This window comes from Apium graveolens, chromosome 9 (assembly GCF_009905375.1).
Source record: "Apium graveolens cultivar Ventura chromosome 9, ASM990537v1, whole genome shotgun sequence".
NCBI classification, from domain to species: domain Eukaryota; kingdom Viridiplantae; phylum Streptophyta; class Magnoliopsida; order Apiales; family Apiaceae; genus Apium; species Apium graveolens.
In genome coordinates, this window is record NC_133655.1 from 105,377,177 (window position 1) to 105,449,265 (window position 72,089).

Below are 72,089 nucleotides of genomic sequence, written 5' to 3' on the forward strand. Positions count from 1 at the left end.
TATTTCTTGCATCAATTTCATGTTTTATTGCATCGTTTTTTATTTTTGATTTCTAGGGTTTATGTTTGAATTAGGACTTTTTGATTCTAGGGTTATTTTGATGTTTTGATGATTGATAAAGCTTTGTTGGATGATTTACAATCGATTTATGGTATTTAATTGAACAAACGATGCCTGGATAGTGATTCACGATTTCCAGGATTTATGTCAGATTTTCAAAACACAACTCGATGATTTCTGTGAATATTTGGTTCTTGTAATGTTAGGGCTTTGATTGTATATGTTCTTAGCTTCAATTTGCACTATAGAACGTTGAGTTTGGTTTACAGAATCAAAAGATGATATTTTGGCTGGAGTTCATGTCGATTTTGACCGGAGATTGTGATTCTGAGATGTTTTTGGTATGTTTTGGCCGTGGTTAGATTGTTGTTTTGATTTGCAATGAAAAGCACTCAAAAACAGCACCAAACGGTGTTGATTTGACGCTGATCGAAGTTGGTCGAACTCCGGGAACTCACCGGATTCAGGGAAAAATCCGGTGATGTTCTTGGCAACCCGGAATCCAACCCGGTTAACCCGTTTTCAGATACCGGGTTTGATCTGATTTTGTCAGGAATTGGGTTCTGACATGTGTTTCTGTAATTTTGATTTTGATTTTATTTTTATTAATTTTAAAAATTAATTTTATTTATTTTGTAAATTAATTAATTAATTATCTAATTAATTGATTTATATTATAAATAATTCTGAATTATTTTCTAAAAAACAGATTGAATTATTTTCTTAATTATTTATTATTTAATTATTATTTATTAATTATTTAAAAGTGATTAATTTTTTTGATAATTAATCAAATAATTTTTAATAAATCATAATAAATTCATTTAAATTCCAAAAATTATAGAAAAATTATTTTTAATTCTGATTGTTTTTAAATAATAATTTAAAAATTATTTTTTAGTTTTTAAAATTAGTAATACTTACTTTTAATGATTAATAAATGGAATTATCAGTATTTAATTGATAATAATTCAACCGTTAGTCCGATTTGCGTGAAATGAAAGTCTGTTGACTCAGAAAAATGAATTCTTTTCATTAAAAATAATATCAAAGCTTAATTTCTTCTAGAAATTTGTTGATTTTGTTATCTGTTTGATTATCAGTCGAGATACGTGCCGAGACGAGTCCGAAAAATTCCGGAAAAATGGGAAACGAGTCAGATAACGATCAGTTGAGCGATCCGCGAGTCGATTTTGGTTCTAAAAATTATTTTAACCATAAAAATGATTATGTGCTTATGTGCTAATGTGTATTACGTGGTTAATTGAGTCTTAATTGCTAGTAAGTAATATATGAGTCAGTCATAAGCGCATGGGTAGATGTTAGGAATGGTTTGAAGTCGATTCAAGATGCAAATGAAGTACGACGTGACTTAACCAGTCTGTTTTGCCAACAGAAGCTAAGCCAGCCAGGCAAGTTGAGTCGATAATAGTCCAAGGTGATAGACATAAGTGATTCAATTGCAGTGAGTCGTGGAGAAGGCAAGTTTTTCCCCTATTCTACTTTCAGAATAGTGATATTGATCCCAATGCTTATCACATTTGCATTCTTTTGATTATTGTTCTTAATCACTAATACACACTTGCTATTCCTTTGTTCATATTTCATTTCGATTCTTGATTTCTCCATTTCTTTGGATACTTGGTTCATATTCCCTTGATGATACATTGAGATTGATATATTCTGGTGATTAGAATATGTCAAAGCATACCAATTATTCTGGTTGCTAAGTGATGGACTGGATAATGATATTTTGGGATTGAGTGTGTCTTAATCCCGAGGACCGGGATGACTGGTGCCTCGACGTGGGCCGTAGTGCCTGGGTACCCGACTGGATCAATATATTGAGATATGGATCTGCATTATATTCTGACTGATCAGTAGAATATAGATGCGAACTTGTGTCCAGTTTAGTTCATTTGTACTCGCCAGTAATGGCCTTCTTTCTATTCTCGTGAGGTTATATCTTTGCAGATATACCTGGGATGACGGATTCATTTAAAATACTTTAACACTGTTTATATTTTGTGGACTTGTTGAGCAATTTTTGGCTCACCCCTTTTGTTATTATTCACCTTATTGTTTTCAGTTAAGAAGGAATATGAAACCCATCAGGACTCGAGTGGTAAAGAAGCGGGTCAAGCCTCGGGATCCTCTTATACCCAAGGTGTTGATCCCAATCCAGGAAGAAAGTTTTGAGTTGCCCGAGCATGTGGAGTGTTGATAAATAGTGTGTGTGTTTGAATAAAAGTTAAATTTAGTTTAAAATGAATTAGACAATGGTTTGTAATAAAGAGAGTTGTGAGATTTTGATTGTTGGTTTTTAATAAAAGTAATTAGTGGTTCTTGTTTTCATACTTCAACAATTCTCAATCTCAAAACTTAACCCGCTAGTATAACTTCGAAAAGAAGTATACTAGGCCAAACTATACAATAACATAATTATAATATAATATAAAATAAACAACTTTACACAATAAAACTTACACTAGTCTGCAAACCCTGGACCAACCACCTTCCAAAAGCTTCCTCTTTGCTTCCTCGAATTACGCAGCTAACTAGCGCAAGCTAATCCTCACTGGAGGGTAAATTTGAAAACAGGCAAGTATGAGTGAAAGAAATGCTCAGCAAGATCATTATGACATATATAGGGTCTTTTGATATAAAATCGACATCTGCATTAGAGCAGAACATTTAAAACCATAATTGCTGAATCATAAAATTTTAGTTGAGGAACCCCAGAATTGATTCCTTAATTGTATTCAAAACCATTTTGATATTTTTGAGCGAAATGCTTCAGCAAGACTTTGAATCTTTACGGGAATAAAACTCGTAAAACAGTATTTACGGAAATATCTTAAACAACAATAACATGAAATAATGATTATGGATTGAATAATAAACTTTATTCAAAACTCAACTCTTGATATTAATATTCATTTTGATGTCATATCAAATTAGATATCAATACGAACTTTGATTCTCACAACCTACCCGCGCTAAAATATGGAAGTCAACATCAATCATCTGCATTAATACCACATTTGATATTTAACAACAATTTAAATATCAACATCAATCAGCAACCGGATCAAAACTGTATTCCACCTTTATTCAAAACCAAAATAGTTGATAAAACATTCCTTATAAGATTATCAAAAATAATATAATAATTTAGATTGGAATCCTCGAACGACGGTATGTTGCCGCCGGTGATCAGCCGCAGAGCAACACCGGTGTGCCGAAGCATATCCAACTAAACAAATGGGGCACCCAAGGAACATATCGGCCTAATAGTATTATATCAGAAACAGGGGAAAGGGTTTGAAGTTGGGGATCTGAAAATCAAAACCGGGTTATTTAAATTAGGAAACGGGTCGACGAGTTGGGTTCCCGGGTTGCCAAGGACACGAAGAACTCGCCGGACCAAACGCAGAATCCGGCGGTCTTCGTCGGTTCCGGCGAACCACGGCGAAAATTCCGGCAAGCCCAAACAACAACAAATCCTCTTCGTTTCACTCGGTTTTCAGTGCAAAAAATCCTAAATCGACTTTTTACTACGAATCAAACAATAACAATATCAAACGACAAATGATTCATCGATTCCGACGAATTTAACACCAAAACTGGCAACTATGATCGGAAAATTTCAATTCAGGCGACTGTCAACCAATTTAACAATCCATACATGAAAACGAAGCTCAGAGTGTATATAATCCATTCCTATCACCAACTCTAACAAAAACAATATGTATGAATCAATAAATCGAAACGAAAACGTGAAAAACCAAGAACTTAGGCATAACAACCAGATAACAGATTAATACAAATTTATTCTCATATCGATTGTAAACATCAATTTAAAGCTAATCATAACATCATAATCGATCAAAACAACCCAGAAATCAAGAATAAAAAATCGGGTCTAAATTGAAAAAAACGAAATTTTCACAATAATCAACCTTACGCAATGATGTTGATATCAAACGAAAGAGCTCATTGAGGGCTTCAATTCGGTATAAAGAACATCAAAAATGGTTTAGTAAATATCTAAAAATCATGAATCAAAGATTGATGAATGGATTTCACCCCCAAAATGGTGTTCTTGAATTTCTGAAAATAAAATGAAAATAAAAATAAAATAAAATGATATAATCTGCTATTTATATTTGCAGAAAATAGTATCCCAAAAATCAATTTAGGGTATTTTTATTCCCATAATTAAAATAATTAAGCCACAAAATAATAATTACGGGGAATAATTTTAAAAACAGTAAAATATAAATTCGTCTCAAAATTTCCCAAAATTTACGAATACTTCAAAAATGCAGAAATACTGGGTAATTGAAGTACAAATAATTTTATAAAAATAAAGACATGAATTTTGTGGGCTTTGACGTCTGGTGGGGTCCCGGTCCGTTGATTTTTGAAAAATCGTAACGATTCCTAAATTAACAGAAAAACCCGAAAACACATAAAATGCATTCAAACGCACATAAATCAAGATAAAACGAGTACCTCGATAAAGACACTAATAAACACGTAACGAATATCCTATTAGATCAAATCGGATCCGAAAATAGATTATTTAGCTGCTAAGTAACTATAAAACGATACAATTATAATACCAGATATGAATAATTATCAAAATCGGGCTTCTTATAAAACACTTTATACGAAAAATAATGTAAAAATATCCCGCCTCTCAATAATACGGGTTTTGTTGATCTATTAAAACGTTTATCGTATCGAAAATTGTACGTCGGGGCTCGTACGGGTCAAACCGTAGTCCGAATCGAAATTGTTAATACACGAAAAATGTCGGGAATTACCAGATTAGGTTAGGAAGGAGTTTTCGGAAGAGTTTCGGGTTATAAAAACACAAAAATAGCTGAAGTTGGACGACTTCCGGCTTTATAAAATAATTTTTTAATTATTCAGAAAATAATTAATATATACCTAAATTATTATAAAATTATATAACAATCCAAAAATTACCAGGAAAATATCACAATTATCTATATTTTATTCTGGACATATAATAATTAAAATACTCAAAGAATATCATATATAAACATCCAAACATCAATTCCAATTATCATATAATTCACTAAAATTCACCTAAAATCACATAAATAATTCCAAATAATTATAATTATAATATTTGAAAATATGAAATATTACAATCTACCCCCTAATAAGGATTCCGTCCTCGGAATCAGCAGAAGAGATCACTAAGGGTTTTCTAACCAACTTCCCAATCTTGCTTACGCAACTTTTCTCAGAATTTCCAATAACACTGCAATTTCTTATACCACACAGTTACCATGAGAGCTTCACTCTGCAACATTGTTCCATCCACATCCTTTGACCAATTTCTCAATAGAATCACTTTTACTGATTGCGAGAAAGAAGAATAGAGAAAAAGTTAGAGAAAACAGAAAAAAGAAAGAGAGAAACAAACAGAGAGAGAAATAAAGAAACAGATCGACTTCAGTATATGCCACTAATATTATAACCACATCGCAGTCCACTGTTGCTCTTGGTAAATCCATCACATAACTCTGCTTTGACTTGACCAGGATAACTCAGCTTAACTTGATTGGCATACCTTCGAATATTTGGAATGATATAATCATGGAATTTCAGATAGAAAAGAATTTGATAATTTGATACAATAACGGCACCAAAATCTGAATTTGAGAAAAAGTATTGTTGAAATAAAAGAATACCTGAGAGATCAATATGATCAAACGAACTTGGTGTTGCGTGCCCAATTTAAGACACTACTAAAGGTTGTTAACCTTCATGTATTCACAACACACACAAGTGATGGCGTCCCGTCCAACTCCTATCACACAGATAGGTATACCTTGTGTCCCCTATAGTTAGGGTTGTTCATCTCAGTCTGAATAAAAGAGCATTAGAGGAATTCAAACTCAAATGAATAAAACTAAAAAGATTTCAAAGATGATATTTCTGGAGGAAAATGAAATCCCGAAAACAATATTGTGGCATAAAATGATTAAATGAGTGTTAGGGAATATATCATTTAACATATACCTCTTTTGAGAGAGGTCAAAAGAAATTATAAAAAAATAAGGTATTGCCAAGGTCTTAATATTTATCTTCTATTGGAACTCTTCGGTTGACTCGTCATCCGATTGTAGACACTTCTTCACGTTTCAAAGATATCGATAATCTTCATCATCGTCGAATCGTAGTAGCCTCGAAAGATTCCACCATAGAAGTTTGCAGCTTCCCGAAGTCCCATCCAGCTCAGCACAACCATCTCAAACGAATGCGCCTATCTTAAATTACTCGTTGGTACTATATCCAATAGTCCAACAGGAACTCGATATGAGCTCAAACGTCCTCATATAGCTATACACACTCCTATACACTCTCGTTTCTAGTTTACTATAACCTCAGCTCTGATACCAACCTGTAACGCCCCATATCCAGGGTCAGAGGATTTGGTCGTCACTATAAAACCTCAATCCAAATTAACCAGTTTAATCAATAAAGAAATGCCAGCCGAAGATATTTATCATTTATGACCCCAAACTAATCCAAGATCTTTTAAGGTTACAGTTCTAGAAACAAGATATCCAAATTCCATAAATAAAATTTTCACTTTCTTTTAAAACTCTTTGCAATAATTCTCAATCTCAAAACTTAACCCGCTAGTATAACTTCGAAAAGAAGTATACTAGGCCTAACTTTACAATAACATAATTATAATATAATATAATATAAACAACTTTACACAATAAAACTTATACTAGTCCGCAAACCCTAGACCAACCACCTTCCAAAAGATTCCTCTTTGCTTCCTCGAATTACGCAGCGAACTAGTGCAAGTTAATCCTCACTGGAGGTTAAATTTGAAAACAGGCAAGTATGAGCGAAAGAAATGCTCAGCAAGATCATTATGACATATATAGGGTCTTTTGATATAAAACCGACATCTGTATTAGAGCTGAACATTTAAAACCATAATTGCTGAATCATAAAATTTTAGTTGAGGAACCCCAGAATTGATTCCTTAATTATATTCAAAACCATTTTGATATTTTTGAGCGAAATGCTTCAGCAAGACTTTGAATCTTGAAGGGAATAAAACTCGTAAAACAGTATTTACGGAAATATCGTAAACAACAATAACATAAAACAATGATTATGGATTGAATCATAAACTTTATTCAAAACTCAACTCTTGATATTAATATTCATTTTAATATCATATCAAATTAGATATCAATACGAACTTTGATGCTCACAACCTACCCGTGCTAAAATTTGGAAGTCAAGATCAATCATCTGCATTAATACCACATTTGATATTTAACAATAACTTAAATATCAATATCAATCAGCAACCGGATCAAAACTGTATTCCACCTTTATTCAAAACCAAAACAGTTGATAAAACATTCCTTATAAGATTATCAAAAATAATATAATAATTTAGATTGGAATCCTCGAACGACGGTGTGTTGTCGTTGGTGATCAGCCGCGGAGCAACACCGGTATGCCGAAGCATATCCAACTAAACAAATGGGGCACCCAAGGCACATATCGACCTAATGGTATTATATCCTGTATAATACCTAAATCTCCGCTGGACCGCCGGCACAGCCTCTTACGCAACCATCCAATCTTAAAACATTTTGTTGAAAGGAGTCATAATACTCGACATCCTTATAAACTTTTATTCGCCCATTTACTTGCGCAGCAAAACCAAAACAACGTCATCTTTCTCAAAATATAAAACATTTATAATCCGATAGTTGGATAAGTAAAACACTTGACTATTCTAAACATAGAATAACATATAAGTACTTGCATAAACAGAATCATTTATTTCAGCGATATGTAAAACATTTATCTATTCTGAACTGAGAATAGGGAAAATAATATTTGTATAAGAAGATTTAAAATAAATCACTTGAACAATAAGTGATGATAGGGATACTTGCCCTTGAGATTTAATAGTTAGTCACACTCGCAATGACACATCTATTCTGACATTCTGTCTTAAAATATCATCGTCTTTCTTTTCAACACTTCACCGATATGCTGCTCGTGCGATTGTAAGAAGCCAAATATCCAATACCATTCCATTTCATTCTTTATCCAACACCTTTTCCTGATCACTCGAACGATCCGCATCTATAATTAAAAGATACAACTTTAATCGCCTAAATGATAATAACTCGACGAACTGCGCGTCAAAACCCTATCGTCTACCCATACGATAGCCCACACATAAAGAAAACAGTCCAACACAAGACTCTTATGACCCACGTACACACGTAATTCACATAGCACATAAGCATATAACTCACGTATCACATAATTCATATCACATATAACTCGGTTCGACAAAAGGTTTGACTAGGTACGTTTAAAACTAAAATCGGGTCATAATATGATTTTTCGATCAACACTCGACTCAGAATGACTTGTAAAACAAGCGACCATTCGAAATGAAAGAATTTGGGTCTCGAAAGTATTTTTAATGAAAGCGGAATATTTTTCTGAGTCTGCACGCATTCGTTTCGTATTAAACGGACGAATGGTTTATTTTCTATGAATAAAATACGAATAAATCAATTAATAATAATATTAATTGATTTTTAATTACTTAAATATATTTTTAAAAGCTTAAAATAATTTTTAAATCATTATTTAGGAAAAATCAGAATTAAAAATGATTTTTCCATAATTTTTAGAATTAAAATCAAATTAATACAAATTATATAAATAAACTGATTAATTATCAAAATAATTAATCAATTTAAACAAATAATAAATAAAATTTAAATTTTTGAAAAATAATAAAAAGGAAATAAATTTTTGAATTTAAAATAATTAAGTAAATAATTTTTAAGAATTAAAATGATAATTAAATGATTTTTAAAAATTAAAAGAAATGATTTTTAGAAAAATAGAAATTGAATTTTGATTTATTTTAAATAGGGAACTCAGAAACAGGGGAAAGGGTTTAAAGTTGGGGATCTGAAAATCAAAACCGGGTTATTTAAATTAGGAAACGGGTCGACGAGTTGGGTTCCCGGGTTGCCAAGAACACGAAGAACTCGCCGGACCAAACGCAGAATTCGGTGAGCTTCGTCGGTTCTGGCGAACCACGGCGGAAATTCCGGCAAGCCCAAACAGCAACAAATCCTCTTCGTTTCACTCGGTTTTTCAGTGCAACAAATCCTAAATTGACTTTTTACTAGAATCAAACAATAACAATACCAAACGACAAATGATTCATCGATTCCGACGAATTTAACACCAAAATCGGCAACTATGATCGGAAAATTTCAATTCACGCGACTGTCAACCAAATCCAACAATCCATATATGAAAACGAAGCTGAGTGTATATAATCCATTCCTATCACCAACTCTAACAAAAACAATATGTATGAATCAAGAAATCGAAACGAAAAACGTCAAAGACCAAGAACTCGGGCATAACAACCAGATAACAGATTGATACAAATTTATTCTCATATCAATTGTAAACATCAATTTAAAGCTAATCATAACATCATAATCGATCAAAATAACCCAGAAATCAAGAATAAAAAATCGGGTCTAAATTGAAAAAAACGAAATTTTCACAATAATCAACCTTACGCAGTGATGTTGATATCAAACGAAAGAGCTCATTGAGAGCTTCAATTCGGTATAAAGAACATCAAAAAACGGTTTAGTAAATCTCTAGAAATCATGAATCAAAGATTGATGAATGGATTTTACCCCCAAAGTGGTGTTCTTGAATTTCTGAAAATAAAATGAAAATAAAAATAAAATAAAATAAAATAAAATGATATAATCTGCTATTTATATTTACAGAAAATAGTATCCCAAAAATCAATTTAGGGTGTTTTTATTCCCATAATTAAAATAATTAAGCCCCAAAATAATAATTACGGGGAATAATTTTAAAAACAGTAAAATATAAAATTTGTCTCAAAATTTCCCAAAATTTACGAATATTTTAAAAATGCAGAAATACTAGGTATTTGAAGTACGAATAATTTTATAAAAATAAAGATATGAATTTTGTGGGCTTTGACATCCCGGTGGGGTCCCGGTCCGTTGATTTTTGAAAAACCGTAACGATTCCTAAATTAACATAAAAACCCGAAAACACATAAAATGCATTCAAACGCACATAAATCAAGATAAAACGAGTACCTCGATAAAGACACTAATAAACACATAACGAATATCCTATTGGATCAAATCAGATCCGAAAATAGATTACTTAGCCGTTAGGTAACTACAAAACAATACAATTATAATACCAGATATGGATAATTATCAAAACCGGGCTTCTTATAAAACACTTTATACGAAAAATAATGTAAAAATATACCGCCTCTCAATAATACGGGTTTTGTTGATCTATTAAAACATTTATCGTATCGAAAATTGTACGCCGGGGCTCGTACGGGTCAAACCGTAGTCCGCATCGAAAATGTTAAAACACGAAAAATGTCCGGAATTACCATATTAGGTTAGAAAGGAGTTTTCGGAAGAGTTTCGGGTTATAAAAATACAAAAACAGCTGAAGTTGGACGATTCCCGACTTTATAAAATAATTTATAATTATTCAGAAAATAATTAATAAATACCTAAATTATTATAAAATCATATAACAGTCCAAAAATTACCAGGAAAATATCACAATTATCTATATTTTATTCTGGACATATAATAATTAAAGTACTCAAAGAATATCATATATAAACATCCAAACATCAATTCCAATTATCATATAAATCACTAAAATTCAAATAAAATCACATAAATAATTCCAAATAATTATAATAATAATATTTGAAAATATGGAATATTACACGTTAGATTAGATTGATCTAAGACTTATTGGAATTTAACCTGGTCGGGGCAAAGCTCGACTTTGGATAAAAATATAGGGTCCGAACAAGGTCCTAATCCAGACCGGACTGAGCCAAACCGTAATTTTGGTCCCATGCTTTTTCTGTATCTCTAGTTCAGGGTATGGGAAAAATTAAATAAGTTCTATTATATAAAGTTGTTTATATATGTATTGTAGTTTTATTATCGAACATTTTTTTGCCTAGTATACCTCTTATAAAAGTTATACTAGTGGTTTAAGTTATGAGTATGGAAAGTATGGAAAATTAGTTTTTAAGGAAAACAATATTTGGGGAATTCGGAATCTTGTTTTTAGCACCAAAACCTAATTGATCTTGGTATAATTGGGGTCACCGTTATTATATTTTAGTTGTTGGACAATTGTTGGTAACTATTTATTTGTAAACAAGTTGTTTTAATTTGAGATTTCAGCGTAACGAACAAAATCCAAATCCCTCGATCCCAGATTTGGGGGCTTAACAGGTTGATAAATCTTGGATATTTGTATATTAGATAATGACCAATAGAATACTTGTTAGCGATAATAGAATTCTTCCAAATACTAAATTGCGTGGAAGGCCACATATGGAATAAATGATAGAGATATGGATAAATGTCTCTTTCACTCATGGTGTACTAGACAGCTATTATGTGTTTAAGCTACAGTCATAGTGTGCCTACACACTTGCACATATATCTGGAGAAAATCAACATGAAAATGTAGAATTTTTTGCACAATTGACATCTCTATGCTCTTAATAATTGTAAAGTTTTTCCTACATATATTGCAGAGATTTGCACTAAAATTACTTGACATGCCCCTTATCCTCTTCCATTGGAAAAGAATGTTATTAACATGATTGGATATATAGGATGCTCCGTTTTATGCTTATATTAGTACTTTAATAGTTTTAGCATTCAAAAGAATTGAATTGGTTAAGACCTTGTTATGCTCGTGTAAATATAATTGGTTTTAGCAGAATCTTTGTAACGATGGATGTACTATATGATTTTTATCTGTAATTGAACTTGAATGACGTCTTGGTATTGTAGTCAAAATGTGACTTTGAGGTTCTTTTAGGTTAATTGTTACTTATGTACAGATCTATTACTTAATGAGTTTAAGTTTATGAGTAAGCAAATTGTTATATGTTTATTCAGGTGTCTCTGGTTAGCTTCTGTGATAGTTTTTTTAAAGTCTCAATCAACTATGTTTGGTGTTTTTGTTCCTGGGGATTCATTATCCTTACATTTTAGAGATGCATAAAAATCGTAAACTACTATTCACCATTATAAGTTTCTACTATAATATATGATGTTTTCTTTTCTATCCCATGTACTTGTTACAGAAAATATGGTTGTGGGAGTACCCAACCAATGCAAGCGACGGTTCCCGCTATATTTCATATACTTACATGGTCACATATTGCAGGTTTTGGAAAAATTGAGAGGTTGGTGTTAAGAGTAGCAATATAGAGATAACATTAATATTGTAGCAGTCGATAATCCAATCATGGATGCTAAGTATAATAGGCCATAATACAACTAGGCCCAAGAAATACTACAATAGCCCAATGAAAAAAGTCCTCAGGCCCAACTGGGTGTGGTCCTCGGACACATGGCACTCTCACAGGATAGCAACGGTCCCATATCACCCAAAATAGCATGGCTACATCCCAGTCGTCCATGTGTCAAGACCTCAGGCTATCCCAACAACAAGGGGACAACTCGGGTCCCGTTGCCCATTTGGACCATCCAATTATCCACCAACCAAGATTAACCAATGACTAGGATAAAAAGGTACAACCCCCCAAAATCCTAAGTTGGGAGCCTATAAAAGGCCCCAAGAAAAGGGTTTTAGGGGTTACTACTTCTTGAACCTCTACACACATACACACACCACATATATATATTCAAATAGCTTCTGTTTTGTTCTCCTTCTTCTTCACAAAACCCTTTTCTTATCCTCATGTCGGAGGTGCCGCGGCGACGTCACCCCCCTCTGGTTCTATTTTGAAGGAACCCATCCAACAGCTTAACCTCACGCCTCATTTCTGCACAAATGGAGCTCGATCTTGGATAGGAAAGGAAGAAGGTGCCAGAGAAGAAAGGGAGTTATCATTGGCGCTAGAAGGAGAGGCAAACCTCCGATTCAGTGGTGTCATCATTTTCAGCCATATTACTCCGCTCAGGAGGCCAAAACTTTACACCCCACTAAGGTTAAACACTTATACCCTCTCAGATCTACTTTCCTTACCGTCCAAACTTTAAAAGCATCCATAGTATTGTGTTTGTGGTATTTGCTTATTTTTTCTTCAGAATAATGACTACAAGAAATAGAAAAACCTCCGTGTCCGGACCAGTTACGCCAACCATCGTCCCACCCAGGGACGGTGATCTTGAAGAGATAGAAGATGGGCTCCCCATAATGCGCATATTATCTCAGCCATTCCAACCCGGAGACCAAAGGCTTACTATAGAGAATGCGGCTCACAAGTATGGCAAAACCTCTACGAACCCTTGAGGGAACATGAACCCGGAGCAGATTCAAGCAACCATGAGTCTCTGGAAAGAGAAAAACCACCCTGAACCTGAAACCCGCCCAGGAGATCAAGAAGAACACTCTGGAGAAACCCGTGGATCGGTTCTCGATCAAATTTCCAAAAACACAAAGAGACCAACTGACGATGCCCGAGACAGAATTAGAAGGGCGGCACTTCGGGACCGAATTCGGAAAGAAGAAGAGGCTAAGGCCAAGGCAACCATTGAGAAAAGAATTTAGGAAGAATAGGAGAAACTAAAGAAGAAAGCTCACCGAGTTTATGTCTCTTCAGACTCCGAGCCCGAGAAAGAATCAAAGTAAGAGCACTTGGCCCGGGCTCTTCGTGACCTCAAAATGAAAATCGAAGGAGACATGGAAGTTGGTGCAGTAGCCACCCCCTTCACCAGAAAACTGGAATCTACCTCCATAGAATCCGGGATTAAACACTTCAATTTTGACTTCTTTGACGGACTAGCCGACCCCCAAGAACACCTTAATTACTTCGAGCGGATTTCAAATACCTACGACTACAGTGACCTCACAAGCCCCTAGAAGCCGGAAGCACATGGTAAATGTTATACTTGGAGGTACTTCTTCCCCACCCCGTAGCCAAGACATGGACAATGATATCATGATGATTCGACCCTTTGAACACGAGCCAATATACTTCTATTACGCCGACTACTAGGGGCTGGACCCGGGACACAATCAAGCATTAGTAGTGACCCTCGATGTGGCAGACAATGAAGTAAAGAGGATTCTGGTTGACAACGGGTCATCTGCAAAAATAGTTTTTGAGCACACACTCAATAGGATAAAATTGGGACATCTTCAAACAGACCCTTTCCTTGAAGACCGTCTCTATGACTTCGGAAATTCCATGATTCCTATCCGAGGGGTAATTTATCTTTCTGTTACATTTGGAACAGCCCCCAGCAGGTTTCTCACATCATGAAGTTCTATGTCATTTGTGCATCCTCATCTTACAATATGATTTTGGGAAGGCCTACCATTACCAAACTTCGGGCCATACCCTCAACTATTAATTTAAAGCTCAAATTTTCAACCCCGAGCGGGATTGGGGAGCTAAAAGGATACAGATATATGGCAAGCAAGTGCTACGGGCAGGCATTCATGGCAGAAATAGATCCATAGAATAGAAAGAAGGCCATGTCCCAATCCAAGGGGCAAAGTCGAAAAAAGCACCGGGAACACCTCAGCACGAGACCAAGGATGGATGTGAATGTCATCGAAGATTCGGGATACATCGTAACTAACGAGGATGCCCAGATTCAAAAGTTCATGGAAACAAAATAAAAAACCAAGGTTAAACCAGCTGGAAAAACAATGGATATTGAGTTGGATCATGGGAATCCCACCCGAAAGCTGAAAATTGGAAGAGGACTGGAAATAACCTTCAAGAAAGAACTAATTAACCTATTGAAGGAATACGCTGAAGTATTTTCTGAAAGGAATATGTCCTAAGTCCAATCATGTATTAGGATTTAGGAATAACTTTTATGTAATCTGTTTTGATTTCATTGATATTAATAAAGACTTGTTTTGTTTTTATTACGGGCTTTATCTATTTAAGTGTTTAAATAAGATATACCATAGTTTTGAGTAAAGCTTTTTATGGATTATGATGAGATCATAATAGTGAGACCTAAAAAGATGATAACTCTAAACTTAAATAGTTCCTGGTCATAGGATTACTAACTGGTAATTAATAATCTGCAAAGATCGGTACATACTATGTTTGCTTCATTATGAAGGATGTCTGTTCTCATAGACATTTGTGTGGTGACACTATAGCTAGTATGTAGGTGCTTATTATGGAATAAGTTCACTGAACATGACTCGCCCAGCTGAACAACTGATGGAGTTCACTCACGTGTCAGCAGTTGTTCGCTTAGTGATAGTTGTACAAGTATCCTTAGACTTGAGGTCATCATAGTCATCTTGTGTACACTGAACTATGGTTTGGTTTAGTTCTTAGTCTCCAGGGACAATTATTAGGGCTCTTCTGGGTATAGGAATTTGTACACGAAGATAGTGTATGATCAATAAAGGATCTACCCCTTCCAGTGAAGGAAGCGAATGTTCAAGGCTGATCCATTTATGCTAGTTCAGGAATCTCTGGCCAGAGTGAATGAAATTAGAAAGGAGTTTCTAATTTGCATAGAACTACGCATAGTAAATGGTAAGCAAGTGATTGAATTAGATAGGCTTGACACGAGATCCATGCCTTGTATTTAATCGGAACATTGTAGGGTAGAAGGAGTTTATTGTACGGTAAATATTCACTGACAGGTTCTTGGTATTCTAAGCAATGAATTCATATTATCCAGATAGTCGCGATATGTTGAGAAGCATCACTCACGATGTAGAATAAATGTGATTAATTAATTAATCATATTTAATAAATTAGAGAATTTATATAAATAATGATAAAATAGTTATATTATTATTTATTTCTACTACCGGCTTAATATTGAACCTACAGGGTCACACCATAAAAAGAGAATGATTTAATGGTGGAGGAATTAATTAATAATGACTAATAATTATTTATTTATGAAATAAATAATTAATTGGCAAATTTTAATAATTTATTAAATGAGATTTAATTGATTATAAATTAATTAAGAAAAGTTCTTAATATTATTAATTAAAGGATTTAATTTTTGGAAATTAAATCAAGAGAGAGAATTATTTCTAAAGTGTTTAGAAAAAGGATTAATAATTAAAAGGTGTTTTAATTATTAATGAGAATAATAAATGGGATAATAATAATATTATTTATGGGAAAATTTCAGCTGAAAATTTTGCCTATAAATACACTATTATAGACCCTATTTTATTCGAACCCACATCAAACCCGAAAACCCAAAAAGTTTGGAAAACCCAATTCTCTCCACCTCCTTCCTCCTCCTTAACATCGTTTTCTTGGTGTATACCGGTGGAGTGCTTCACACTTGAGGAGCAACTGCTAAGGATCTCTGATCGTTGTCTCCGAATTATTATAAAAGGTTAGATTCGATCCCTCGAATTTTTATTCACGATTTATATGCTTTTATTTGGATTTTGTATGTGTAAAAGTGTTTTTCCATGCCCCCGCTGCGTTAAAAATCCAACAACGGCATCAGAGCATAGGTTGTATGCATATAGATCTGTGGTAAAAATTTCAGAATTTTATGTGCTTGTATGAATTAATTATGATTTTTACAAGTTATATCATGGATTAATTTTGTCTGATGAGAAATTGTTTCTCAGAATAATTTTGAATGTTGATCTGGGTTCTACAAGTGTTGTAGATCGTCTGGGTATTTTTTTCATAATTTTAGGATGTATAGATTTTTTATTAAGAATTTTTGAAGTTCTTACAATTAAATTCGTAATTAAATAATCATATATATATATATAAATTGCATATATGTATTTCTGTGTTGTCTGTTTATGCTGTCTGAGGCACGGAAGCAAAGACAGAAAGAGAGATCTGACAGGACGGCTGCACGCAGTTCGAGACAGAAAAGCAACGGCGGCTGAAAAAAAAATAGGGGTGTAACGCATTCCGGGAATGCGTTACACACCTGTGGCGCATTCACGGAATGCGTTACACCCTTTAATGGCTTAAAAGGGGTGTAACGGATCACCGGAATGCGTTACAGGGCTTGTAACGCATTCCTGTAATGCGTTACAGCCCTCTGTTGATTTTAAAATTGATTTTCTGGGAGTTTCATAACTCCGTTTTAGGCGTGCAATATACCATTGGATTCGTTTTTCCGAGACGGATCTAATGGGGTGATCAATTTTAGTTTATATAAAAGTTTTGAACTGTTTATATTTCCATGAAGTGTTTCAAAGCTGTTTTTGACTGTTTTAGTTGCTTTTAAATGCTTCATGTGATACATAGAGATGTATAATGCTTAGACTTATGTGCTAGATGATGTAACATGCCTACCTTGATGTTTATTCATGTTGATATATGTGATATATGCTTAGTTTATCATGCGATGATAGATTTAGGTGAACTTGAATGAACATAAGGCGTTTGTTAGACAACCTAGTATAGTGAAATTGTTTCATAACCTTAAAAACAATATTATGAATACAATAATGAGATTCTTGTGTTTGTGAAACACATAATTGAATATGAATTTTCGATATGAGAGAAAGGATAATTCTATCAACAACAGATTTCTATCTGTAAGAAAGGGTTATTAAGTGACGCCTCTTGACAATGCTCCACCCGATCTGGGAATCGTCTGATTATTGATTATTGATTTGAAATATTTAATTTAAAAGGAAGAATCTCTTTATAATATGATTATGATTGTAACATAATATAATCCCTCTAAAATTAAATAATATCAAGTAGTAATTGGCCAATGACACAACGGGCTTGTGTCGGTCATAGCCTTCCAACATGATAGAAAGTAGTTCTTATTTTTGAATCATTGTCGTTTCGTGCCACAGCCGAGGGCTTTGATTTTGAAATAAGAAATACTTGTCTATTACATAGAGATGTGTACATTGAATAAGAATCTAAAGGTCATTACGTGCCACAGCCGTGGGCCTTTGGGGACTGATTCATTTGTACGGAATGTTGGGTGTGACTTGACTTAGAATATTGAGTTTGTCGTGCCACAGCCGTGACTCAATTATTCAAGAGGCTAAAGTTTGTTTAGGGAATAACATTAGATGTAATTGACAAGAGTTGTCTGCCTATTGAACATTACATGGCGTTTCGTGCCACAGCCGGGGTTGTGTAATGGAATGTAGGATCCCTATTCCCACTAGCATTATGAATGCTTAATTTTTTCACGTAGGGGGTTTAATAAATTAGATAAACTAGTGGGAGCCACTTATGAATAAAGACCCGATTCATATAGTGTTTTAAAATGAAATCGAATATTTGCTAAGTGTTATTATGTGTTTATCATTTACAGATTTACAATATACATTATGTCTTCTGCACTATCACTCAGGAGCATACTAGATGCTCATAAATTGACTGGTCCTAATTATGCTGACTGGCTTCGAAACTTGAGAATTGTTCTCTGGATTGAGAAGCTGGAATACGTGATTGACTCACCTAAGCCTACTGAACCTGCTAGTGATGCACATAATGATGAACATGTTGTGTATCGTAAGTGGATAGATGATGCAAATGTTGTTCAATGCATCATGCTAGCTTCCATGAACATTGAGCTACAGAAGCAACATGAGCATATGGATGCTCACACTATCCTCATGCATCTACAAGAGTTGTATGATGTGGCGGGGAGGACAGCTCGATATGAGATATCGAAGGAGTTGTTCGGTTGTAGGATGTCTGAGGGATCATCTGTGAATGACCATGTACTTAAGATGATCAATTTGATTGAACGTCTTGGATAACTTGGTTTTTCCATGGATAGGGAGCTGAGCCAAGACTTGGTCTTGCAATCGCTTCCGAGTTCGTTCTCGCAGTTTGTTGTGAACTTTCACATGAATAAGTTGGATGTCAGCCTGCCTGAACTCCACAACATGTTGAAGACTGCGGAATCAAATTTTCCCCTAAGAAGAGTTCTGTTCTTCTAATTGGTGAAGGTTCCAATCCTAAGAAAAGGAAGAGGAATTCTTCCAAGAAGAAGAAAGTAGGTGAGAAAATGCCGGTTCCACCAAAAGCTGAAGACCCCGAGAGCAAAATTGTTTGCTTTCACTGTAACAAGGTGGGACATGGAGAGAGGGCTGCAGATTTGCTAGGAATGGTACACACAGATGTATGTGGACCAATGTCTACGCAAGCCATGGGTGGATTTTCATACTTCATTACTTTCATGGATAATAGATCTAGATTCAAATATGTGTTTGATGAAACACAAGTCTGAGGCCTTTGAAAAGTTCAAAGAATATAAGTATGAAGTGGAGAAACAACCAAACATAGTATTATAACTCTTCGATCAGATCGAGGTGGTGAATACTTTAATGGAGTGTTTCTAGATTATCTCAAAGTAAATGGTATAGTCTCCCAGTGGACGCCTCTAGATTGGTATCTGAAAGGAGAAATCGAACTTTGTTAGACATAGTTCGGTCCATGATGAGCTATGCAAATCTTCCAGTATTCCTATGCGGTTATGCATTGGAAACCTCAGCATATTTACTGAATAAGGTGCCTTCCAAATCTATTCCTCAAACTTCATATGAGATATGGAAAGAAAGGAAACCGAGTCTTAAACACGTTAAGATTTGGGGATGTCCAGCTTATGTCAAGTAAGTTGACCCAGATAAGCTGGAATATCGATCCGTAAAATGTAGTTTTGTGGGATATCCTAAAGAGACTTTAGGGTATTACTTTTACACCGATCATCGGGTGTTTGTCTCCAGACATGCTACCTTCTTGGAAAAGGAGTTTATCCTTGAAGGAAACAGTGGGAGCAAAATTGAACTTGATGAAGTTCAAGAAGCACAAACTACTACGGATCAAGTGGAAATACCTGTTCTGACTGAACAACCTTTTGTGGAAAAGCCCATTCATAGATCAGGGAGAGTGTCTCGCCAACCTGAGAGGTATTATGGCCTTGTCATTGAGAATGACAATGAGTTGTCGATCATTGATGATGACGACCCTGTGACCTATAATGACGCTATGAGTAGTGTTGACTCAGAAAATGGCATAGTGCCATGAAATTCGGAAAGAAATCTATGTATACTGGATACAAAAGAATGATTAGAGCAGATGGCCAGGTGGAGACCTTTAAGGCCAGGCTTGTGGAAAAAGAATTCAAACAAAGGCAATGGATTGACTTTGATGAAACCTTTTACCTGTAGCCCTGTTAAAATCAGTTCGGATTTTGCTTGCGAATGCTGCTTACTACGACTATGAGATCTGGCAATTAGCCAGATGGTTTTCTTTCCAAGAGAAATGAAAACCTAGTATGTAAGCTGCTGCGAACCATATGTGGTTTAAAGCAGGCTTCTCGAAAGATGGAACATTCGTTTTGATGAGACAAACAAAGAGTTTGATTTTATCAAAAACGAAGATGAACCATGCGTCTACAAAAGGGTTAGTGGGAGCGCGGTAACATTTCTTGTATTGTATTGAAATAGAGTTGACACACATAACAACATAGAAGACCCACTCACAAAGCTACTTTATGAAAGTCACTTTGATCGTCATAAAGACAAGATGGGTATTAGATACCAGAGTGATTGGCTTTAGTACAAGTGGGAGATTGAAAGGAATATGTCCTAAGTCCAATCATGTATTAGGACTTAGGAATAACTTTTATGTAATATGTTTTGATTTCATTGATATTAATAAAGACTTGTTTTGTTTTTATTATGGGCTTTATCTATTTAAGTGTTTAAATAAGATATACCATAGTTTTGAGTAAAGCTTTTTATGGATTATTATGAGATCATAATAGTGAGACCTAAAAAGATGATAACTCTAAACTTAAATAGTTCCTGGTCATAGGATTACTAACTGGTAATTAATAATTTGCAAAGATCGGTACATACTATGCTTGCTTCATTATGAAGGATGTCTGTTCTCATAGACATTTGTGTGGTGACACTATAGCTAGTATGTAGGTGCTTATTATGGAATAAGTTCACTGAACATGACTCGCCCAGCTGAACAACTGACGGAGTTCACTCACGTGTCAGCAGTTGTTCGCTTAGTGATAGTTGTACAAGTATCCTTAGACTTGAGGTCATCATAGTCATCTTGTGTACACTGAACTATGCTTTGGTTTAGTTCTTAGTCTCCAGGGACAATTATTAGGGCTCTTCTGGGTATAGGAATTTGTACACGAAGATAGTGTATGATCAATAAAGGATCTACCCCTTCCAGTGAAGGAAGCGAATGTTCAAGGCTGATCCACTTATGCTAGTTCAGGAATCTCTGGCCAGAGTGAATGAAATTAGAAAGGAGTTTCTAATTTGCATAGAACTACGCATAGTAAATGGTAAGCAAGTGATTGAATTAGATAGGCTTGACACGAGATCCATGCCTTGTATTTAATCGGAACATTATAGGGTAGAAGGAGTTTATTGTACGGTAACTATTCACTGACAGGTTCTTGGTATTCTAAGCAATGAATTCATATTATCCGGATAGTCGCGATATGTTGAGAAGCATCACTCACGATGTAGAATAAATGTGATTAATTAATTAATCATATTTAATAAATTAGAGAATTTATATAAATAATGATAAAATAGTTTTATTATTATTTATTTCTACTACCGGCTTAATATTGAACCTACAGGGTCACACCATAAAAAGAGAATGATTTAATGGTGGAGGAATTAATTAATAATGGCTAATAATTATTTATTTATGAAATAAATAATTAATTGGCAAATTTTAATAATTGATTAAATGAGATTTAATTGATTATAAATTAATTAAGAAAAGTTCTTAATATTATTAATTAAAGGATTTAATTTTTGGAAATTAAATCAAGAGAGAGAATTATTTCTAAAGTGTTTAGAAAAAGGATTAATAATTAAAAGGTGTTTTAATTATTAATGAGAATAATAAATGGGATAATAATAATATTATTTATGGGAAAATTTCAGCTGAAAATTTTGCCTATAAATACACTATTATAGACCCTATTTTATTCAAACCCACATCAAACCCGAAAACCCAAAAAGTTTGGAAAACCCAATTCTCTCCACCTCCTTCCTCCTCCTTAACATCGTTTTCTTGGTGGATACCGGTGGAGTGCTTCACACTTGAGGAGCAACTGCTAAGGATCTCTGATCGTTGTCTCCGAATTATTATAAAAGGTTAGATTCGATCCCTCGAATTTTTATTCACGATTTATATGCTTTTATTTGGATTTTGTATGTGTAAAAGTGTTTTTCCATGCCCCCGCTGCGTTAAAAATCCAACATTTGTATAGAGCCCGGAGGACATGCCTGGGATCGATGCATCTGTGGAAATGCAGAGCTTGGATGTGGACCCCAAATAGAAGCCAATCAAACAGAAAAGAAGAAATTTTACCCTGGAGCGTCATCAAGCAATTGACGAGAAAATAGATAAACTTCTAAAAGATGACATCATTTGTGAGATTAAGTATCCAGATTGGCAACCAAATGTGGTATTTTCAAAAAAACCAAATGGCAAATGGAGGATGTGTGTTGATGACACAAGCTTCAACTCTGCATGCCCAAAAGATTCATACCCTCTTCCCAATATTTACCAGCTGATCGATGCGACTTCGGGACATGTAATGCTGAGTTTCATGAATGCTTTTTTTGGATACAATCAGGTCAAGATGGACCCAAAGGACATTGCAAAAAGAGCTTTCATAACTCACCGGGTTGTATATATTTTCCGCATGATGTCATTCGGACTCATCAATACCGGAGCAATTTACCAAAAGGTGATGAACACGATCTCAAAGATCAACTCGGAAAATATGGATTCATATGTTGATGACATGATTTCCAAGTCCAAGACTGTACCGAATCATATAATAGACCTCAAATAATATTTTGACAACTTGAGGAAGTACAACATGAAGCTTAACCCGAAGAAATGCGCATTCGGAGTGCCATCCGGAAAGTTTCTTGGATTCCTAATTAGCAAAAGAGGAATTGAAAAAAGCAAGGAGAAGATTAATGCAATCATAGAGATGAAAGTTCTCTGAACACAAAATGATATACAAAAGCTATTTGGATGCCTCACAACCCTGCGTAGGTTCATCCCAAAGCTCGTAGAAAGATGCTTACCTTTTTTTAGCTACTCAAAGGAGCCCAAAACAAGAAGTTAATAGACTGGACTCCGAAATGTAACACAACATTTAAAGAGGTCAAAAAGCACCTCATAAATCCCCCCATTCTTTCCAAAACAGATCCCGGAGAACCACTCTCGCTCTATATAGCTGCTGGCCCGAAGGCCATCTCTGCTGCACTCATCCGCAAAGAAAAAGGACTCCAAAGTTTGGTGTACTAAGTAAGTCAAGTCCTCAAAGATGTAGAGACTCGATACCCAAACTTGGAGAAGTTTGCTTTAGCCCTTGGTAACACAAGTAGGATGCTTAGGGAATACTTCCAAGGTCGAGAGATCAAGGTGGTCATCGATCAACCTCTCCGAAAAATCATCCACAAACCTAATGCATCCGGGAGACTTGTGAATTGGGTGATTGAGCTGAGTCAATTCAATATCAAGTTGTTCCCTGGAAAGTAATAGAAGCTCAAGCACTGGCATAATTTATTATGGAGTGCACTTTCCCCGAGCCATCTCCCCTCGTAAAAGATTCAGCTACCTCCGAAGATTAACCCCCCATAAAAAATGCATAGAAATGATACGTAGATGGCTCTTCAACAGTGGAGAGATCCGGAGCCGGTCTCATTCTCACCAGTCCCGAGGGGTTCACTGTTCAATAAACAATCACCTTCGCCTTCAAAGCAACCAACAATCAAGGCGAATATGAAGCTCTACTATCCGGACTCTGATTGGAAAAATCCCTTGGAGTAAGGAGTTTAGTCATTCATAGTGACTCACGGGTCATAGTCAAACATACAAGCATAGAGTACATTGATAAAGATAAGAAGCTGGCACTATATCAAACCATGATAAGGAGCATCCTGGAAACCATCCCGTATACCACCATCCTGCAGATCAATAGAAAAGAAATTTCCAAGGCAGATGAGCTCTCCAAGCTAGTATAAAATGATTTAAATTTAAGTATTTCGATTTACTTCGAAGAACTCCAGGCACCGAGCATCGAAAGGGAAGAAATCTTATATATTAGAAGCCCGGACAACTGGATGACTCCTTTCATAGCATATTTGAAGGACAAGACTCTCCCAGAAGACAAGAACAAGGCCAAATACTTGAAGCATAAATCTGCCCATTTTTTCCTTGAAAATGATTAACTATACAGAAGAACTTTTTCAGCAGAACTCTAAAGTATGTTGATCTAGATGAGGCTGACTACCGAGAAGTGCATGAAGGCATTTGTAGAGATTACTTAGCGACAAAGGCCTTAGCATACAAGGTCATCAGACATGGATACTATTGGCTAACAGTCCACACTGATGCAGTTGCATATGTCAAAAAATACAACCAATGTCAAAAGTTCAGCAACGTGCCTAAGCAGAGCCCCAGCCTACTAGCATCAGAGCTCTCTCCAATCCCTCTTACTTTCTGGGGCATAGATATGATGGGCCCTTTTCCCTGAGCGAAAGGATATCTACGCTACGTTTTAGTACCCATTGACTACATGACCAAATGGGCAGAAGTAAAGGGATGCGCACAATCAACCAGCAAGATTACATCAAATTTATCGACTTCATCGTGATGAGGTTTGGGATCCCATTAGTATTGATCTTAAACAATGGTCCCCAGTTAGTTGGCTCGGACTTTCAAGCATATCTTAAAGAGCTCGGGATCAAACACAAGAGGTCATATGTGGCACACCCACAAGGAATTGAACAAGTAGAAGTAACTAGCAGAACCATACTTCGGGCACTCGAGAAAAGACTAGAGGAGTCCAAGAAGACTTGGTTAGATGAGCTCCCAAAGGTATTATAATCATACATAACCACTCTCTGAACAGGTTCCGGGGAAACCCCTTCAAACTCGCCTACGGTTCAGAGGCTAGGCTCCCAGTAGAAACTGGATCCCCTTCTCACAAAGTCATTAATTTTGATGAAGTGTCCAATTTTGAAGGCCTAAAAACAAATCCGGAGCCGTTGGACGAAGTAAGAGACCGTGAAGTACAAAGAATGGAGAAGTACAAAGAAAAAACAAAGCTCTACTTCTAGAAAAAAGGCCAAGATCATACAATATGAAGTGGATGATCTCGTTCTCTGGGACACAACCTCAGATACAACAAACCAAGGAAAGCTGTAGTCTAACTGGGAGGGACCATACAAAGTCAAGGTAGTTTTGCGCTTGGGAACCTACAAACTAAGCTACCTGAATTACACCGAGGTCCCAAACACTTGGCATGAGGCTCTCTAAGAAAATTCCACCAGTAACCGCAAGGTGCGCAAGACTGTACCATTTCTATTGCACAAATAAGAAATCTAAATCTGTATTTATTCTCCTCAGAATGTAATCAACATCGAATAATTGGTTATAATGAAATACAATATTTTGAGCATCCAATAGCTTAGAATAAACTCATTCATGTACTAAATCATACTTACTATCTGCACACCCTAATGCATGTGCACAGTTACACTTATTAGCACAGTCCATGTTTAATTTAAAAAATTTATCAATTTAAAATTTTTAAAGCCTTACCCGGGGTCAATTAAGCATAGTCCATGTGCACTTATAAAATTTTAACCATTTAAAATTTTTTATACCCCTTCCCTGGGTCGACTAAGCACAATCCATGTGCATTTAGAAAATTTTATCAATTTAAAATTATTATACCCCTGCCCGGGGTTGATTTAGCACAGTCCATGTTCACTTACAAAATTTTATCCATTTAAAATTTTTTGTACCCCTCCCCGGGGTTGATTAAGCACAATCTATGTGCACTTACAAAATTTTATCAATTTAAAATTTTTATACCCCTTCCCGGGGTCAATTAAACATAGTCCATGTGCACTTACAAAATTTTATCGATTTAAAATTTTTATACCCCCTTCTCGGGGTCAACTAAACACAGTCCATGTGCACTTATACAATTTTATCCATTTAAAATTTTTTATACGCCTGGACGGGGTCGACTAAGCACAGTCCATGTGTACTTAGAAAATTTCTCAAATCATAAAATCTTAACCCCTCCCCGGGGTAAAATAATAGATATCAATTGCAAAAGCAAAAATAAAAATTACGCGACAAATTATGAAAAAGACAATGTATTAAAGGAAAACCACCGGGGCAAACCAACCCTGGAGTAAGTACTGATCGCAAATACAAAAATTAAATTCACAAATGAAGCCAAAAGACTTATTTCTTAGAAAATAACTTAAAGAAAATTACAAGGCACGTAGGCCGTTTACTGAGCAGTTGGGTTCTCGGGCGGAGGAGGTGGAGTCTTTTCTCCCACATCTTCGAGGGGACGAGGCTGCTGCTCACCCAATCCGGGAGGCGCGGAGGTCCCGACTTCTGCTGCCTTGGCATTTTCAAGGCAGAGTTCCTCAACTAGATAGAGCTCTATGAATCCATCCATATCGCCGCCCGGATTTCCAGCCAAGTAAGAAGATGCGATATCCCAACAGAGGTTCACCTTTTCAAAAAGCACCAAGAGCACCCAGCTCCCGGATGGCATCATCACGGGCTTTCAAAGCTTCAACAACTGCCCTCTTGTGTTCCTCGGACTCCCTTTCCTTGGATTCACTATAAGCCTTAAAATCCTCCCTGACCTTCTTCAACTCCTTCACAGCATCCTTGGCTTTATCACATCTCTCCTTATAGTTGGAAATGATCATGACACAGCCCAAGATGCGAGCATTAGCCTGAAATAAAAGGACAAAGAATAAACACAAGTAATATACAACCAAGAACAAATAAAGGCAAGTGCAAGTTTATATACCTCCGTAACATCCCGAACCAAATTCTCGAGGAAGGTCTCAACATCTTCCCGAGCATACAGCTCAAAATTAGCCGGAGATGCATAATTGTCAAACATCTCTGTTTGACTATGATCAATGGTCATCTTGGCTAGAAGCTCCTTCAAGGCTTCGGTATCCACCAGCCTCCGACTCTCCTCCTCCATAGGATCAACCCTTCGCCTCATCTGCGGTGTCTCGGATCCGCTAGCTCCCTCATCAATACCCTTCCTTTTTCGTGGGTTCAGCTCCCCAACATCCTCTTCACCCCAACCTCCAAACTCCCAGTATCAACAACCACAGGAGGCTCCGTCTGTGGAGCAGCTGAATGCACAACGGCCCCAGAAGAATTAGTGTCTCAGAGGTTGGAACCACTACCACCGTCGGCCTGCTTCCGACCCTTCCCCGAATCAAGCTGATTTGCTCCACTAATTCTCTTGAATCTACCAGCCAAATCCTTTAGTTGCTGAGATATTTCATGATGAAACGGATTCAAAAAAGGAATACGTGCATAAAAAAAAATAAGTCAAAAACTATAGAGATCCCGGGGCACATAAATAAAGATAAAAGGAGAATATGTAAATAGTAAAACTCGCTAAGAGAGTGTTAGGTCACACACACTGTAGAAGGGGGTTGAATATAGTGTTTACTACAATCAAATCGAATATAAGAACTCAAGTAACAGAAAACAGACTTTATTCAACACAATAAACTCTGTTACAATATGGAACTGTCCTCTCTCAGTGATGAACAAATTATCACGAGAGCTGCTAGGGTTATATTGAATAATAACTTCGATTAAGATAACACATATAGTATAGACCCTATGCCTGTATTTATATACTACACAGTTACAAGATAATGTTCTAATTGATATGGAATATAATTCTGCTTCCTAAAATATATCAACTAGTTATCTTTTCTTCCAAGTATTCTATTCTTCATAGAATTCTTTCTTCATGCATATTTCTTCTTGTATTTGTCTTGATCTTCTTTCCTTTCAATCAGCCGCCTGCCTTATCTGAAAGTCTCCTTAAGTCCTGATATTATCTCCTGATAAATATCTTCTGATATCTTAAGTTCTGATAACTTAAGTTTTGATATCTTAAGTCCTGACTTCAGTATAAGTACTGATTTCCAGTTAAGTACTGATTTGTCCTGTTAAGTAAGATCTAAAAACTTAAACACAAATCATATTAGCCATGACATCACAAATATATCTAACAATCTCCCCCAACTTGTAAATTAGCATAATATACAAGTTCAACAGATATTTGATAATGTCAAAAACATTAAGTACAAATGCATAAAAATTTGACTAGATAACTACAACTTACAGTCGTTTCAGCTTTACCATCTTTAACTCCTGATAACAGCTTCAGTCTGTGTACACTTCAGAATTTAAGCAGTTGTAGATCTTTGACTTGGCTTCAATTTCTGATCTTTTTAATGTCAGGAGTTGTTCTGAGATAGTTCTTCCAAAAACATCTCTCAACATATTCAAGTTCATTGACCATCCTCCTTTTAGAATTTATCAATTCAGCTGTATCTTCACCAGTTTGAAAAATAGCTGCTCTGAGATCATTTATCTTAGCTTTTCTTATCTCCTGATCTAGTCTGATCAGATATGCCTTGTCAGACTCTAAATTGAATTTCACAGCCTTATAACCCAGAAAAGTAGTTATGATCTTAGCAGAGTTAGGCTTCATTTCGACAATATCACCTTTGTGATCTCTGTACTTGGGACAGTATGTGCTGTCAGACTTTACAGAATAAAGCTTCTTATGTCTTTGAATTTGTGATTTTAAATAACCTGCAACACTATATGTTAATCTGTCTTTCACTTGAAGTAGGAATAGAACATGTTCCAGTTCCTCAAAATACTTCAGTGGTATAGCATTCTGCCTGATACGGTATACCCTTCCATCTGTCATAAAATATAACAAGATATGTTCTTTCAAAAAGGTATGGTAAACCATTTGTACAGATTCAAGTCGATTCAATCTTTCAGGAGTTGCTCCAACACCTGGTTCAGTTAAGGAAGTTGGATCATTGGTAGTGTTATGAACTCTTCTTTCATCAGAACTACCCAATCCAGATTTATCTCTTGCTTCCTTTCCTGTAACAACTCTTTCTTGAAAACCACTTGTTGCAGTCTTCAAAGATTGAGTCTGTTTAGCTTTGGTGAATCCTGGTAGGAGTATCTTTGAAGGTTTAACATGAGCAATGTCAGAGGTTTCCTTTTCCTTATCTTCTGATATCAAGCCAACTTGAGCTATGTCAGAGGTTGCTTGCTTCACTGTCATATCAGAACTTACTACATCTTGACTCTGAACAACATGATCCATGTCAGAGGTCATTTGAAAAATCTTCTTTGAAATCAGAGTAAGACTAGCATCTTCTTCATCATCAGTTATTTCTTCATCCATGACTGGCATATAAACCTTTACAGGTTCATCAACTTTTTCTTTGCCCTTGGACCTTGGATCAATTTCCACTTGTGATTTGGCTTTGGTTGCCTCAGAATTTGTTCTTGCCTTTATCACAATACCCTTAGGCTTTGGAAATTTCTTTTCAACAACAGAAGTTTTAGATTTTATCTTGAAACCTTCTGCTTTGAGTCTAGCTTCTTCTTCCTTTAGACTCTCAAAGTCCATTCCTGGATTTTCTTTAAGAAATAATTGCTTTGAATTTTCTTCATCAAGTTCCAAATGTTCACCAGAACTTATCCTTTTACCAGTATCAGAACTTATTCTTCTCCCAGTATCAGAACTTGTTCCTTGACTTGTAATTCTAGCTTTACTTGATGAAAATCCTTTGCCTTGACCTTGACCTCTACCCTTATCAGAGTTTCCCTGGTCATCATTTCCATCATCCTTTCCCTTCAGTGTCTGAATAGATTTGCATTTGGACTTAATCACTTTCTTCCCCTTTTTGGCATCAGCAGGTAAAAGAAGAGAGACAAGCAATTCCACCGAGGATTGGATCACATTGAGTTGGTTTTGGTGAGAAGCTTGATTCTTTAAAATTTCATCAATCTGAATTTGTTGCTTCTCCTGAGTTTTCTCAATGTAGGCAATTCTGTCAAAGGCTGGCTTGAAAAATCTGTTCTTTTCAAGTTTCACATTCATATCTTGCTGGATCAAGGTTTCTTGAATTTTATTCACCTTGGCATGAGTTGTTGAGTGTTGACCTTAAAGGTTCCTAGTACTCAATGCAGTAACTCTCAGTTGTGCCTTGAAATCATCATTTAACAACATTTCATCAGCTTTTGCCAGATGCTCAGCAAGAATCTTTTCAGAAGGAACAAAACTAACTGTGTTCCATTCCTTAGTCCACTCCTTTCCTCTAGGAGTTTCACTCCAAGGTACTAGTGCTTCCCCTCTAACAAACTTCTTGATTAGATCAGCTTTATTAACTATTTGTTGAGGTGCATGTGCTGATGGACCAGCTGCATCAGCATCTAGATTAGTAGCAGCTTCACCTGTAGTTTCCTCATTGGCAGCATCAGAACTTGCAGATCCTGCAGTATCAGCATCCTCTGATAAAATAGCAGTATGTGAGGCTATAAAGGCTTCAACATCATCCTCTAAATTATAATCTGCAGCTAGGTTCTGATCAACATCCAAAATTGATGTTGTTGGTGGAGTGAGTTAAATTGGTGGAGCTTCCAAGTACAAAACCTCAGGCACAATCAAGTTATGAATATCAATTTCAGCACTTGTACCTGGTTCTTCAGTATGTACTGGATCAACTATAGGTAACATAGAAGGTGTAGGTACTTTGTCTTGAGCAGTTTCTGGTTGTGCAGAAGGAAGTGATTCAAGAACAACTGGTTCTGTTGGGATTAGAGATTCCTGACCCCCTTCCTTAGCTGCTTCCACATCTTCTGAATCTGACTCAACTATGTCCCTGTGAGCTCTCTGTTTCTTTAATTTCTTCAACGGTGGAGACACTGTAGGAGCTTTATCATCAGAATTTAACTTTCTAAGCCTTTTGAGGGGCCTAGAACTCCCAGTTACAGTATCTTTCTGAGAAGAAACCTTCTCAGCTTCTACAATAACAGGTTCTGATGTTTGAACGTATCCCTCAGTATCTGACTCATCTCTCAGAATCATTCTCCTCCTCTTCTGTTGAGACTGAGGTACATTCTTTGTCCTCTTTGGTCTTGAAGATGAAGGCTTCACTTGATGTGCTAAGCTTGAGGTGGAGAAGTTTGAGATGTTTGTGTAGAGGTGGTAGGTGCTGATGGATGAGGTTCTGATGGTTGGACATCAGGATGTAGTTCAATATATTTAACTGGATCATAGGTTATTAAGGCTTGTTTGACAGATAAAGGAACTAGGAGGGGTCTTAACACGGCCTTCTTATTAGCAGTAGATAATAAGTCATTAAAAGCTCTTTTAGCTAGTCTGAATGATGAAATTAATTCACTAGCTGACTGGGGCTTATCATCACAACAAAAACTATAGATAAACTGACAGAATCTAGCAAAGTAAACAGTATTTCTGTCTTCTGTCATTCTATCCCCAATAAAACCTAAGACAGCACTTGCATAATCAAAATCAGTTTTGTTAATGAGAGCATACCTGATTTGTTGGCTGAATATGGGGATTGCATCGAAATTAGAACATTTGTTTGCAAAAGCCTTGGCTTTGCAGTCAAAGAAGAAACTCCATTCCCTCCTTATGTAAGATCTCTTCAACTGACCCAGCTTTGCCAATGTCCTCTCATACCCCAGACTGGCCATCATGTTTTGAAGAACTGGCTCCTCAATAGTAGAATAAACACAGTTCTCAGGCAGCTGCAGTGCTTGTCGAACCGTGCCCAATGTCACAACATGCTCATCCTCCCCTGATGAAAAAATTATACTTGAAGACCCTTGAGCACCACCATCATCATATACTCCGCTTCTCCAGAACTCCAGCACTTGAGTACCAGAGACTTCATTCGGTTCGGTCAGAGCGTACCCAATATCAGAACTAGCAAGAAAGTCCTGAATGAAGTGAAGTTCTGATGGGGCTTCTGACTTGTTAAGAATAGCGGAGAAGTTATTAGGAAAAAACTTAGCCCCATTGAAAATTATGTCTTTTGGTGCCATCTCTGTAAGAAATTAAGTGAATAAGAGTATGTTTGCAAAGTGTTTGTAAAAAGTCCTGAGAGAAAAACAACTTCAGAAAATAAAAGAGAGAGGGAGAGAGAAAGTAAAAGAGATTTAGAATAGAAAAGTAAGTAAAAGATTAGAAAATCTTTTATCTCTCATATATATACTCTCTCCACTCAACAATTGTATTTTTGAAGCATGGGATACACTTTACACCTGGCACCATGTGAACAGTCAGTAAACGGTTAGAACAAGAGTTAATGGGCACGGGATATAATAACAATTACTGTACGCATGCAGGTTTTCAAGACATACATGCTAACCACTAACCCATAATGATTATGACTATTTTATCTCACATAAACCAATATTCTGTAAAAATATTATCGTTCGAGTAATGACCAAAAATAAACCAAGTAAATAAATACTGCCACGCCAGCATCAGAACTTGATTATTATCAGGATTTAAAAGTCATCAGAATATGGCTCCTTAACTCGAAAAGTGAATGTTTATTCCTGTAATTCTTAACACAAATACTGATATGGTTTCATCAGAACTTAATCATCAGAACTTCCATCAGAACTTGTCCTCAGAATTTATGCAATCTGACACATAAACTGTTCATCTAAAATAACATTTATCACCACAGTAATTTTCATCATTCATATGGAGTGTATGTGTGTGCATTAAGCTAAATATCAAACACAGAGTAAAGTCTGATTCACTTCAGTACATCTTAGAAATAAGGCATAACTAAGAACTTTGCTCAAAATCTGTCATTATTCTGAGGTCTACTATAGAATGAGTTCATGCATGAGTCCACCTCAACTGTTTTGTGCTCATTTTATGAATCTTTTGAAATTCCATTTTACAATGGCTTCTCAGTGTAAGTGAGTCACGACTGCTTATCAGAATTTATGCCGCTATCAGAGTATTTCTCCAGTAATCATAGAGTGTGAAAAGTCATCAAGAACATTTTATTTTTCTTTTCTAATGCATATTACTTAATACCAGCAATACACTTGGGTCTTCCCTTCCATATTTTTACTCTAGATCTCAAAGGAGTACCTGATTTTTATTTCTTTTCTTTTCTTTTGATAAGCGAGGCTTATCAGCACTTAGTACATCCATCAGATTTACTAACATCAGAGCTTAACAGATAAGAAGCACTATTCTAGTTTTTGACTTAGTAATAAGATACACAAAGTAAACTTCAACTAAGCTCAATATCAGAATTTGCTTGTGTTAAAAGATTTCCACATAAACAATTACTTCAAACAAGGGATCTTTAGTATATTAAAGACTACTAGGTCAGCATCTAGCATAGTTATCCTCATTGGATTGAATAGTCACATAAACATTCATATCACTATCAGAGTTTAGAATTCACATCAGACAACAATCAGCACTTAAGCAAATTTCAATTTAAGCACAGAATACACAAAGATAGTAATATCTGTAAATACTGATCATAAAGTCTGATGTATCAGAACATAAACTAAGTAGTTAGAGAAAGAACCTGAAACCATTCCAAGTTCATTTACCAATCTTGTAAAAGTAACTTCACATAGTGGTTTTGTGAAGATATCTGCTAGTTGTTGATCTGTTGGAACAAAATGCAATTCCACTGTACCTTCATCCACATGTTCCCTTATGAAGTGGTACCTAATGCTGATGTGCTTTGTCATTGAGTGTTAAACTGAATTACCTGTCATAGCAATAACACTTTGATTATCACAGTAAATAGGGATTTTAGAAAATTCTAACCCATAATCCAGTAACTGATTCTTCATCCAAAGAATCTGTGCACAACAGCTTCCTACAGCAATGTATTCTGCTTCTGCAGTTGATGTGGAAATTGACTTCTGTTTCTTGCTAAACCAAGAAACAATCTGCCTCCAAGAAATTGGCAGCTTCCACTTGTATTTTTCCTGTTAATTTTGCATCCTGCAAAATCTGCATCCGAGTAACCTATTAGCTTAAAGTCTAATTCTCTAGGATACCACAATCCCAGATCAGCTGTACCCTTAAGGTACTTGAAAATTCTTTTCACAGCTGTTAAGTGAGGTTCTCTTGGATCTGCTTGAAATCTTGCACAAAGATAGGTAGCATACATGATATCAGGTCTACTTGTAGTTAGATAGAGTAGAGATCCAATCATACCTCTGTAATCAGTAATATCTACTGATTTACCAGTATCCTTATCCAACTTTGTTGCAGTGGCCATAGGAGTGGATGCACTTGAACAATCTTGCATTCCAAACTTTTTTAACAAATTTCTGGTGTACTTAGTCCACCGAAAAGTCCATTTCCCTCAAATCTACTCATTTTCTTGTCTGATTTTCACGAAATATGCCTCGGATCAAATTAAAATATCAATAAGGATTCAAGTATGTGAAAATATCCATAATACGTCCGGACTCTGTATTGGAGAAAAAACTATGTACTAACCCCTTTGGGGATCCACCGAAAACTCCATTTCCGTCAAATCTACTAATTTTCTCGTCCGATTTTCATGAAATATGCCTCGGTTCAAATTAAAGTATCAATATGGATTCAAGTATGTGAAAATATCCATAATACATTCGGACTCTGTATTGGAGAAAAAACTGTGTACTAACCCTTTTGGGGATCCACCGAAAACTCCATTTCCGTCAAATCTACTCAGTTTCTCATCTCATTTTCACGAAATATGGCTCTGTTCAAATTAAAATATCAATATGGATTCAAGTATGTGATGGTAACGTATATTTTGGTTGTTTTGATTTCGTAGCTATTATTTTTGAGTGTTTTATTTTCTATTTTGTATTTTTTGTATCCAAATATGGCATAGATTCTGAGAACTTGTATGGTTGATAGGATATTTAAACAATTAGCTAGCCTTAACCTTAGATCTGTGCGTCCCGAATTCATAGGCTTGCCTAAATTATCATCTAGTGATTCTTCCTCAAAAACTGATAGCATGCCTCCCCGTTATGTGAGACCTGTAGTTAGCGAACTCCCCACCTAATTATTGCACCCCGGGCAGACGTTAGCCCGTAGGGATGTGTCTTGGGTATATATATAGATCACTACTTTGCATAGTGTCGGCATAATAGCCCTCCTCTTGAATTTTACTTTTGGGACCTTTCTGATGCTTATAGATCCTTGGGTAGGGAATAATATGACCAGGCCCGTATGGATGAGCTTTTCTTTAACGCCCCAAGTACGGGTTATGCTCATGACCCTGTTCACCCCGAGCTTAGGAAGTATACAGATGGGCAAGTAGATGATGTCCTTAAGGCCTTTTTCACTCCGGGGATGGTTTAGAGTGGAGGTGGCCTGAACCTCACGAGCGTGTATACCATAGGCCCGCGGGTGGTTGGGTCGGGATTCCTCTAGAGTACCTCAGCGGTATGAGACCTAACCTTCACCAGTTTACCAAATTACTATGTCAGGATGTGTACGGTATTCCATTCACCCTACTTGCCTCGAACTCTGTTAAATGGATCTCTTGGTTCCAGGGGTGTTGTCATATGAAGAAATACCTACCAACCTTCAAGATTTTCCATCATCTCTTTAAAATCAAGAAATCCACAAACTTCCCTCTCTATGAATTCACATTCAACATGAATGAGTGTGGGTTTCCAATTTATACCAGAAAGTCCCCAGTTTTTATGTTAAATTCTCTCCGGGGATGGCATCAGGAGTTTATCTTTTTTCGGGGTGGGGACCTAGAATTTATGCCATTATACAAGAATGCAATTAAAACGAACAGGTTCCCTACTCAGCGGCTCGGGGGAGATGCTCTTGCGAAGATGTATGACTTTTGCGTGGCCCTCGGTCAGCAATGGACTCGGGATAACTTTTTGTGTAATACTATATTATATAATACAGGATGTAAGTTTTTTCTCTCTGTTACAGATATTTGTGATGTCATGGCTAATATGATTTGTGTTTAAGTTTTCAGATCTTACTTAACAGGACAAATCAGTACTTAACTGGAAATCAGTACTTATACTGAAGTCATGACTTAAGATATCAGAACTTAAGATATCAGAAGATATTTATTAGGAGATAATATCAGGACTTAAGGAGACTTTCAGATAAGGCAGGCGGCTGATTGAAAGGAAAGAAGATCAAGACAAATACAAGATGAAATATGCATGAAGAAAGAATTCTATGAAGAATAGAATACTTGGAAGAAAAGATAACTAGTTGATATATTTTAGGAAGTAGAATTATATTTCATATCAATTAGAACATTATCTTGTAACTGTGTAGTATATAAACACAGACATAGGGTTTACACTATATGTGTTATCTTAATCGAAGTTATTATTCAATGTAACCCTAGCAGCTCTCGTGATAATTTGTTCATCACTGAGAGAGGACAGTTCCATATTGTAACAGAGTTTATTGTGTTGAATAAAGTCTGTTTTCTATTACTTGAGTTCTTATATTCGATTTGATTGTAGTAAACACTGTATTCAACCCCCTTCTACAGTGTGTGTGACCTAACATGTGGTATCAGAGCTATCTGTTAACACACAAACAGTTTAAGATCCATAAACAATCATGTCTAAAGAAGAAACTCCAACCAAGCCCACCAAAACTGAAGAACCTCCAAAAACCATAACCCATAGTCGATATGAGACTATAAGAGTTCCTATGTTGAAACCTTCTGAGTATTCCATATGGAAAGAGAAGATGGCTATGTTTCTGGAAGCTACAGATCCAAAATATCTCGACAGGATTAATGAAGGACCACATATGCCAGCCAAACTCTCTGTGGAAGTTGCAGGTCAGCCAGCAAAGTCTGTACGAAAGGAGAATAGTGATTACACTGCTGAAGATATCTTATCGATTGCGAAGGATGCAAAGGTAAGACACTTGATGCATAGTGCCATTGATAATGTCATGTCAAACAGGGTAATTCAATGCAAGACTGCAAAAGAGATATGGGATGCTTTGGAAACAAGGTGTCAGGGAACTGATTCAATCAAGAAGAATAGGAAGACGATACTCACTCAAGAGTATGAGCACTTTGACTCAAAGCCTGATGAGTCATTAACTGATTTATATGACAGATTTGGCAAACTCTTGAATGATTTGTCACTAGTTGACAAAGAGTATGATATTGAAGATTCAAATCTTAAATTCATGTTAGCTCTTCCTGAAAGATGGGATTTGAAGGCCACAATAATAAGAGACAACTATAATCTTGATGAAACAACTCTTGATGAAATTTATGGGATGCTCAAGACTCATGAACTTGAGATGGAACAAAGAAGCAAGAGGAATGGAAGAAAGTCAAGGACAGTTGCCTTTATGGCTGAGGAGGAAAGTCCCAAAGTTGTTGCCTCAAAGAAAGGCAAGGGAAAAGCTCTCATCACAAAGTCTGATACTGAGTCATCAAGTTCTGATAGTGATGATGACTCAGAAACTGAAAATATACCTGAGATGGACCCTGATGAAGAGATGATAAAGTTGTGTGCTCTTATGGTGAAAGGAATCACAAAGATTGCATACAGAAAATTCAGGAGAGGAAATAAGTTTTCCAGGAAAGGTGCAAGTTCTGATAAGAAAGGTTTCAGAATATCTGAAGGCAAAGGAGGAAAGTCTGACAAAGGAGATTACTCAAATGTTAAATGCTACAACTGTGGTGAGAAAGGCCACATATCTCCTGATTGCAGAAAAGGGAAGAGTGACAAAGGCAAGGCTCTTATCACAAAGAAGAAAAGCTGGTCAGATGCTTCAGATTCTGAGGATGAGGAAAACTATGCCTTGATGGCAAATGTTGATAGCAGTTATGATACTGCTGACTTAAAGGTACCTCAAACTACTTATGCCCTTCATACTGATGATATTACTGAGTTGAGAAGATATCTTAAAACCATGTTCATTAGTTATAAAGATCAAACTTTAACATGTGAAAGATTAACTTCTGAAAATCTTGCTTATAAAAAGAGGAATGATTATTTAGAAAAAGAGTTAGTCATGTTCCATCAAACTCAAAAAGATAGAGATGATGCCTATTATGTTAGGAATGAAAGTGCTAAAAATGAATGAATCTCTAAAAACTGAGTTAGAAAAGGAAAGAGAGATTATCAGGACTTGGACTAACTCTGGTAGAACAACTCAAGATATTCTTAGTAGTGGAAACTGGAAAGAGGGCTTAGGTTATGGAGATGATAAGAACAGTAAAGGAACTATAGAAACTGAGCCTATAGTTGTTAAACAAAAACCAAAGGTAAATCCTGTTAAGTTTGTAACTGCAAAGTCTGATATTGAGAAATCAGAAGTTAAGGAGAAATTAACTTCTGACAAACCTAAACAGGATAAGCCAACTGAAGTTAACATAGGATTAATGACCAAGAATCAGCTTAAGCATAAGCTACCTAGGAAAAATAGGAATGAAAAGGAAGGTGTGAACAAAAGTAACAATTATAAGCCTCTTCCTAATGCTCCTAGAAAAATATGTCATAATTGTGGAAATTCTAACCACCTGGCTTCTTTTTGCAGGAAGAATAAGAACATAAACTCCTTACCCTCAAAGTCAGGAGTTAAGAGTCAGTTTGTTAGATATAAGCCACAAAATCCTTGTTTTCATTATGGTAGTTTATGGCATTCCATTTATACATATAAGGAATATCATAGTTTGTACTATGATTATTATCATATAAAACCTTATGTAAAGAAAGTTAGCATTATTCCTTCTAGTGTAAGTTCTGATGTAAAGTCTGATATTGCAAATTCTGAAAAGAAAACTGTTAACATACACTCTGATGCTAAATCCGCTGCAAATGTTAACAAACTTAATAAGGCCAAAGGATCCAAGCAAGTCTGGGTCCTTAAAACTAATCATTAGTGGTCTTTGTGATTGCAGGGCAATAGGAAGAACATCCTAGTTCTGGACAGTGGATGTTCAGGATGTATGACTGGAAATAAAGCCCTGCTATCAGACTTTGTGGAGAAAGCTGGCCCAGGTGTTTCTTATGGAGATGGCAACATTGGAAAAACTCTGGGATACGGCAATATCAATCTTGGGAATGTCATCATTAAAAAAGTAGCTCTGGTCTCAGGACTTAAACACAATCTACTGAGTGTTAGTCAAATCTGTGACAGAGGTTATCATGTGGATTTCTTTGAAGAACACTGTAAAGTTGTAAGCAAATCTACAGGCAAAGTTGTTTTGAAAGGATACAGGCATGGTAACATTTATGAAGCCAAACTTTCAACAAATACTGATGGTTCTGCAATCTTTCTGTTAAGTATAGTATCAATTGAAGAAAGCTGAGATTGGCACAAGAAACACTCTCATTTAAATTTTAACAATATAAATGAACTAGTCAAGAAAGATCTTGTGAGAGGACTGCCAAAATCAGTATTTGCTCCTGATGGCCTTTGTGATTCATGTCAGAAGGCAAAATAAAGAAAATCTTCATTCAAGAGCAAGACGGAATCATTAATTCTTGAGCCTTATCACCTACTACATGTTGATCTATTTGGTCCAGTGAATGTCATGTCTATTGCAAAGAAGAAATATGCTATGGTCATAGTGGATGAGTTCACCAGATACACATGGGTGTATTTCTTGCACACAAAAAGTGAAACTGCATCTATCTTGATTGATCATGTCAAGCAACTGGATAAATTGGTCAAAGATTCTGTGAAGATCATAAGAAGTGATAATGGCACTGAGTTCAAGAATTTGATCATGGAAGAGTTCTGCAAAAACCATGGAATAACGCAGGAATTTTTTGCTCCTGGAACTCCACAGCAAAATGGAGTTGTTGAAAGAAAGAATAGAACTCTTATTGAAGCTGCACAAACTATGCTTAATGAAGTAAAGCTACCAACTTACTTTTGGGTTGAAGCTGTGCAGACTGCTTGTTTTACTCAGAATGCTACATTTATCAACAAGCATGGAAAAACACCATATGAGATGGTGAAGAAAAAGAAGCCAAATCTGAAGTACTTTCATGTATTTGGATGCAAGTGTTTTGTTCTTAAGACTCATCCTGAACAGCTATCCAAATTTGATCTAAAAGCTGATGAAGGAATTTTTGTTGGATATCCACTTTCCACAAAAGCCTTCAAAGTCTACAATTTAAGAACAAGGGTTGTCATGGAATCTATCAATGTCTCTTTTGATGATAAGAAGATTACTGGACTTGAAGATTTCAATGATCATGATCAGCTGTGATTCGAAAATGAAGTGTTAAATTCTGATTCTGTAAATCCCGGCAGTCTAAATCCTAATACTACAAACTCTGATGGATTAAACTCTGATGTTATTGAAACTGTGGTGACTACGCCAAAGCAAGATGCACCTGTGCAGGGGGAGCATACTGAAGATCCGACCACATCTCAAGAAGCATCAGAATCTACTACAGGCTCTTCAAGTTCTGATTCGTCAAGTTCTGATGGGTCAAGTTCTGATAATTCTTGAAACTCATGTTCTGATATTTCTGGAAACTCAAATACTGAAGGATCCAACTCATAGAGCATAATTTCAGGGGGAGCATCAGAAAATGTTGATGGAGACAGCATGGATCATGGGGGAGCATCCAGTTCTAAAGATAACCTTCCATCTGCAAGGAAGTGGACTAAAGCACATACACCTGACTTAATTATTGGAAATCCTGATGCAGGTGTCAGAACTAGAACAGCTACATCGAATGAATATCTCTATCATTATTTTCTTTCCTAGACTGAACCAAAGAAAGTGGAAGAAGCTCTTCAAGATGTTGATTGGGTGCAAGCAATGCAGGAAGAGTTAAATGAATTTGAAAGAGATAAAGTCTAGACCCTAGTACCAAGACCAAAGACTAGGTCTGTTGTTGGTACAAAGTGGGCGTTCAGAAATAAAATTGACAGTGATGGTATAATTACAAGGAATAAAGCAAGGCTGGTTGCAAAAGGATACTCTCAACATGAGGGAATTGATTATGATGAAACATTTGCACCAGTTGCTAGATTGGAAGCCATAAGGATATTTTTAGCTTATGCTGCTCACAAGAAGTTTAAAGTCTTTCAAATGGATATGAAAAGTGATTTTCTTAATGGAGAATTGGAAGAGGAAGTATATGTTGAACAACCTCCGGGCTTTGTAGATCCCAAATTTTCTAATCTTGTTTACAGGCTTGATAAAGCACTTTATGGCCTTAAGCAAGCTCTAAGAGCATGGTATGAGACTTTAGCTCAGTTTCTTCTGGAAAGTGGATTTAACAGAGGGACTATTGACAAAACACTGTTCTACCTCAACCATGGAAAGGACTTACTTTTGGTGCAAATATATGTTGATGATATCATTTTTGGTTCTACCAATGACAGACTTTGTAAGAAGTTTTCCAAGCTGATGCAGTCAAGATATCAAATGAGTATGATGGGAGAACTTAACTATTTTATGGGCCTTCAAGTCAAGCAGAATGAAGAAGGAACTTTTATTTGCCTTTGAGTCATTCCAACTTTGAGAGTCATTTTAGAGTCTTAATAACCTTTTAGAGTTGGTTTGGAGTGAAGTCCTAAGGTGGAGATACCTTATTTCCACCAAAACACCCGAGAGTCAACATTAGAGTTGCCTTTAGAAGCTTTAGAGAGGTGCATTGCATTTGTGTGTCTTTTAAGTGAGGCCTTTATTTCAAACCAATTGTTAAAGTTATGTTAAAGTCATAATAAGTCATAGGAGTCATAATATAGCAAAGGCATAGGGTAGAACTTCATATATTTTCCAAGGCACACAATTGGTGCCAAGGTGTGCATTTGGTAAAGTTTAGTAGTATGCATTGCATTTGTGAGTCATTTGAGGTGAGGCATAAGTGTGTCTTACTAAATTTAGGTTGAGTTCAGGTCTGTTAAGGAGGATTAGGAGTATTGGTCATGATAATTGTATGTATGTGATTGAATGCTAAGTGACTAAGGTCGTAAATAGAGTCTAGTTGTGTACTATTAACTAAGTAATAAATTGCCATGTTATTTCTTGCTATGTGTTATGTGGTTTATATGGTGCATATATTATTTATAATTAGTAGAATTTAAGTGTATATATATATAAGTGTGTATATGTGTATGTAACACCCCCAAATTCGGGGTCGGGGATCTGGGTTGTCATGAGTTCCATTTCCCTTAACAACATTTAATCTAAATAAACAACCAATTACTGCGTACAGTGACCCCACAATATACACACACACCCCAAGTTATATTCTTAGAGATGAATACCAAAATAACACAAGTCTTTTTATTCCACAATTATAAGTCATTACACCTTAAAAGGGGTTTCTGAATAAATTTTTATATTCCTTGCCATTATTACAATTCATAATATACATAAGTCTGGTACATCAACAGTTGAAAATCTAGCCTATTGGTAGTTCCTACCTCGGCAACCGTGGCATCAACGCCTCCAGGAAACTGTGGAATGTTTCCTAACCGCTTGCGAATTGGGAGCTTGGTCCTGTTCATCTTGTCTATCTGTTGTTGTGCGATGAAAGAAGAAAGCAAGGGTGAGCAACAAGCCCACCGAAATAATATATATAATAATTAACAATATATGAGCATTCTCATAGTACTCATGAAAGTCTTGGTCGAGAAGAAATGAACCAAGTTTGATATCTTAATGTGACGAAGTCGCAGAATATTCAGTATATATATACATATATACTTCTCAAAATCTTTGAAAACCTTTGACATGTATAATATATACAAAGTTCCAGTTTATAACTGTATAAAATATCATTGCAAGGTGATCTCATATATCTAACCTTGTCTCAACGTTTTTCTAAAAATCTTTGTCATGCATAAGATAATCATTAACTAGATATAAGTTGAAAAGATGAAGTCACAAGATACTCCAATATGCTTATATCTTTTCCGAATACTACTTGAACTACCACCGTTCAGGGTGTAATCAGTTTCAAAAGTTCACCACATACATGAGACTACAAGATAAGACTTGAATATAATCAATCTTTAAAATATCATTCAAAAGAAATGAAGTTACGAGATACTTCATTAAGTCCCGATATATATATATATATATATATATATATATATACATTTCATACACTCTTCTGCTATGGAAGTATAAGCAGAGTTGTCATTCCCAAGAATTTTGGAAAGAAGAAACTTTGGCATAAACCTGATATCTTGCTTATCAGGAAAAGATACCAATTAAGTCACCTTTTCTACTAGTAGATGGATGAATCCCCCACTGGTCATCACCCTAGCCGTATTAGGACCTTATGCTGGACTGCCACTCAGCCACTTACGCATTGATGGACTCCCACTGAGCCACTTACACTTTCATGGACCCCCACTGAGCCCATGTTGCTTATGTCGATGCATTTCGATTGCACTTACTTATCGAATGTTGGGCAAGTAATCAAACTCTTTTATCAAGTTAGCAACTTCGTTGCTCCAAAAATACACCACGGAGCCGGATCCCTTAGGTTTTGAGCGAGTATTTAAATCTCCTTCGAAAGGAAGATCTTAAATCTAAAAATGAGTTTTGGGATCCGCTCTAACTTTTAAAATCATTTTGAAGATTCGAAAACATTTTAAAGAATGTTTAGAGTAATGATGATTTAATAAAATAAATCATTCCCAATATGTTAGAAAATATCTGAATATTATTATTTAAATAATATTCCCATAAAGGATAATCTTTATAAAAATAATTGAAGTAGAAGTTTTAAAAACTCATACTTGAAATGAATAATAAATAACAAAAGATATACTTATACGAAAGTACGTTCTTTATTTGAATAATCAAAAATAAGTTTGATTATTATTTAAAACTGTCGAATATACCTTATTCGATTAATAGTTATAGAAAACTATATATATATATAAATAAATATATATATTATACTCGGGAACATCGACTCCCGATTTAGAAAAATGTTCACCTTCGGGTCCCCTATACTAAGGGTATACGCAACTACTGCTTATCTCTAGCATAGGTATTATGCAGTTTATAAGCATTTGAATTGATAATAGAATATCAAGATTTCACAACATGCATATATATACCATATCAATATGCTACAATATATCACAAGAGTTTCTAATAACAGTCATGCACTTATCTCAAGATAATGCATCAATATATTTACATCACAGCAACTTGTATAACAGGTAGAAAACTTGTCTGAGCGTTCCGGGGTAGACTTAAGCTTAGAGTGGGTCCGGTACCTATGAAAAATAACATAATCCGGAATTAAACCACGGTCGCTTAAGAAACTAGACTTTAACCAATTGGACCCTAACGTTCGCTTTTGTGCTTAATGATTCACATAAGTCGCTCGAGTATCCTCGACTCCACCATTTTAATAAAATTAACCGTTTAACTTTTTAAGGCGACTCTTTCGCGAATACTCTACCAAATGACCAATTAATCTTACATAATTGTTTCATACTCCAATTAGTCATTTAAGGACCTTACCCAAGGTTTCAAAGTAAGGCGAGGGTTAATGGTTCGCTCGCGAAACGCCGTTACTTAAAACGGTCGTTTCTCCTAAACCGTATATCAGATCCAAGCGAACCACATATCAAAACGAAGATTACGACATGATCTAGCTAAAAATTGCAAAGCTACAGATTGCTCAGTTAGATTTCTGTCCCGAATACTAAGAACAAGTAGTTGAATGAAAACGAGCATTACGACGGCTATATTTACGCGATTACCAATGTTTATACCACTCCAATTAACCACAAACAAACTCATAACCATCAATACAACCAAACTTCATCTAAACCTCACCACATCAGTTCATAACCTCAAGATTTTCAAAATCATTCAATCACAAACATGAGCTACTAACTATACTTAAGATTCGTTAACCAATAACCAAGATTCATAACCCAAACTCACTACAAATCCAACCAAAGTTTAAACAAACAAGAATCATGCTTCTCATAAACCACTCCTAAATACTCAAAAGTAAAGCTAGGGTATGAGGTTTTACCTTCCTTGGTGAGTGATAAGTAGCTAGGAGGCCTTAAGGAGCCTTGATCTAACCTCTTACAAGTTTGATCTTACAAAGAAATCAAGAACACAAAAAATTAGTTTCAAGAAATTACTATTCACCATCTCCTTCTTTGATTTATTGGAAGAGATTTACAAGGAATTAGAAGCTTAAAATCCTAGTATATACTTATCTAATCATAGGGAAGCTTACATAATTACCTTGGATTTGATTATGAAGTGAAGCTTGGAGTTTGCAAATTTCTTCTTCCTTGAAAGCAAAGAGGCCGAGAGCTTTTCTCTTGAAAAGCAAGGTCAACTTCTTTTTTTGATTTATCATTTTTGTTGGTTGCTTCCCCTTTTTGGCTTGGCTACTTTTTAGGATTTACCATGGTAAATTTTACTTGGCTAATAATCAACCAACAAAACCTATCCACTTGTCATGCTTATGTCATCATGATTGTGTCATCTTTTAACACATGTCTTCTCCTTGTGGTGTGATGACATCATCATCCACTAACCTCTTTGATTAAATCTTAATTACTTGGCTAATGACCGCTTATCTGTTATACGGTTCGCTTAACTTTCGTTCTCGTTCGTCGTTTGAGGGATCATATCCGGGATCTTATTACTTGGGTTCCCCTAAACCTTTCTCAATATTTTCTATTCCTTTTTTTGATCCTCTCTTATAATCCTTGAATTTAAATCTTTTTAATTATGTTACCTTATACTCAATTCTTTCGGTATCTAGTGGATTTTCGGGAAAAATCAAAGTGTTCGAATTTGGATTCTGACGAACTTTACATACACTCATATACTTTATGGAGTACTAATATGATCTCGGAATACCAATAAAAGAACCCCTACATAGTGTGGCATAAAAAAATTCCTTAATCAGCAAATTCACTATTCATAAGGATTATAAAAAGTCCAAAATTTTTGGGGTTATTACAGTCTCCCCTCCTTAAAAGGATTTCATCCCGGAATCAGATAGAAAACTGTTGGGGATACTTTTCTAGCATTGCACTTTCTAGCTCAAGTCAATTTTCCCAAATTATGATTCTATTACAAAACTCTGACTAGGTTGATAACCATGTTCCTAGGCACTTGTTGCTCCACATAGGTTAAGTCTGGTCGGAGGTTTACGGGTTCATATTCCCCTATGTGTCTCGCCTCTGGATCATACTTCCTTAACATTGATACTTGGAACTTATTGTGAACTTGTTGCAGGTTCGGGGGTAGGGCTAGTTCATTTGATAACTTCCCAATGCATCTTAATATATCCAAGGGTCCAACAAATTGTGGACTTAGCTTTCCTTTCTTTCCGAACCTCATCAATCATTTTCAAGGCTTTCCAAGGGAATATCTTTAACAATAATAGGTCCCCTACTTCATACTCTTTGTTCTTTCGTTGTCAAATCAACATACTTCTTATGTCCATCTTGGGCTACTCCCAGCCGTCCTCTGATTAGATCTATTATATCTTTGGTCCTTTGGACCACTGCTGGACCGAGCATCTTGCGCTCTCCAACTCCATCTTAACATAAGGGAGATCGACATTGTCTTCCCTCAAGGATCTCATAAGGCGACATCTCGATACTGACATACGATCTATTGTCGTAAGAAAACTCAATATACGTTAAGTTATCATTCCAAATTCTTTCAAGTCTATTGCACAGACTCTCATCATAGCTTCTAGCGTTATAGCTTTTGCTTCTCAATACCTACTCTTTTCTAGTTCATAATCGTTACTATCCTCTGAACCTAATATTATACTGGTTACACTTTTGCTCGTTAGCGTTCTATAACCTTTTAATAATCGCGTCAATCTTAGTATCACGAACGTATTAGATTCGGAATACCACCGTACTGATACCACTTCATCTCTAGCTGCTTCCATCTTCGAAAGCTTGGTCCTTCATATAGAAGTAAAAGAATTTATTGAGAGATCGCATAGTTAGTACAGAAGGTGGCCAGCCTTTAGTACTTGACAAGCAATTAAACAACATGTGGTATCCTACTAGGCTTCCATCACACAGATAGATAGTCATTCGGCAATACCTCCCCTTCTGGAAGGGTTGTTCTTCTCAGCTTATACAAAATGAAAAGGAGAGAAAAGAATGAATTTGAGAGCATTATATAAAAAAAATATACTGCCACAAAATACCTGGCTTGGAATCTACCTCTGAACTATAGAGGTTTATCAAAGGAGAATGAAGCATAAGTATTTATATCAATATCCAGTATTATCGTATCGCAATTCACGTGCCTGAATATTTACTATTCCGTCGCTCTTGCTCGAGCTTATAAACAATCACCTTTGAAACTCCCTCGACATCGAAAATCGAATATGGGATTTCATTCTAGACATCATCGTTACTAGAATTCTATGCTTGCACTGCAACCTTCCTCGTATAGTAATACGACTCTCTACTGATAAGGAGGAATAAATATTCAATAGGTAAATAATCGACTTAATTAGTCTATCATTGATAACTTATACATCACCACGACCCGATTAGTGGTGCTCAATCTTAACATCCATTACAATACAACTCTCACGGTTGTTATCATCTCATTATTCAAAGGATCATTGATGCATTACTATAGTCCACCACGGACCTACTGTAGTCATTTGTTTTCATGAAGTCTTAATATCTAACCATACAGTCCATACCTACCTTATCAAATTCTTCTAAGAAGGTAACATAATCACCATTCATGATTCATGAAGAACACTCCTGAACTTGACATACTTATGACATGAAGCAAATAAAATTTCAGAAGAGTTTCAATAAAAGCAATGATAGCAGGTTAATACCATTATTAACCATATGTCTTTATTGGGAGACATGCAGCTCAAAGGTTCATTTAGTCATTTCGTAACATGGTCCTGGCTTATCTCAAGATAGGACCTTCTAAGATAGATAGCCCGCTCACGGCGATTACATGAATTAAATCTTTACCAACCTACTATTACGGTTGAGTATCGCACAATCATCAGAAGGAATGTTAATCTTTCACACCATAATACAACCTTCACAGCTTTAACCATCATCACTGTATTCCTCTGGCACAAGCGCCTATAATTGCTCTCTTACACTTAGAGTGTCGGCCACCTCATTAGCCTTTCCTGATAGTAATAGTTCCTTATAATCAAAGTCTTTTGAACGATCTCCAACTAAATGTTTTACCTCATTTCCAATCACTACTTGTGCGAAAATGCACTTCCTTACGCTTTGGTGAGGAAAAAAATATCACCATTTTTCCATAAGTTATTGCCTCGGTCTTTAGAGGTTAACAATGTCACGACTGACTCTCGATCATACTTAGAACGTCTTTTATCTTAGGCCCTAATTGCCTTAAACAATTTCGACCTTTACTGGTTCGATCCATACTTTCTCATGGTTTAATACGTGCCCCACTTGGCATTATTATTATTACGTCATATTTCCTTTATCAAAATTTCTATTCTTTAGAACTTCGAATATTACCTTTCTCCTTGTAAAACTGATAAGTGGCATTTTATACCACTTAGAACGTCTTTTAATGGCTTGAATTGATGTCTTGAAATCAAGTATTTTGTGTATTTGATGCATGTTCTAGTGTTTGTGCATTTTAGGGTATTAATTACATTTCGGGAGAGATTTCATCAAGAATAAGCCTTGGCATGTGTTTAGCATTGTAAACGGGAAGATAGGAGCAGATTGCAGTGAAGAAACGGGAGAAAAATAGTATAGATTCCAGAAGGGGTCTGAGCGCCCGCTCAGCTCTGCTGAGCGACCGCTCTGGAAGCTGAGCGCCCGCTCAAGAATGCTGAGTGGCCGCACAGGGACGGAAAATCAGATTTATTATTTTAGACTCCTGATTCTGTTTAACTTCCAACTTCTGAGTTAGCTGGGCTTTATGGGACTCCTATATAAGTAGATTTTAGAGACGTTTCATAAAGGTTGGATCGTAGTATTTATCGAAGAGCGAGGAGATAAGGAAGAAGACCGTTTTAGCACACCGCAACGAAGAGGAAGCATATTTTCTTGTGATTCTTTATTTCATTGTAGCGTTGGATGCTAGTTTTCTTTGCTTTGAACCTATTTACTCTTGTGACGTACTCTGGTTTAATATAATTAGTTTAGTTATTATTCTTGTGTGTTATTATCATGTTTTCATATGAACGCATGATGACGATGAGTGTTATCATGGGCTAATCGTGAGCATGGGGTCATAACGGATTTCTATGAAATTCTTTAGTTAGTTGTTTAATACCTTAGTGTGTGATGATTGTATGATATCTAGTATTGGTTGTGCTTAATCGTCTTATGTGCGTCGTGAACATATAAGATAGGGTGTTAATCTCTTGTGAAGCGACGGTGGATCTTGAGATTTAGAACTTGCCATGCTAGCATAGGTTCATGTAAGAGTATGCATGATTAGTGGATAACTCTAACCGTTTTATTCGCCCTGTGTAATCAAAAGGAATAACTTGTGCTTAAATCGTTATGTTGTCAATTTCTGTAGACATATAGGGATTCAACATAATTGATGCCTATTCAACTTCTATCTTATTTGTGGATGTTTGGTAGAATGGTATTAGTACAATGAAAGTTGGCTTTTATCAGTTTAGTGTTATTCGATTAATATCATCACGGTTGCATGCTAAGGGTAATAACAATGACTATTGAAGGAAGTAGTAATGAAGTTGTGATCTCATGAGTGTTTTAATATTGTTAATTCAAGTGTTAATTAAGTGCTTAATTCTAGTAGTTAATTGTAGTTAATAATTAGTTAATCAAATCTAAGTGTTATTATCTTAACATTGAGAAGTAATCATACATTGGTGAGTGAGTGTAATTGAACATAATTAGTTTGAGTCTTTGTGGGAACGAACTTGAAAGTATTCTATATTACTTGCGAACGCGTATACTTGTGTGTGTTATTAGCGCGTGTTTTCGCCCTAACAAGTTTTTGGCGCCGTTGCCGGGGACTCGGTGTATTTGTTTAGTTTATGTACTTACCATCATTGGTCATTAGGACTCAGTGATTAAGACGTGTTACTTATTGTTTCCGGTTGTGTTTCAGGTACTTTAGCGAGCGCTTATGCAAACACGTTCTCGTACTCGCAAGAGGACTTTAGATACGGCTGAGGAGACAGACGAAATTCTTGATATTTCGGAGAAGATAGATTTTGATTCGGATTCAGGAAGTGAGCAGAAAGAGCCAGTAATCATGGGTGATCGTATTGTTCCGGCAAATCCAGCTCTTATGGACTTTTCTCGGCCTAAAATTGATGACATTCAATCTAGCATCATGCACCCGGCTATTGAGGCCAATAACTTTGAAATCAAGCCGGGCACTATTCAAATGGTGCAGAATTCTATTTCTTTTGGAGGTGCTGCGACTGAAGACCCCAACATGCACATAAGGAATTTTGTCGAGATCTGTAATACTTTCAAATATAATGGTGTGACTGATGAGGCTATCAAGCTGAGGCTTTTCCCATTCTCACTGAGGGATAAAGCTAAGGACTGGTTACATTCTGAACCAGCTGGGTCTATCACTACTTGGCAAGATCTTGCACAAAAGTTTCTGGTGAAGTTTTATCCAATGGCAAAGACTGCTGCTATGAGGAGTGCTCTTACTCAGTTTGCGCAGCAACCTACAGAATCTATGTGCGAAGCTTGGGAGCACTACAAGGAGATGTTGAGAAAGTGTCCACATCATGGAATGCCTGATTGGATGGTGATCACTGGTTTCTATAATGGTTTGGGGGCCCAATCTCGGCCCATGCTCGATGCAGCAGCTGGAGGCGCCTTGTGGGCCAAAAGCTATACTGAGGCTTATAATCTTATTGAGACTATGGCTACAAATGAGCATCAAAACCCAACTCAAAGGATGATGCCTGGGAAGGTAGCAGGTATTTTGGAAGTCGATGCAGCTACAGCTATTGCAGCGCAGCTCCAAGCGCTGTCTATGAAGGTCGATTCTCTAGCCACATATGGAGTCAATCAGATAGCTATGGTCTGTGAGCTTTATGCAGGTTCTCATGCTACGGATCAGTGTTCTCTTGTTAATGAATCTGTTCAGTATGTGAATAATTATCAGCGACCGCAGCAGCCTGTGCCAGCTACTTATCATCCTAACAACAGAAATCATCCAAATTTCAGCTAGAGTAATAGTCAGAATGCTGTTCAGCAACCATATCAGCAAGGTGTAAGTAAATAGTTCAATCCACCTGGATTCCAGCAACCACAGCATTATGCTCAAAGGCAATCATATCCTCAACAAGGAGGTGCAGCTCCACCCTCTAGTGCTGATTTTGAGGAACTTAAGCTGTTGTGCAAGAGTCAGGCGATTTCATTTAGTTACTTGGAAAATCAAATCGGTCAAATAGTCAATGCAGTGCTCAATCGTCAACCTGGCACACTTCCCAGTGATACTAAAGTGCCAGGCTGTTAGGTCCCAATTTGTTTGTAGAAGGGGGGTTGAATGCAAACAATACCGTTTAATCGAATAAAATGCGGAATAAAATTGTGAAACAAAATTCAAGTTAAATAAAACTTTTATTAAACTTGAAAGGTGTTACAACTACGGTATCGGTTACAAGGGATTAATCTCAAATCAATTATTACAAATCTAGAATAAATTCGACATGAACTTTTTCTATTTTTGTAATTGAAAGATCAAATGCTAAATGCGATTTGAGATTAAGTTCTAGGGATTTTAATCCGCTAGATTGATACACAAGAACAAGATAAATATTTCTAGTTGATTGGATTTAACTTTACAATCTAGAAATTTAATCTTGAAGAAAAGCAGATGAAAAATAAAATGTTATGCTTTTGTTTTCTGCTCCTTTTTCTCTTTTGTGTTCTGTTTGATTGGATTCTGTTGGTTGATCAACAAAAGTCTTCTGCTGCTTTTATCAAACACCAAACTGAAAAATGTACTGGCATGACAATCTCTTTGGCCAGCAAGACTTTCGGTATGACAACATTTACAACTAGCAAGACAATCAAAATGAACTAGCAAGACTTTCGGTATGACTATTGATTGTCATACCGATTGTCATATTAATTCAAATAAATTGTCTTGCTGAATTAATAACAGATTTTAATCTAAACAGAAATTCTAATAAGACAATTAAATGTATTGGCATGACTTTCGGTATGACTATCAATTGTCATACCGATTGTCATACTAGTTCAAATGAATTGTCTTGTTTTGAATTTAAGCAGATTTTAAACCAATTAAAATCTTGTAAATCCTCAATATTAATTCTAAATTAATTAATCAATTTAATTCAATTAATCAATAAATTAATCTTTGCAGATATAATTTATTTTCTTAATTAAATTATATGACTTAATTAATTAATAGAGAATTAATACTAACCCTGAGCAGCATCCATTCTTCTGACAATCTTCTGAAAATCACTGAGACTTATGAATCAATTCTGCCACTTCAATGCTGACACTCGATGTACTGTCTGGTTCATGAGTGACTAACTTCCGTGACGTTTCTTCATGTCTTGACTTTGATACTCTGATTAAATCCTTGTAATAAATGATACCCTGACGAGATCTCTGTCACTTGATTAAATCCACGATCTTGATTTATATCACTGAGGCATGATCAAATTCTTGAACTTCTTCCAGTGAATCTTCAAGTCTGCAGATGAACAATGTTTCTTTATCCTTTGACAGATGTTACTTTGTGAGATCTCTCTGATGATAGATCCACTATTTACTTATTACATTCTTATTTGAGTTGAGTTAAATCCTCGAATAAACGAATAGGCTATGACATATGCCTTTCAATCTTCCCCTATTTGCTTGTTAGACAATAACAACAAATACCTAGAGGATAACTCAACTAACAAATAAGAAAAAGATATAAACAGTAATGCAAAGTAAATAGCAGAAAAGTTCTGGATTATATTTAACATTTTCCAGATTCCAAATGAAATTTACAAGTGAATACAAGATAGATGTTCCTCTAGCCTGAACATATAACTACATTAGACTATCTTGATTCATAAAGCTCTAATCATATTACATTGAGTTTTGAGCTAATTGACTTCAGTTATCTTCTCTTCTGACTTCACCTTCTTCTAAATCTTGAAGCAATTCCTTGTCAAAGACATGATCCTTTTCTGAAGTGGAGCTTGCTGGTCTGACTGGTTGAACTCCAATTGACTTCAGCTTATTCTTGATCTGATTGTACCTTTTAATATTCTTTTCACAATAAGCTTGAATCAAATCAGCAGCTTGAGTCTTCAACATGGATGAGTATCCAGCAGTTCTTAAATGATGTTCCATCCAGACCAGATGCTTAGCTGAGTAGTCTTTAAGAGATTGTACATCTAGCTGACAGATTTGAAGACAATCAGACTTAAAGAATCTCACCTGATGAGGATTGTTGACCACTTGAGGACTAGCCCTGCTGGCAAACTCTTTAAGCCTTTCTCGAAGAACTTCATTCAATTCTGAGCTTCTTTTGACTTTGTTTAAAAGAACCCAAATCTCTGACAAAGAACGATTCTCAAATAAATGAAGTGACACCTTGAAAGATCCTTCACTCTGACAATATACAAAAATGCTCATCTCATTTAGGGATCTATCAAAAGCAGCTGTGATCCTTGAGACTTCAGTCTTGATAGCATTCATGTACATGTCATTGTTAGGATTTGAGATTTCCAGCTTGTCAAGAAGATGTAAGAACTGCCTATCATTATTAGTGCTCAGCTGAGGCATATCAAGTACTCTCCTAGCTTCATCCCATTTTTCACCAATCTTCAGTCTGACATCTCTTCTCCTTTCTTGAGCCTTAATGTCATGAAGACGTTGCTTTTGAAGAGTTTCTGTTCTTTGAATGTCTTTTCTCATGTCAATGATCTGAGAGACCTTCTTGAGTTCAGCTTCTTTTCTTTTCATCTCTGACTGCTCCTTCTGAAATTCTTTCTCAAACAGAGGATCCACTTGAGCTTCTTCTTCCCATTCTCCAAAATCACTTTCCTCTTCAGCTTCAAATAAACCATCTTTATCTTCCTGAACTGGTTCAGTGGGAATGTCAAAAATATCAAAGTCATCCTGTTCTCCACTGTAGTAGACATCATCAGCCTTTCCTTTGTCTCCAGCAGAGGTATCTTTTTCCTTCCCTTTGGCACTACTCCCTTTCTTCTCCCCCTTAGTTGAGGGATCCTCTTCTTACCTTCCTTTGGAACCTCCATCACCTCCAGAGCCTGATCCTCCACCAGACGGTCCTTCAAAATAAGTTCTTTATTCTTCATTAGGGCAATGAGAATTCTTGATCATGAAATATAGGTGCTTCATCCCTTCATTGAGATGTTCCATGCCCATCTCTATCTTTAGAAATCTTGAGGAGTCCAGTGAATGATTCATCTCAACGAGGTCTTCAAGAGAAGTCATTCTTGTATGTAGAGAGCAGAAGTTGGATATGTCATCAGCTGATAAAGTTGGAGTGTCCTGAATGGAATTGAGCTTTGGTATTACAGTGGTCTTGAGATCTGAGATGTCATTCCTTATGATTGCCAGCTGATTGTTGATAGAGGTGGAAGAAGAAGACCGTTCAACCACTTGTGCTTTGAATGCTTGAGCTTCAGCTTGGCTTTTAGCAAGTTCTTCTTTTAGAGCAGCAATTTGAGCTAACAGGTTTTGAGTATCTGTGTCTGTGTGTGCTCTCACCTGAATTTCACTCGTGTTTGGTTCACTCACCTCACGTGCTTGTGTTTCTCTCAATATAATTGCTCGTGAGGAGTCTTCCTGTTGCTGTTCTTCTGTACCTGCAGTAAAAATCACCCTAGCCTCTTCAAGAGAGGTCAGTGGTGGTGCAATGGGAATTCGCGAGTCCCGATCCTCAGTCAAACCTATCATTTCATGTGAAATAGATGTCTGAATTGCGTCAGGGATAGATTGACTGAGTTGCCCTCCACTTTCTCCAGATAAATCTGCGAGTGGAGAATCCCGTGAGGGAGCCAGAGGTGTTTGATCTGGGAGGGGAGAAAATGACTCTATTAAGGATGGCGGAGAGTCAGATTTTCCCTCTGAAGCATGTGACTGCTCTTCTGCCGTAACTATGGCAGGCACTGTAACCGACTCTACGTGCACTCCTCGCTCTGTGTCCTGAGTATGATCTGGGGAAGTGTATGGTTCCATTGTGAGTAATGGAATTGTGCTTGACTCAGTACAAGATGCCATGGCCCTATGGCGAATTTCAATAGATGCATCCTATTGAGAGAATGCCTCTAGTAACTGTTCATTGGCCATTTCAAAGTCCATGTCCTGTTGGGAGGACAAGGATGGGCTTTCAGATGCCTCAGAATATGTTCTTCTTTTCTTAGGAGGAGGCAGAGCTGAGGGTTCACTCATATTTAACAATGTACTACTTCCTAGTAATCTTCTGGGTAACATTTTAGACAGTGGGGGAGAGGTTGAGATAGAATGTGACTCTGTGTTTGGCGCTATGACCTGGGATTGAAGCTGTGGTTCTACAACTTCATGGTCAGCCCTATCAACCACTGGGGGTCGTTCAACAGAAGTAGGAAGGGAGTGAGAGTGAGGAATTACTACCTGTAATGGAAGAGCATCTGATGTTGGAGGAGCCTGGGTGGCTTGAACCACTGGAGGTTGAGGTTGCTGTTCATGACCGGGAAGATTGAAAATAGGTAAAGGAATATAAGTGGCCATGAAAGCAGATACAAGTACTGGAACTTGCATGAATTTGAAGGTTGTGTCTTGGCGAGTGTAAATCTTTTTGCTAACTGGAGGGGGTTCGGTTACTGCAGAGTTAGCAAAAAGGGCTTTGTGTTCAGGTGTGAGAAGATGATCTGCTATAAGCATGAGAAAACGAGCATAGTAACATGATACCCTACGATTTGTAGAATGATCACGTAAAGCAGAAGTTAGACGTCTCAAGAGAATGGGAAAAAGTAGTTTGCCAAAATTGATCCTTTGATTGAAGACAACCGCAAGACCAATATACTGCAGAGTGGAAGTGATGTTATGAAAATTGGATTTAGTGCAGTTGGCAAACACTTTGGAAAGTGTATCGAAGAAAATATCCCATTCAGACACCAAATTGGATTTAGAAAGTTTGGTTAAATTGATCACCCCCGATAGTGAATAGCATGGAAAAAATTTGTGATATCATTTTCAGAGGGTAAATTACAGAAATTGTCTAGTGGAAAATTTAACGCACGATTGACGACTGTTTCATCAACTACATACTGTGTGTTTGCGACGGTGAATGAAAAAGATTTTGAATCATCGGCCACAGTAGAGGTTGTGCAAATCAGTCTAAGTAGATCGACGTTTAAAATCACATTTGATTTAATAGCAGAGCTAACAATCGAATGGTCATTTAAAAATCTAATCCATGGCTTAAATTTTTCCAAATCACATTTTTCTGGATTAAAATAACCAACCTGATTATGCGAGACAATTTGGAAATTGAGAGCCATTTAAAATAATAATAAGACACACACTTTCAGAATTTTAAGAATAATATTAAGAAAATTCGAATTAATTAAATTAATTTAATAATTCGAATTAAATTAATTATAATCGAAAAATTTAGACAGAAATGTATCTCGTTAAAATTCTTAACTCACAAACGCAGTTTTGAAAAGCCAAAAGACACAAAACAGAAATTGAAATTAAAATTAAAAATAACCAAAATAAATAAATAAAATAAAAAACAGAAACTGATTTTGATTTGTTTTTGTTTTTTAACAAAAATCCAACAGCACATCTGTATATATACACTTGTATGTATATATCACAAAGTGATGAATTTGTATGCTGAGTAAAAACTCGAGCAATTAAGATCAACAATGGCAGTTGGGGTTTGATTAAGATCGAGTAGAGAGAGAGAGAGGAGAGAAAACTGTTCGAATTTTTGAAAGAAAAGAAAACTGTTGTGATTTGAAGGAAAACTGAACTGTACGCCTTTATATTACAGCTGGTATGACAATCCTGGATTGTCATACCGATTGTCATACCTGGCAAAAGAAAGGAAAGAAAAAAAAACAGAAATAAAAGAAATAACAAAATAAACACTGAGTATATATAACTGGTATGACAATCTGATAGTCATACCGATTGTCATACCAGTATAAAATAAAAGAAAATATATATATATATATATATTGTTTATAACTGGCAAGACAATTGATAGTCATACCGATTGTCTTGCCAGTATAAACTATACTGAAAAACACTAATATGACAATTATATATCGAAATGACTTTCAGCAAGACAATATCAATTGTCTTGCCGATTGTCATTCTGGAAATAAACCGATTTCATGAAAATAAGTATATATATATATAAGTACTGAAATGACTTTCAGCAAGACAATTTCAATTGTCTTGCCGATTGTCATTTTAGTAGAAATACAATCAAATATGTACAGATTTATATAAATATATATATATCTATGTACTGAAATTATATAAAAAATTAGTAAAACTGAAATACAGACTTATAATATTTACAGAAACAAAGACAATATATCAGAATTTATTATTTTTATTCTAAAAATAGATTTCTATTGAATTTTAGCAAATAAAATTCATAGAAAAATATTTTTAGAGAAAATAAAATATTATGAGATATTTTAAATTAACAAGTAGGGAAAATAAAAATAGATAAGATAATATAAATTACATAGAAATAAGCAAGAAATATGATAAAATGATAAAATAAATTTGTAAATTCATTCAAGAACAGATCCCAGATATTAACTAAATTAATCACTAAAACTATTCAACATGCCCAATTTACCAACTAATCTGGTAAATGTGGATTCGTCAAGTGGTTTAGTGAAAATATCTGCTATTTGTTCTTCTGTTGGAACAAAAAATAGTTCAACAGTACCATTCATGACGTGCTCTCTAATAAAATGATACCTGATGTCAATGTGCTTTGTCCTCGAGTGCTGCACAGGGTTGTTGGTGATGGCTATTGCACTTGTATTGTCACATAAAATAGGAATTTTGTTCAATACAGAGCCATAGTCTCGTAGTTGGTTCCTAATCCACAAGATCTGAGCACAGCAGCTTCCAGCAGCAATATATTCAGCCTCGGCCGTTGAGTTGGAAACTGTTTGTTGTTTCTTGCTGTACCATGAGACTAGTCTGCTACCTAGGAATTGACAACTCCCTGAGGTGCTTTTCCTATCAACAACACTTCCTGCATAATCTGAATCTGTATATCCGACAAGGTTAAAACTAGATTCTTTAGGGTACCAAATACGTAGATTTGGTGTTCCCTTAAGATATCTTAAGATTTGTTTAACAGCAATGAGATGAATATCTCTAGGATCCGCTTGGAACCTTGCACATAAGAATGTAGCATACATAATATCTGGTCTACTTGCAGTAAGATAGAGTAACGAGCCAATCATACCTCTGTAGCTTGTGACATCTACCTTAATGGAGTTTTCACATGGTCCAAGCTTGACAGCTGTAGTTGATGGAGTCCTTGCTGATGCAGAGTCCTCTAGATTGTACTTTTTGAGGAGTTCCTTGAGATACTTGGATTGACAAATAAATGTTCCATCTAACCTTTGATTTACTTGTAATCCAAGGAAGAACTTCAGCTCTCCCATCATGCTCATTTCAAACTTGCTGTGCATTAACTTAGCAAATCTCTTACAGAGATTATCATTAGTAGACACAAATATTATATCATCCACATAGACTTGGACTAATATAGTATCATTCTTATGTTTTTTAGAAAAGAGAGTTTTGTCTATGACACCTCTAACAAAGCTATTTTCAATAAGAAATTCAGAGAGAGTGTCATACCATTTTCTTGGAGACTGTTTGAGACCATAGATTGCCTTGAAAAGAAAGTAGACAAAATGCAAATGATCTGGATCTTCAAAGCCAGGAGGTTGCTCTACATACACCTCTTCATCCAGCTTCCCATTCAGAAAGGCACTCTTGACATCCATTTGATAAACTTTAAAGTTTGAAAATGCTGCGAATGCCAGAAATATCCTGATGGCCTCAAGTCTAGCCACTGGAGCATAGGTTTCATCATAATCAATGCCTTCGGCTTGAGAATACCCTTTAGCTACCAGTCTTGCCTTGTTTCTTGTAACCACACCATCTTCATCTAGTTTATTCCTGAATACCCACCTAGTACCAACAGCTTTCTTGTGTGTAGGTCTAGGTACTAGTTTCCAGACTTGTTGACTTTCAAACTGATTGAGCTCATCTTGCATAGCAATCACCCAATCTGGATCAGTTAGTGCTTCTTCAATCTTCTTAGGTTCCATCTCAGAAAGAAATCCTGAGAACAGACACTCATTTTGAGTAGCACGTCTAGTTCTGACTCCAACATCTGGATCACCAATAATCAACTCAAAAGGGTGAGCTTTATTCCAGACAGTCTGTCTTGGAAGATTTGATCTTGATGATTCGCCTTGAAATTCATTGTGATGTTGTGTCCTACTAGATGATCCTTCAGTATCTCCCCCTGAGTTGTTGCCATGTTGACTTGAAGATTCTCCGTCAGTAGCAGTGGTATCTTCATTGTTGCCAAAGTTTCCATCACTATTACCTTGAGTATCATCATAATTAACAGGTTCTTCACCAGCAACAACCTCAGGTTCTTGACCATGTTCTGATTCTGAATCTGACGTATCATCAAACTTCAGTTTCTCAGAAGGATCTTCAGTTTGGATACTAGGGAGTTTAGTGTCATCAAATGTAACATTGACACTTTCAGTTACTTTGTGTTGATCAATGATATACACTCTATATGATCTTCTTCCATATCCAACAAAAATACCCTCATATGCCTTTGCCTCGAACTTACCACGACGATCATCTCCATCCTTGAGCACGAAGCATCTGGCACCAAATACATAAAAGTATTTGATAGAAGGTTTCTGTTCATTCAAAATCTCATAAGGAGTTTTCATGAAGTCTTTGTTGATTAGAGTTCGATTCTGAGTATAACATGCAGTATTGACAGCTTCAGCCCAAAAGTACATTGGAAGACCTGATTCACTTAACATCGTTCTTGCAGCTTCAATCAATGTATGATTCTTCCTTTCTACCACTCCATTTTGCTGAGGGGTTCTAGGAGCTGAAAATTGTCTGGTAATCCCTTTGACTGTACAGAATCCATTGAGAAGTGCATTCTTGAATTCTGTCCCATTATCTGACCTTATTGCTCTAACAGGGACGTTAGAATCTAACTCAATCATCTTGATATGATCAATCACAACTTGTGGTGTTTCGTCCTTAGAGTGAAGAAATAAAACCCACGTATACTTGGAATAGTCATCAACTATCACAAGACAGTAACACTTCTTTGACATTGAAAGGATATTAACTGGACCAAATAAATCCATGTGCAATAATTGCAGAACACCAGTTATGGAAGATGTGTCAGTGCCTTTGTGACTTGCTTTCTTTGACTTTCCTTTCTGGCAAGCCTCACATAGTCCTTCTGGAGAGAATTCCAGCTGAGGCAGACCTCTTACCAATTCTCTTTTGACAAGAGAATTCATTGTTTTAAAATTGAGATGAGAAAGTCTCTTGTGCCATAGCCAACTCTCATCTGACGATGCCTTTACATAGAAACAATTGACTTCAAGATTGCTTCCAAAGTTCATGTCAGCTACGAACAGATTTCCTTTCCGGATTCCCATTAAGGAGGGTTTTTCACTTTTCTTGTGCAGAATCTGACACTTCAGCTTGTCGAATAAAACATTATAGCCGTTGTCACAGAACTGACTAATGCTAAGCAGATTGTGTTCAAGTCCTTGCACAACATATACATTTTCAATGATAACATTTCCAGCTAGCAAACAGTCATATCCCTCCGTTAAACCTTTGCTATTATCTCCAAAGGTAACCACTGGGCCAGCTTTCTCAACCACATTTGATAGCAGGGCTCTATCTCCGGTCATATGTCTTAACGATCCGCTGTCAAGAATCCACACTACCGGTTGTACCTATTTAATGCCCTGCAATACAAATGGATTAGACCTTCTTCGGAACCAAAGCTTGGCTGGGTCCGGCATTCTTGTAAAATTGGCCTTTATCAGGCAAAACAACATTCTTAATTTTAATATTCTCAACGTTCTCAATGACTGAACATTTGACCTTGTGAACAGCCTTGACAAATTTCTGTTTAGGCTTAGGCACAAATGTCTCCTTTCTAGCTTTAAGAGGACTAGCAGTCTTAGACCTATCATGCTTTCTATTATTCACATGCTTACGAGGAGTAGTCTTATCATTAGAAACATGCTTACCATTAAAATAAGCAAACATCAGATTAAAAGCACAAGACATACAATCAGGAACACCACATGCTTTATGAGAAGGATTAACAATAGGCAACTTATGCATGGTAGATATGGCATTTGTGTTATCCAACTCATGTGTGTCTGAGTTAGTCTCAGTTGCTTTCACAACCTTGACTGGAACTTTTGATACACTTGACTTGGAGACAGCTTTCCCATTAGCATTATCTTCAGCACGGATTTCTTCTTGAATAATAAAAGAGGTCTCATCAAATGGTTCAGCAATTGATTCTTTATAGAGGGGTTTATCAACACCCTTAAGCACATGTGGTACTTCCCTGACTTTAGCACAGACATGAGGAGGGGAGTTTATGCCTAATTTTCCAATAGCAGCATTGTAATCATAACATATACCAGATGTTTGATTAACAGCTTGCTTATAGTAAAACTCTTTGGACTTCGAACAAGAATTAAAGTAAGCTTTAACCTTAGCCTCAAGACCAGTGATCTTGTCTTTAAGAATAGTTTCAAGTTTTCTATAACAGTCAACTCTATTCTCTAGAAAAGACACTTGATCTTTTAATTTATCTTGATTAATGTGTACAAGTCTTAATTCATTGACCTCTTTCTCAAGGTCTTTGATTTGTTGATTTAACAATTCATTATCACGACGAGCACAATCTAAGGAACCTCCTAGATGATAAACTAATTCAGCATCAGTAAATTTTACCTCTTTTCTTGACGATGAGGTGCTTGCATCACTAGCCATGAGAGCAAGTTTCCCAACTTCTTCATCTTCACTGTCAGTATCATCCCAGCTTCTTCCCTTTGCCAGGTAAGCCCTTTCAGATTTACTCTTCTGATTAGAATCGTAAGAGTTCTTCCTAGCTTGTTTTGGCTTCCTGCATTCTGTGGCAAAGTGTCCCAACTCATTACAGTTGAAGCATCGAATGGTGCTTCGATCAACCATCCCTGTTTTATACCCACCACTGCTGGTGTTAGAGGATGAAGATCCACCTTTCTGGAATCTGTTGTAGTTGGACTTGTACTTGAACTTGGGATTCCTTTTGAATCTGACATTTGAGAATCTCTTGACAATCAGGGCCATTGACTCATCCTCCAATTGCTCCAGTTCTTCCAAGGAATAATAATCATCTCCTGATTGATTTGTAGTAGGAGAATCAAATTCTGCTACTATCACATTATCTTCAACCTTGGAAGACTGTACCATTCTTTCTGACTGTTGAGATTGTTGTTGATATTGTGGTTGTTGTTGTTGTTCATCAGCTACTAGAGCAGTAGACGTGCTGACCACTCTTCCTTTCCTGTAAACTTCCTTCTGCTGAATCTGCTCCAACTCATAAGTCTTTAACACACCATAGAGCCTTTCCAAAGAAATCTCACTCAGATCTCTTGCTTCTCTTATGGCAATGATTCTATGTTCGATATGAGTTGGCAGTGTTAAAAGGAACTTTTTGTTGACCTCCCTGATGGAATAGTATTTACCATTAATGTTCAGGTTGTTGATCAATGCATTGTACCTCTCAAACATTTCAGTGATTCCTTCCCCTGGATTGGATTTAAAGTATTCATACTCAGAGGTTAGGATTTCTAATTTGTTCTCCCTAACTTCCTCTGTGCCTTCATTAATAATCTCAATAGTTTCCCAGATATGTTTGAAATCTTTACAATTCATCACATGTCTATTCATCAGGGGATTAAGGGAATCTACTAAGATTAATTGAAGGCTAGCATCCAGGGAAGCTTCTTCTATTTCAGCAGGAGAGAAGTCCTCAGGATCCTTCACATAAGTTCTCGCTTTGGTGATCACCACATCATTTTCTATTATCTCTGGTTCAATAACCATAGGAATTTTTGGACCCTTCTTCAACACTTGCAAATATTTGGGATTAGCAACCTGTAAAAACAGTAGCATCTTCTTCTTCCACATAACATAATTTTCTTTATCGAAAAGTGGAATTTTAACGGTTCCAACTTTTTGTGTAGTCATTATGAATTTTTTGAGTGAATAAAAAATTCAAGAGGTGAAAGAAACACAAAAGTCTAGGATCTAGATTTGTACGTTAATCAGAAGGCTCTGATACCAATTGTTAGGTCCCAATTTGTTTGTAGAAGGGGGGTTGAATGCAAACAATACCGTTTAATCGAATAAAATGCGGAATAAAATTGTGAAACAAAATTCAAGTTAAATAAAACTTTTATTAAACTTGAAAGGTGTTACAACTACGGTATCGGTTACAAGGGATTAATCTCAAATCAATTATTACAAATCTAGAATAAATTCGACATGAACTTTTTCTATTTTTGTAATTGAAAGATCAAATGCTAAATGCGATTTGAGATTAAGTTCTAGGGATTTTAATCCGCTAGATTGATACACAAGAACAAGATAAATATTTCTAGTTGATTGGATTTAACTTTACAATCTAGAAATTTAATCTTGAAGAAAAGCAGATGAAAAATAAAATGTTATGCTTTTGTTTTCTGCTCCTTTTTCTCTTGTGTGTTCTGTTTGATTGGATTCTATTGGTTGATCAACAAAAGTCTTCTGCTGCTTTTATCAAACACCGAACTGAAAAATGTACTGGCATGACAATCTCTTTGGCCAGCAAGACTTTCGGTATGACAATATTTACAACTAGCAAGACAATCAAAATGAACTAGCAAGACTTTCGGTATGACTATTGATTGTCATACCGATTGTCATATTAGTTCAAATAAATTGTCTTGCTGAATTAATAACAGATTTTAATCTAAACAGAAATTCTAATAAGACAATTAAATGTATTGGCATGACTTTCGGTATGACTATCAATTGTCATACCGATTGTCATACTAGTTCAAATGAATTGTCTTGTTTTGAATTTAAGCAGATTTTAAACCAATTAAAATCTTGTAAATCTTCAATATTAATTCTAAATTAATTAATCAATTTAATTCAATTAATCAATAAATTAATCTTTGCAGATATAATTTATTTTCTTAATTAAATTATATGACTTAATTAATTAATAGAGAATTAATACTAACCCTGAGCAGCATCCATTCTTCTGACAATCTTCTGAAAATCACTGAGACTTATGAATCAATTCCGCCACTTCAATGCTGACACTCGATGTACTGTCTGGTTCATGAGTGACTAACTTCCGTGACGTTTCTTCATGTCTTGACTTTGATACTCTGATTAAATCCTTGTAATAAATGATACCCTGACGAGATCTCTGTCACTTGATTAAATCCACGATCTTGATTTATATCACTGAGGCATGATCAAATTCTTGAACTTCTTCCAGTGAATCTTCAAGTCTGTAGATGAACAATGTTTCTTTATCCTTTGACAGATGTTACTTTGTGAGATCTCTCTGATGATAGATCCACTATTTACTTATTACATTCTTATTTGAGTTGAGTTAAATCCTCGAATAAACGAATAGGCTATGACATATGCCTTTCACAGGCAGGAAGGAAGCTAAAGAGCAAGTCAAGGCTATTACCTTAAGGTCTGGAAAAGTTGCTGATGCTGAAAAAGCAAAAGAAGAAGAAGCTGAAGCTGGTGATGAAGAAGCTAAGCAAAAGGAGAACGCGGCGGAACCAAGGAAGACTACTGTTGAACACACTCTGCCTAAGGGTAATACAGGAGAGAAATAACTCTATCCTCCACCACCTTTCCCTAAGAGATTACAACAACAAAAGCTGGATAAGCAGTTCGGTAAGTTTCTGAAAGTGTTCAAGAAACTTCACATCAACATACATTTCGCTGAGGCTCTGGAGCAAATGCCTAGTTATGCGAAATTTATGAAGAGTATTCTTTTAAGGAAGGTGAAATTGGATGATCTTGAGACCGTTGCTTTAACGGAAGAATGTAGTGATGAGCTGCAACAAAAGTTACCTCCAAAGCTTAAAGATCCAGGTAGCTTCACCATTCCTTGCACCATTGGAAAGTTGTCTTTTGACAAGTTCCTTTGTGATTTGGGAGCAAGAATCAATCTGATGTCGTTGTTGATCTTTAAAAAGTTGAATTTGCCTGATCCAAAGCCCACCTACATGTCTCTACAATTGGCTGATCATTCTATTACATACCCACGAGGCATAGTGGAGGATGTGCTAGTAAAGGTGGATAAGCTCTTCTTTCCTGCAGACTTTGTTATTCTGGATTTCGAGGAAGATAAGAAGATTCCCATAAACTTGGGGAGACCTTTCTTGGCTACAGGCCGTACCTTAATAGATGTGCAGAAAGGTGAACTTACTATGCAGATGCAGGATCAGGATGTGACATTCAATGTATTCAAAGCAATGAAATTCCCTACAGAAGATAGGGAGTGCTTAAAAGTGGATTTGATTGATTCTGCGGTTACTTCAGAACTTGATCATATGTTAATGTCTGATGCATTAGAAAAGGCCTTAGTGGGGGATTTTGACAGTGATGATGAGGATGGCAATGAGCAACTACAATATCTAAATGCTTCTCCTTGGAGGCGAAAGCTAGACATGCCATTTGAATCTCTTGGTACTTCTGACCTCAAAAATGCTGAAGGAAAGCTCAAACAGTCTATTGAGGAAGCACCTACCCTGGAGCTTAAACCATTGCCTGAACACTTGAGGTATGCTTTTTTAGGTGATGCATCTACTTTACCTGTTATTACTGCAACTGACCTTTCAGATAGTGAGGAGGACAAGCTCTTACGGATCTTGAGAGAATTCAAATCGGCTATCGGATGGTCTATAGCAGACATCAAAGGGATCAGCCCTTCATACTGCATGCATAAGATTCTGCTAGAGGAGGGTAGTAAGCCGACTGTTGAGCAACAGCGCAGACTTAATCCTATCATGAAAGAAGTGGTGAAGAAAGAGATTCTGAAGTGGCTAGATGCAGGAATCATTTATCCTATTTCTGAAAGTTCTTGGATGAGCCCCGTGCAATGTGTACCTAAGAAAGGAGGTATTATTGTGGTAGAAAATGAGAAGAACGAGCTCATCCCCACTCGAACAGTCATAAGATGGAGGGTATGCATGGACTACAGAAATTTGAACAAGGCCACGAGGAAGGATCACTTCCCTCTTCCGTTTATTGATCAAATGCTTGATAGGTTGGCCGGTCACGAGTATTATTGTCTTCTGGATGGTTATTCTGGGTATAATCAGATATGTATTGCACCAGAGGACCAAGAAAAGACTACCTTCACTTGTCCATTTGGCACGTTTGCTCTTCGCAGAGTTTCGTTTGGCTTATGTGGCGCACCGACCACTTTTCAGAGATATATGATGGTTATTTTCTCTGATATGATTGGAAATAATGTCGAGGTGTTCATGGACAACTTCTCCGTCTTTGGACATTCTTATGATGAATGTTTGAATAATCTTCGTGTAGTACTCAAAAGGTGTGTGGAAACTAATTTGGTGCTCAATTGGGAAAACTGTCAATTTATGGTGCGTGAAGGCATTATTCTTGGGCATAAGGTCTCTAGCAAGGGTCTTGAGGTGGACAAAGCCAAGGTGGGAGTCATTGAAAATCTTCCACCACCTATTTTTGTGAAAGGAATCCATAGTTTTCTTGGTCATGCGGGTTTTTATCGGCGTTTCATCAAGGACTTTTCGAAGATATCTAAGCCGTTGTGCAACTTACTGGAGAAGGATGTGCCTTTCAAATTTAATGATGAATGCTTGACGGCATTCGAGACTCTCAAGAAGAGTTTGATAACTGCACCAGTTATTACAGCACCTGACTGGACAGAGCCTTTTGAGATGATGTGTGATGCAAGTGATTATGCGGTGGGCGCAGTTCTTGGGCAGCGCAAGAATAATCTCTTTCATGTGGTCTACTATGCTGGAAAGACCTTAAATGGAGCTCAAATGAACTACACCACTACTGAGAAGGAGCTCTTGGCTATAGTCTTTGGTTTCGAAAAATTTCGATCTTATTTGCTTGGGACAAAGGTGACAGTGTTCACTGATCATGCGGCTATTCGCTATTTAGTTTCCAAGAAGGATTTGAAGCCTAGACTCATTCGTTGGGTGCTCTTGCTACAGGAATTTGAATTAGAGATCAAGGATCGAAAAGGTACTGAGAATCAAGTAGCTGACCATCTCTCTAGATTGGAGAATCCCGAGTCTACTTCACATGATAAGACATTGATAAACGAATCTTTTCCGGATGAGCAGTTGTTCGCAGTTTAGGAGGAAGAGCCATGGTTCGCAGATATTGTGAATTATCTTGTCAGCAATATAATGCCTCATAATTTGACCACAGCTCAAAAGAAGAAGTTTATGCATGAGGTGAAGTGGTATATGTGGGATGAACCATATTTATTTAGACAGGGAGCTGACCAGATCATCAGGAGATGTATCCTATTCTGTGAGACAGAGGGGATATTACGAGACTGCCACTCCACAGTTTATGGTGGACATTATGGTTGTGAGAAGAAGGCAGCTCATATCCTGCAAGCAAGTTTTTTCTGGCCTACTTTGTTTAAGGATGCTCATCAGTTCGTTTTAAGGGGTGATCGTTGCCAAAGAGTGGGAAATCTTACGAGGAAGGATGAGATGCCGTTAAATGTAATGCTTGAAGTCAAGGTCTTTGATGTTTGGGGAATCGATTTCATGGGGCCTTTTGTCTCATCTTGCAATAATCAGTACATCTTGCTGGTAGTCCATTATGTCTCAAAATGGGTAGAAGTCAAAGATCTGCCAATGAATGATGCAAAGGTAGTGTTGAATTTTCTTCATAAGCAGATTTTCACAAGGTTTGAAACGCTATGAGTAATCATAAGTGATGAAGGGTCGCATTTCTGCAACTGTAAGTTCACTTCTATGATGCAGCGCTACAATGTGAATCATCGTGTTCCTACTGCCTATCATCCACAAATGAATGGTCAAGTGGAAGTGTCTAATAGAGAGATCAAGCGCATTTTAGAGAAGGTTGTTTGTCCGCATTTTAGCGACTTTCGAGATTGGTCTTTAAAGCTCGATGAAGCTGTTTGGGCTTACAGAACAGCATATAAGACTCCACTTGGGATGTCCCCGTTTTAACTTGTGTATGGTAAGGGATGTCATTTACATGCGGAGCTTGAGCATAAGGCTTATTGGGCATTGAAGAAGTTAAACCTGGATCTAGATGCAGCTGGAAAGAAGCGAATGCTTCAGCTAAATAAACTTGATGAATTTCGACTCCAAGCGTACGAGAACAACAAAATGTACAAGGAAAAAGTGAAAAGGTGGCACGACCGGAAGTTACATCCTAAGTTATTTGTGCTGGGACAGCAAGTTCTTTTATTCAACTCTCGTCTCCTACTTTTTCCTGGGAAGTTGAAATCAAGGTGGTCTGGACCTTTTATTGTCAAAACTGTGTTTCCACATGGAGCGGTGGAGATTTTTGAGAATGATCTGGACCAAGCATTCAAGCTTAATGGTCAGCGTTTGAAGAATTACTATGGGGACACGGAAAACCGGGAAGTGGTTAGTGTCGTTTTATTGTCAACTTGATTAAGGTACGCTACGTCAAGCTAATGACGAAAAAGAAGTGCTTCTTGGGAGGCAACCCATGATTTGTTGTTATAGGAACCCTTAGAAGTTAGTAACCTATCCAAAACCACAAAAAAATCAGAAAAACAGGGCAAGGAAAAAAATTTCCAGAAGTCCCCAGAGCGCCCGCTCAGCTCTGCTGAGCAACCGCTCAGGGCCCGATTGGGAGAAATTTTTTTAAGTCCTATAAAAATCCAAAAAAATCTGAAAAATAAAAAAACAAAACACAGCCCCATTACCCATGAGTCTCCTGAAGGGTTGGATTGCTTTCTGTGAGTCTCCTGAAGCAGTTCCGATGAGCGTTGTTTGCGAGTTCTATGCGAACGCGAAGGCTGAGAAGAATGGGTATTCTGTTGTTCGGGGGATGACGGTGGATTATCACCCTACGGCGATTCTCCGTGTGATTGGGCAGCGAAAGAGGAAGCCCACAGAGGAGAATTGGAATGAGAAGACTGCTGAGGATTTTGACTTGGATTTGATTTGTGCTACTCTTTGTAGGCCGGGCACAGTTTGGACCTTCAAGACTGGGACTATCGAGTATCGCCACTTTCCGGCGATTGCAATGAATAGGTATGCCCGTGCATGGAATGCTTTTATTTGCACTAATATTCTGCCTACTTCACATGCACATAAGGTCACAGTTGAGAGAGCACAGTTATTATGGGGAATTTTGAATGAGGAGTACTATGTGGACCTTGGTGAGTTCATCTACCAAGGAATTCTGAAGTTTTTGAGGGGAGCTAAGCATATGAACATCCCTTATGTATCCACGGTTACAAAGCTTTTCCGAGCAGTGGGAGTTCAGTGGCCGTCTCACGAGCAGTTGCAGTTGTCGGCCGCTCCTATTGACTCCGAAACTCTGCATGCGATGCAGGAATGGACCGGTGGTGAGCCCGAGGAGCATGGGCTGGGTTATCGTCTTCCAGGAGGGCGTCCAGCACGAGGTGCTACCAAGGCGAGATGAGGCTGGTTCTTCAAGAGCTCAGGAGGGTGCTGGGATGGCTGATGCCCAGTATAGGAGGCTGTAGAGGAGGATGGATGTTATGTACAAGACGCGGAGCAGGTTTGCTCAGGAGTTCACCCTTGCGCTTGGGACTGCTTTTAGAGGCCTTGGAGCTGACATCCAGTGGCCAGTATTTGGTGAGGACTCTGCATATCCGCCTCCTCATACACCACCCTCTGAGGGTGATGATGATGATGATCTCTCCGAGTAGGTATACTCTGTGTTCCTTTCTACTACCTTCATTGGGGACAGTGAAGATTTTAAGTTTGGGGGTGGTAGTTAAGGAATATTGTGTGTGTGTGTCATCCAGTTGCATATTCAAGATAGTTAGTTCATATAGTTGCATATTTTTTGCCATATATAGTTTTTTTTATTATTATTTATAGCTTTATGTATCATGTCATGTAGCTTATGCATATACCATGATCCCTTTTGCGCTGATTTACCAATTAATTTGTGATGTTCATGCGAGTGTAGTGATAGCATTAAAGTGATGTTGAGTCTTGTAGGTTGATATATATGCTAGAAACATTTGTAATTTCACTAAGTCTTAGAGAATGCTTAAGGACTAGATTGTTGTTATGGTTTGATGGTTTTCGAGGTTAATCTATTGATTATGCTTAGAATTTTATAATAGGTTCTTAGTGATAGAAGGCATGAAAAGAAAAATTGGAGTAAAAAAATGGAATTCATTGCTAATTGTGGCTAGGCGTCAAATGGCTAGTAGCCGGCTCGTATTTTTATGCGAGTAGTCTAGGGTTGAGCAAGATGGAGCGAAACGCACTTGCTCAGAAATTTTGAAAAAAAAATAGAAAAAAAGAAAAGAAAAAAAATAGAAAAGAGAAAAGAAAAGGAAAAAAAGAAAAAAGAGTTGATGTATAATTGATCACGAGTGGGCTCTTTGGTATTCGAGTTATTAAGTTCTTAGGGGACTTTGTGCCTAGTGACCTAAGGCTTTTATAGTCTGGGATCCGCTAAGCTAACGCTCGCTACATGGATGCCATTGCATAAGTCTTTTGTGGACCTCACTCATTGCATGGCCAAATAAGCATTTGTTTGTTGTGTTAAATAAGAGCATGATTCCGTAATAAGCTCCGGTATTCTTGAAGTGTTGTAAGTCATTTTGTGCCTAGAATTTTATTCTTCGTATAATCATGTGATTACTTTGAGGATAGTCGAGTTATGATAATTGATCTAGTTTCGAAGAATATCTGTTAAGCATTTGCACACACCACGTTTATGGCTGTATGTTAGTTTGCATGGTTTGATTGATCTTTATTCGCCTAACTGCATTTGTTGAGATATCGTAAGTTGGTTGGTTTGGTCATAGTAAGGGGGATCACTGCATTTCATATAGAATGCATTCATGCATGTTTTTGTTTTGTTTTTGAGTCTGTGACGCTTGAGGACAAGCATCGCTTTAAGTTTGGGGGTGTGATAAGTGGCATTTTATACCACTTAGAACGTCTGTTAATGGCTTGAATTGATGTCTTGAAATCAAGTATTTTGTGTATTTAATGCGTTTTTCTAGTGTTTGTGCATTTCAGGGTATTAATTACATTTCGGGAGAGATTTCATCAAGAATAAGCCTTGGCATGTGTTTAGCATTGTAAACGGGAAGATAGGAGCATATTCCAGCGAAGAAATGGGAGAAAAATAGTGCAGATTCCAGAAGGGGTCTGAGCGCCCGCTCAGGAATGCTGAGCGGCCGTGTAGGGACCGAAAATCAGATTTATTATTTTAGACTCCTGATTCTGTTTAACTTCCAACTTCTGAGTTAGCTGGGCTTTATGGGACTCCTATATAAGTAGATTTCAGAGATGTTTCACAAAGGTTGGATCGTAGTATTTATCGAGGAAGAAGACCGTTTTAGCACACTGCAACGAAGAGGAAGCATATTTTTTTGTGATTCTTTATTTCGTTGTAGCGTTGGATGCTAGTTTTCTTTGCTTTGAACCTATTTACTCTTGTGACGTACTCTGGTTTAATATAATTAGTTTAGTTATTATTCTTGTGTGTTATTATCATGTTTTCATATGAACCCATGATGACGATGAGTGTTATCATGGGCTAATCGTGATCATGGGGTCATAACGGATTTACTATGGAATTCTTTAGTTAGTTGTTTAATACCTTAGTGTGTGATGATTGTATGATATCTAGTAT

At 36.6% G+C, this 72,089-nt stretch overlaps 1 protein-coding gene and 1 non-coding gene across 2 annotated transcripts; one reads left to right on the forward strand and one right to left on the reverse strand.

The window, feature by feature from the left end:
• Positions 1-24,763: 24,763 nt before the first annotated feature.
• On the forward strand, positions 24,764-25,299 carry LOC141685455 (uncharacterized). The gene is made up of 2 exons (XM_074490554.1): positions 24,764-25,038; positions 25,092-25,299. The coding sequence occupies exons 1-2, from the start codon at positions 24,764-24,766 to the stop codon at positions 25,297-25,299; spliced, it is 483 nt and encodes a 160-aa protein (XP_074346655.1).
• A 25,416-nt stretch (positions 25,300-50,715) lies between these two features.
• On the reverse strand, positions 50,716-50,822 carry LOC141687986 (small nucleolar RNA R71). The gene has a single exon (XR_012561458.1). It is a non-coding gene; the product is annotated as a small nucleolar RNA R71 (small nucleolar RNA).
• Between the last annotated feature and the right edge of the window lie 21,267 nt (positions 50,823-72,089).

Excerpts from the sequence above, each read along its gene's own strand:
- LOC141685455 (XM_074490554.1), top strand. The coding sequence starts at position 24,764 with ATGGGCAGAAGTAAAGGGATGCGCACAATCAACCAGCAAGATTACATC. Across the intron at positions 25,039-25,091 it reads GAGGAGTCCAAGAAGACTTG|GTTCCGGGGAAACCCCTTCA; the intron begins GTTAGATGAGCT and ends CTCTCTGAACAG.